The 72,089-nt window shown below is 47.6% G+C and overlaps 1 protein-coding gene across 1 annotated transcript; it reads right to left on the minus strand.

Annotated features, from left to right (window-relative positions):
• Positions 1–19,424: 19,424 nt before the first annotated feature.
• LOC142580116 (uncharacterized) lies at positions 19,425–53,882 on the minus strand. Its single transcript, XM_075690937.1, has 3 exons — positions 53,695–53,882; positions 31,773–32,051; positions 19,425–21,058 (listed from the first exon to the last, which is right to left on the minus strand). Exons 2-3 carry the CDS (start codon positions 32,033–32,035, stop codon positions 20,968–20,970), a joined length of 354 nt encoding a protein of 117 aa, XP_075547052.1. The 5' UTR covers positions 32,036–32,051; positions 53,695–53,882; the 3' UTR covers positions 19,425–20,967.
• Positions 53,883–72,089: the final 18,207 nt, after the last annotated feature.

Below are 72,089 nucleotides of genomic sequence, written 5' to 3' on the forward strand. Positions count from 1 at the left end.
ATGAGGAGAGCGTTTGATTGGTCTCTTCAGACAACACTGCGGGTCACCGCCCGATGCTTGCGTCGACGGTTACGCAAATTTGACGTCAGGAGATTGGAATAAAAGCATATCGGAATAGTTTTACGTTATAGGGCACCACATAAGTAATACTTTGCTTTGCTACGCATCCTCTCCTTGGACCGCGAGGATTGTCTTTTGCGCTTTCTCGGGACGCCCTGTAGCGGACGACGCGCGGGTCTAGCCATACACAATCGCGTTGCAGAGAACGCCTGACGCTGGGTGGTTTAACGAACGTCAGGTTGCGCAACTTGCATCATGCCCACTTTTTTGGGAGCGCTATTTCCGTACTGGAAAACACAATCAGCTTACATGTAACCTGCGGGTGAGGGGGAGGTACGGAAATGTATTAGAATCAGCCGCACCCAACGACTGGTGGAACTAAATGCTCATTTACGGCATGAAATCGTTGGTTTATCAAATGCTGGAACTTTTTTAATATCTGTCTAAAGATAGCCCACCTTAGCGTTGCAGTCGCAGTATATCAACACCATCAACAATCTAATCAAACCTCTTACAGGTATAACTGTCAATTTTCCTTTTGTAACCACGACTTATTGTGGATATCCTCGTTAGCGCGTTATATCCTCGTTCATTTTGTAATCACGACTTATCGCGAAAATCCTCGGATTCCTTTTTTTTTTGCAACTTATTATTCGCTTTGTTCTTTGCCTTTTTATTATGAATCTTTGTAATCATCGCGCTTTATGTACTTTTTCTTCACGTGTGACATGTGACATCTGCAATGTGCCTGTGTCCGACGTGGCGGCGTGCAACGTGGCTGTGTGCTTTTCTGTCGGCGTATAGCAATCTATGTTTTTCACTTACACGAATTTATGCAAACCTGCAATTTTTATGCTTGTTTTTCTTCTGTACCCCCTCACTGTAATGCCTGAATGGGCGCTGCGGGTACTAAATAAATAAATAAATAAATAAAAAATGAGAATGACCTTGGTTGAACGTGCAGAGCCATTTCCATACCAATACAACACTGACGTGAATTTTTTCTAAAGGCATATATCACTTCTGACTTTAACGATTTTATTTTCAGGCTGTTTTTAAACAAGAGCTACACTATTACTTGGTTCCCCGCATGAGGAAAAAAAAACAGCAGATATTCCGTATTTTGAAAAATGAAAACCACTTTTTGGTTACGTGTACCGAAAATTCGCACTGTGTAGGTTGCTTATGTACTCTGAAAACATTTACTGAATGGTCATTTTCTCCCAATTCTTATGCGTTATACATGACATTTAGTTGTTTTCCCCCGGTATATTTGGTAAAATATCCGTGGCACGGTGTTTATATTTATTCGAAGTACGAAGCAATGTTAAATTATGGGGTGTTACCTGCCAAAACCACTTTCTGATTACGAAGCACGCCGTAGTGGGGACTCCGGAGATTTCGACCACCTGGGGCTCTTTACCGTGCACCTAAATCTAAGTACACGGGTGTTTTCGCATTTCGCCCCCATCGAAATGCGGCCACCCTGGGCGGGATTCGATCCCGCGACCTTGTGCTCAGCATCCTAACACCATAGCCACTGAGCAACCATGGCGGGTAAAGCAATGTTCTGAGTGACGAGTGATATATGTTGCATTCGAGGGTGTCATACTGCCGCTAATTGAAATGCTTCCCAGGCTCCTAAATCAACAGCATGAGAGACGTTTGAAATTCCGTGACATTAAAGGCTAAACCCCATGATGGCGATCTTGTGCGCGACAGCGACGAGCGACTGCTTCGAGCGACGGATCGGGCCGTCGCTTGAACAGATCGCTCGGTATTGTCGCGTGATCGCTCGATTCTGCAAATCTAGAATTCGTCGCTCGTCGCCCGGAGGTGCTATGAGCGACTAGCCAATAGCGCGAAGCCGGAACTGGATGTACTACATAACTCAAGTACTTCCGATTGTCGCACGGAACGAGCAAACGATTGACTTTTTATACTTGCAAGGATAAGAACCTACTGGAAGACCTTCAGAAATATTTTATGCTGCTTTTTACAGTAAAACACATCAACTTAAGTTAATAAAGCACGCGTCGCGCTAGTTTCGGCGCCTTTATTACTGCCCTCATACCGGCAACACTGGGGCGACGTCGCTCGAAGTCGTCGCTCGCATGGGGTACGACTTGTAGGCGACGAGCGAACGCGACAGCCATCTCCACTGCGTCGCTTGTCGCTGTCGCGCGCAAGATCGCTTGCATGGGGTTTATACTTAAAGATAACTTTAATCGCGATGCGTTGAGAAACTTTCACTTTCCTGCTTTAAATGTAAGTGTTGCAGATTAGCCTACTGAACCCCCGCTTTTCCATGTATATTCGTGCTTCATACGAGATTCGTAGTTTGTTTCTACGGCGTCCTCGGGGAGCTAAACAAGGCATCTTGTTTATATCTGAGGAAAATTAGGGGCATGGTATGGCCATTGTGTAGGCAATGTTCCAAATGGGTGGGTTAAACGCTCATTTTCTAGTAAAAGACGTATGCAAGTGGTCCATAGCATTATTAGTCTGTTTTACGAGCGGAGTAAAACTTACACGGCTGCGCTGGCATAGTTACAACTACAACTGAGGTCAAATTCTGCGAACATAAGGAGAACAATCCACCAAGTTCATGTGCAATGGTAAATGCGTGTTTATCAAATACAACGTTAAAAAAAGTATTTTAAACAAGTGTTAGAAAGTATCACGCTGCTGCTATTAGCTAGGTTTCCTAATGTCCCAAGAGAACTCTGCGTTTCAGATATTTTATACTTTGAAGGAATAGGCGGCACTTTAAGTGTTAACGTTTCTGGCTTGTTTAGAAGCGTTAAGAATAATTATTGAACCCTCACTTTTTTTCTTTGCTTTTTCATGCGTGATATATTAGTTTCGCCTAGTACCCTCACTGAAATAAAGGAGGTAGTTTCGTTTTGATTGGTGACTGTAAGGACAAGACAATGGGTGAAGCGTAGGTGAAGTTCAAAATACATGGGTAATTGAGGCTCTCGCAATAAATTACGTATGGAAGCACTCCCAAGTGTTATGAGCGTGCCTAAGGAGCGGGAAAGAATTCAGCCCGCTGCCCTGGCAGAACTATAAAAGCCACCAAGGACAAAGTTAGCTAAAATTGCTGGTACGCTATGGAAACTCTTTGAGCGAAGCTAAGTATGCTTGGATCAAACACAGCCTTTGTAAAAAAATTCTTATTCAAGTGTTAGAGTGTGTGACATGGCCCCTAACAGCTAAGTTTTCCAGTGTTCCGACATAGCTGAGCTTTAAAACAGGATTATGTTCTGTGGGAAATGGATGGGGGACATGATAACTGCAATGTGCGACAAAAGTTTTACGTTCCTGGTCCAGTTAGAATCGTCACAAATAATTATTGAGCCGTCGTTTTTCTTTCCCTATTTTCAGGTGTCATAACATGTTCCGACTGGGCTTCAGCCATGTCCTCGGGTAACTAAGCAAGACATTTTGTTGATAATTGGCAAAAATAAAGGACGCATTATGGCCAATATGCAGGTAATCTTCAAGGACAGGGTACCACTTATTTCATTTGCAGTAAATTACCCATGCAACCGATCCAAAGATTCATGAATGTGTTATGCAGAGGATTTATCTCGCTGCCCTGGGAGAACTGTGAACTCAACCGATATAAAATCTAGCGGAAAGAGGGGGAAGAGGAGGCAGGGTTGGAGGGAGGGAGGGAGGGAGGGAGGGAGGGAGGGGAGGGAGGACACTATGGTAAATGTTATGGCGAAGTAACACTTGTTTTGGTGAATTACTGTCTTTAACAATTCCCGACAAGTGCGCCAAAGCATTACTTGTGAGCAAGGTTTCAAACGGAACAGTCATATATATACAGACAACTTTTTAAAGTATCCAATATAGTCGCAAGAAGCTTAAACTTTTATTGCAACTGTTCGAAAGAAACAGCTTCTCTGGAAATCAGGTTGTAATTCTCCCAAGGTCGCACACATCTTATGCCTTTCTTTCTTGTGAATATTGCAAGTAATTAATGTTGATTGTACATCGTTCTGTGTTATCGCGACAATACTATTACGTAACCTAGCGGTACATTTATGCTGTAGACTTAATCATCAAGTACAATTGTTTGTTTATTAAAATAGTTTGTAGCAAATGTGCATTTTTTTATGTGCGCTGTACTGCTGCTACTCGGCGGGATCCGGGTCCTCTCTGAAGCATTCATTGACTTTTATCTATGAATCATCTTGAGATTTTACATCGTTGCAAGAAATAAATGCAAATTGAAGCAATTTTTCGAGGCCCCATGGTTCACCGCGGGTGATCGATAAATACGCCTGTCTGTTAAAAATAATTGTAACTGACAGACTCATTTGCAGGCTCTTTCACTTCTTGTAATAGATATATATATATATATTAACAAACACAGGTAGCCCCAGAAAGTGCGTGAAGTACCCTAAGAGCACCCCCACCACTCACAAGCTATCGGGTCCATCGGTTAACCCCTTTCTTCTCGTTATATTGCTACACGCGTGTGGAATTTGATTGTTTGAACGAGGCACGCGGGCGCCATCACTCGAGAAAAGAGGAGGAAGAACGAACTGGGCTGGCGCTGTAAATCTAAACAGTCAGCTCTGCAACCGCTGTTGTAAATATAACCTGTAAATAGTTGCTCGTCTTACTGACTCGTCCTTCGCGTAACAATATATATATATATATATTGTCGCAACATTGTGGTGGAGGTAGAACGTTCCCCGTCCTCGCCACGGAGCTCCGAAGCGGCCGCACCATCGTCTTCTCAGCCATGGCTTCCGATGGAACCACCCCGTCGCCACCTACACCTGCGGCGCCAACCACAACATACGTTACGGTTCCAAGTCTCCGTGATCCTGGGACGTTCTCCGCCCAAAATGACGTTGACGTCGACGACTGGCTCAGCATGTATGAGCGTGTTAGCCAATGCAACCACTGGGACCCTACCCTCATGCTTGCCAATGTGATCTTTTATCTGGACGAGACACCGCGTGTCTGGTTTCGCACCCGTGAGATTGAGTTCTCCAGCTGGGACATTTTCAAAGAGCGGCTTCGCGATTTATTTGTCAACCCGTCAGGTCGCCAACAGGCTGCGCGAAAAGATCTTGCCACCCGTGTCCAGTCGTCGACCGAATCGTATGTCTCCTACCTACAGGAAGTGCTCCCGCTTTGCCGGAAAGTCGACGAGCACGTGACCGAGGTTGACAAGGTGGGCCATATTCTAAAAGGCATCTCGGACAACGGCTTCAATTTGCTCGTCTATAACGACGTTTCTACCGTCACTGCCATCGTCAAAGAATGCCGCCGCTTCGAGGTAGCCAAAAGCCGCCGCGATGTCCCACAGTTTTCCCGGCTGCCAAACACCCCTGTCCCGTCCTCTTGCTCCGCTCTTGCCGCCACACGACCATTTCAAGAGAACGTCACATGTATCGTTCGCCGGAAGATTGAAGCGGCGAGCCCGGCCCCCCTTCATCCACGACCGTATGACGGAACCTTTGAAAAAGTGGCCCACATTATTTCCATTATTAAAGCAGTTGTTCGGCAAGAAATTGCAAGCCTTGGCATCCCTACCGCCTGCTCTGTCTCCCGACCTGATTCGGCACCCATTCCCCTGTCCACAGCCTGTAATGACCAGTATTTTGCTCCCAGATCACGCAATCCTGCTGAATGGCGAACCCCAGACGACAAACCGATCTGCTTCCGCTGCCACCGCGTTGGTCATGTATCCCGCCACTGCCGCACCACCTGGATACCGCCGTACTGGAGCTCATTCCCTGTTCCTCGCCCATACGCCGACGCTCGCCGTTATTCACCTCGCAGTCTGTACCCTACTTCTGATGCCCCTGGCAGCCGCTCCTCCGTGCGATCGCCGTCGCCTCAATGCCGTCGCTCCCCGTCACCCCGGCCTCGCCGCTTTTCCTCGCCAAACCGACGGACGGAAAACTAGGCCATGCAGCTCTTGGAGGTAGTGCAGCATCACGTTCGCCCTGTCCAAATCCTCCGTTGACGTTCCTCACTAACACGAACCTAATTGAAGTAGACGTAGATGGTGTTCCGTTGACGGCCTTAATTGATACTGGAGCCCAAGTGTCCATAATGAGCGCTAACCTATGTCGTCGCCTCAAAAAAGTTCTTACGCCTGCCATCACTCGAGCCGTACGCGTCGCCGATGACGTCACTGTTGCCGTCAGGGGTATGTGCACTGCTCGCATAGGTATTGCTGGCCGCCAAGTTCCAGTCCTGTTCACCGTGCTTACCAGTTGCCCTCATGACCTAATCTTCGGTCTCGACTTTCTGACGACGCATTTTGCCCTCATCGACTGTGGCACCGGTACGCTGTGCCTGGAGCTTCCTCTTCTTTCAGACGTTCGCCCCGAATAACCGAACACCCTCTGCACTACAGCGTTTGTTCGCTTGCCTCCAAAAGTCCTAACCTTCTTCGAATTGGCATCAACGGCAACCGTGCCTGATGGCGACTATGTCGTCGCACCTATTGGTGATGTCCTCCTGGCGCGCGACATCTCTGCCACACTCCGTCGTAACCCTTGCCGCTAATCGGATGTGTATCCCCGTTATCACTTTTGGCTTGACGAAGCAAGTGTTACCTGAAGGCATAGCGGTGGCCACGCTCCGGTCAGCGACAGACGACCACGTCACTGCTTTTGCAGCCAACGCGTCTCCAGATCCTCCTGATTACCCGCAGGATGCCTTGAACCTCGACGGCCCAATACGTCCCATGCTCGCTCCGGACCTCGCACCTGACGAAGCAGCCGCCCTATATCGCATTTTTCTTTCCTGCCGCGACATATTGGACACTGACAATCAACCACTTGATCAGACGTCCCCCTTGTTAACCATCGGATAAACACTAGTGATGCTGTTCCCATTCACCGCCGACCGCATCGCGTGTCCACGGCAGAGCGGCAAGTTATTCAGCAGGAAGTAAACAAGATGCTCGCCAGAGGCATTGTTGAGCCCTCGTCGAGTCCTTGGGCGTCGCCGGTCATGTTCGTCAAAAAGAAAGATGGCGCGTGGCGTTTCTGCGCTGGTTACCGCCACCTAAACCGAATTACTAAAGAGGACGTTCACCCTTTGCCCCGAATCAACGACGCTCTTTATTGTCTTTACGGTGCCAAATACTATTCGTCCATCGACCTTCGATCTGGTTATTGGTAGATTTCCGTCAATGAGCAAGCCTAAGAAAAGACCGCTTTCGTCAATCCAGATGGCCTCTACCAATTCAAGGTTATGCAGTTCGGTTTTTGCAATGCCCCCACCACGTACGAACGGATGATCGACTCTCTGCTTCAAGGTTTCAAATGGTCAACTTGCCCTTGTTACCTCGACGACGTCCTTGTGTTCTCTCCGACATTTGAGACGTACCTTGAGCGCGTCGCAGCTATCCTTGACGTCTTCCGCAAGGCTGGGCTCCAATTAAACTCGTCGAAGTGCCACTTCGGGCGGCGACAGATTACAATGCTCGGCCATCTCGTCAATGCTTCCGAAGTACAACTCGACCCGGAGAAGGATCGAGCAGTAACGGCTTTTCCTGTACCTCAGTCTGTCAAAGACGTCCGGAGTTTTGTGGGGCTCTGTTCTTATTTGCGACGGTTCGTGAAAGATTTCGCAGCAATCGCTCGACCACTCACTGAACCTCTGAAGAAAGACGTGCTTTTTACGTGAGGTTCCCCTCAAGCTGCCGCATTTTCACGACTTATCACGATTCTCACCAAACCACCGGTCGTGACCCACTTTGACCCGTCCGCACCTACAGAGGTCCGAACCGATGCCAATGCTTATGGGATCGGCGCCGTCTTATCGCAACGCCAACGGACACGACCGCGTTATAGCCTATGCTAGCCGGCTCCTGACAACTGCAGCGCGCAACTATTCGATTATCGAGCGCGAATGTCTTGCTCTCGTCTGGGCTGTTTCAAAGTTCCGCCCATATTTATATGGCAAGCCCTTCTGAGTAATCACAGACCATCATGCGCTCGTTGGCCCTTGTCGCTCAAGGATCCTACTGACCGGCTCGGTCTTTGGGCCATCCGACAACCAGAATATCCCTACACAGTGACTTACAAGTCGGGACGCCAGCACCAGGACCCAGATTGCCTCTCTCGCTACCCAGTCGAAGACGCGACCTCTACGATACTGACATTGACGCCTGTGTTCTTTGGGTTTTTCCACTGCTCCATGTCATCGACGACCAGCGCCGTGACCCGTCCTTGCGCATCATCACTGACCGCCTGGAATCGTCACTTGCCGACAGTTCGCTTATTCACACTTCAAGATGGCGTACTCTACTGCCACAACGTTCACCCCGACGGCTCTGCATTACTCCTTGTGATCCCTAAACACCTTCGCTCGGCTGTTCTCCACCAACTTCACGACCTCCCCACTGCCGGTCACCTGGGTGTGTCGCGTACGTACGACCGGATCCGCTGACGCTTCTTTTGGCCAGGGCTTGCTCGCTCCCTTCGAAGATGCGTAGCTGCGTGTGAGAAATGCCAGCGACGCAAGACACCATCGACGCTCCCTACTGGGTACCTGCAACCACTCGACATTCCCGCGGAACCATTCTTTCTGGTTGGTTTGGACTTACTTGGCCCTTTTCGTCTTTCTACCTCTGGGAACAGGTGGATCGCTGTGGCCACGGATTACGCCACGCGCTACGCCATCACCCGAGCGCTCCGTACAAGCTGCGCCCCAGATGTCGCCGATTTTCTTCTACGCGACGTGATTTTATTACATGGAGCTCCGCGACAACTTCTCACAGACCGTGGCCGGACATTCCTATCAAAAGTTATCACGGACCTCCTGATGTCCTGTGCCACGAGACCCAAGCTATCCACGCCATACCACCCGCAAACAAATGGCCTCACGGAGCGTCTCAATCGCACTCTCACAGACATGCTCACGATATATGTCTCTTCAGACCACACTGACTGGGACCTCGCTCTACCGTTTGTCACATTTGCTTATAATTCCTCGCGCCACGACGCAGCTGGTTATTCCCCATTTTTCCTTCTGTTCGGCCGAGAACCAGCACTGCCCTCGACATAACCTTCCCTGTTCACGCGGCACCGACCAGTGAATGTGCACTTGACGCTATCGCCCGCTGTCCCACGCAAGGGAAATTGTCCGTGACCGCCTTTTGAAATCCCAAGACAGTCAAAGGCGTTTGTACGACCGGCGACACCGAGACGTGCACTTCCCGCCTTGTTCTTTGGGACTTCTATGGTCTCCGTCGCGTCAGGTCGGCCTCTCAGAAAAACTGCTTTCTCGTTACACAAGCCCATACCGACTGCTTCGTTCCGTGACTCCCGCCACATATGAGATTCGCCCCTGACGCCCCATCTGCTTCCCAGTCCAGTGATATCATGCACGTTACACGACTGAAGCAGTATCACCCTCCCAGTGAAGACATTTAGACGCTCCGGGACGTTGCTTCTGCCGCCGGGGGATTATGCTACACGCGTGTGGTATTTGATTGTTTGAACGAGGCACGTGGCGCCATCACTCGAGAAAAGAGGAGGAAGAAGGAACTTGGACTCGCACTCTGAACCAAACCGGTCAGCGCTGCAACCGTTGTTGTAAATATATATATATATATATCGTCCCAACGTCAAAAACAGAGATCGTATGGCGCTATTCAATAGGTACAATGGCATGTCGCCTTTGAATACCGAGCGCACTGCGACTTCTTCACTGCGCCTTGACAAAAACGCTCATGCACACTCGCGTTGTCCCCTTCTTCATCGGATTACAGGCGCGGCATTTGCGTCCCTCCAAAGGAAGCATCGTCCCGATGCGCAATTTAAGCGGGATAACGGGGAGAATGGAACGGAGTACAACAGGACAGAGTCACACAAAAAAAGAAAACGAAAAAAAAGAAAAAGTTAGTTCGACAGGTACGGCTCCATCCGTACTGTCAGGAACGACCTCGTAATTCATGTCGCTCAGGCGGCGGATCACTCTGTATACGGCCCCAAGTACCATCTTAGGAGTTTTCATAGAGTCGACGTCGGCGTATGGGTATCCAGACCCATACTTTGTCACCGGAAGTGTAGAAAACGGACCTGTGTCGAAGATCGTACCGTTTGGCATCTTGGTCTTGTTGAATGCATATACGTACAGTACGCGGGCAAGCTGTCTGGCTTCTTCGGCGCGCTGAGCAAATTTGTCCACCTCAGTAGGTAGGTCGTCAAACTCGTGCAGCAGCATGGCATCCAGCGTTTTAGTGGCTTCGTGACCGTGGACCAAGCTGAATTGTGTCATTCCAGTAGTTTCTTGTCGAGTGGTATTGTAGGCGAATGTTACGAAAGGCGAAATCTGATACCAGTTCTTATGTTCTACGTCGACATACAAGCATAGCATGTCTGCGAGGGTCTTATTAAGATGCTCGGTTAGTCCGTTCGTCTGGGATTGATAAACGGTTGTTTTCCGGTGGCTCGTACCACTATGTCTGAGAAGCGAGTCAAGAAGTTCGGCAGTGAAGTCAGTTCCCCTGTATTTGATGACTACTTTTGGGGCGCCGTGCCTAAGGACGACGTTTTCAATAAAAAAAATGAGCTGCTTTGGCTGTTGTGCCCCGCTGGGTAACTTTCGTGTCCCCGTAACGCGTCAGGTAAGCTGTCACAAGAATTATCCATCTGTTGCCAGCTGTAGAAGTTGGAAATTGGCCCAGGAAATCCATTCCAACTTGGGCGAATGGCTGGCCTGGTACCTCGACCGGATGTAAGACACCTGCAGGCTTACCGGGAGGTGCTTTGCGTCTTTGACAGTCGGCACATGTTTGTACGTGACGTTTAACAGTAGCGGGTAGCTTCGGCCAGTAGTACTTCCGTCGTAGTTGGGACAACGTTCTCGTGTAGCCTAGATGACCTGCGCTGGTTTCATCGTGGCATGCTTTTAGTAGTTCTTTTCGAAGTGATGCCGGTATGACAAACAGCTACGTGCTGCCACTGGCAGAAAAGTCCTTCTTTATAGAACATCGTTCCGGAGACAAAACGACGGCAGTCCCCTGGCATAGAGTCGCTTTACGTCTTTACTTCGGCCTTACAAGAAATTAATGAATGGGAGCTGCTCTGGGTCGTGGCGATGCTCCTGTAAAATGGGGACGGGTCGACGATGCCCAAAAATGCAGCGTCCACGTCCATGTCATCGTTACCTGCGGACTCGACGGGTGACCGCAATAGGCAGTCGGCGTCGGTGTGCCTCTTTCCTGATTTGTAAACGATGGTCATGTCGAACTCCTGAAGCCTAAGACTCCATGGCGCCAGACGGCCAGATGGGTCTTTCAAGTTAGCCAACAAAGAGAATGGTGATCGTTGACAACCTTGAATGAGCGGCCGTACAAATACGGGCGAAATTTGATAACCACCCCCACCACGGCGAGGCCTTCCTTCTCGGTAGTTGAGTAGTGTTCCTCCGTACGAGAGAGAGTTCTGCTAGCATAGGCGATTACTTCCTTGGATCCGTCTTGCCACTGCAGCAGTACGGCGCCCAGAACAACATTGCTAGCATCAGTGTGGAGTGCTGTAGGGGCCTCTTGGTCAAAGTGTGCAAGAACACGAGGCGTTTGCAGGCGTTGACGTAGTTCGCGAAACTCTACTTGTTCATTTTTCCCCCACAGAAAGGGAACATCGTCTCGTGTCAGGCGTGTTAACGGTGCAGCAATACATAAAAAGTTCGCAATAAAGCGTCGGCAATAGGCGCACAGCCTCAAGAAGCGCCTCACTGCCTTCTTGTCGGATGGTGTGGGGAACTTTGCCACAGCGTCTCTTTTGGCTGTATCAGGTCGTACACCCTCGTGACTGACGACGTGGCCGAGGAAGCACAGTTCACTGAAACCAAAATGACATTTCTCGAGCTTCAACGTCAGGCCAGCCGAGCGTATGGTTTGGAGAACAGTGAGTAACCAGCTTAGGTGCTCCTCAAATGTAGCTGAGAATACTATGACGTCGTCTTGATAGGCTGAGCATGTTGGCCACTTCAGAACTGATAGTACGGTGTCCAGTAGACGCTGAAAAGTGGCAGGCGCTGAGCTCAAACCGAAAGGAAAGACCTTAAATTCGTAAAGACCGTCGGGGGTCACGAAGGCAGTTTTCTCACGATCTCTCTCATCGACCTCAATCTGCCAATACCCGCTTCGTAGGTCCATTGATGAAAAATAACGTACATGCCGCAGCCGGTCGAGCGAATCGTCGATGCGTGGCAGCGGGCAGATGTCTTTCTTCGAGACTTGGTTTAATTTGCGGTAATCGATGGAGAATCGCAAACTGCCGTCTTTTTAACCAAGACCACGGGTGACGCTCAGAAACTTTTCGAAGGCTGTATCACATCATCCTCGAGCATCTTCTCCACTTGCTTTTGAATCTCATCGCGTTCCATTGGAGATGCACGGGAGGAATTTTGTCGAATCGGCCACGTAGTATCACCCGTGATGATGCGGTGCTTGGTCAGTGGTGTTTGTTTGACCTACGACATAGCCGAAAATCAATCTTCGAACTGATGTATCAGCTCGAAGAGGCGCCGCCGCTCGGAAGGCGACAGGGTGGAGTCGACGTCGACAGACATAGGCGTCGAGGGCGGGATGGTCGTTGCTTGTAGAGCGAAACAGTCTTTTACCTGGGTGATGTCATCGCAGTACACAATTGCGGCACCCTTCTGGATGTGACGCCGTTCGTTGCTGAAGTTCGTGAAAAGGACTTCCGCATGCCCATGAGTCATGTTGAGTATGCTTCCATAGCAATGGAAATGCCTTGCGTGAGCAATAGTGCAACGATTTGCTCTGCGATCACACCCCCGTGGTAGGGCTTCTTGCGTGATACAGATACAAGGCGGCAATATCGCGGCTGAACGGTCACATTGTCGGCCATTCGAAAACGCTCATGTTGCCCGTCATTCATCGTGTCGCAGTATGGGCAGGCAGAAAATGTCACCATACGTTTCGGAATGTTTATGACTGCGCCGTGATCTCGCAGAAAATCCATCCCCAAGATGAGGTCTTTGCAGCAGTCGGAGAGAATGACGAAAGTGGCAACGAAGCTGGAATTACCGATGTGGATTGGGGCAGTGCAGGTTCCCGTTGGTGTCATTAGATGACCCCCGGCGCTTATGCGGGGCTCTGTCCACGGCGTCTTCACTTTCCTAATTCGGTTGGCCAGCGCTTTAGTACTTCAGTAACATGCACCAACTAGCCCAACAAAAAGTTCTGCTGGAATATCTTTCTTGTACAAGCGCTCGTCCATGCCTCTTCTTGTGTCGTCTGTTTGGCGCTTTAGTACTTCAGTAACATGCACCAACTAGCCCAACAAAAAGTTCTGCTGGAATATCTTTCTTGTACAAGCGCTCGTCCCTGTCTCTTCTTGTGTCGTCTGTTGGCGCTTTAGTACTTCAGTAACATGCACCAACTATCCCAACAAAAAGTTCTGCTGGTATATCTTTCTTGTACAAGCGCTCGTCCGTGTCTCTTTTTGTGTCGTCTGCTTGGCGCTTTAGTACTTCAGTAACATGCACCAACTAGCCTAACAAAAAGTTCTGCTAGGTATGGTAGAGTGCGACGAGCGACCGGGGCGGCGCATGCTGTTAGGAACGACCCAGCTGAGGTGCAAGTTTTGCCAGCCAGTTGCGACAGCGGCGTCAACTTTCCTGGAACGCCACCGCAAACCTCTAGACACGGCGTCACTAAGTCGACTGTGTGTGGAGAACAATGCGCGCTTCCTCGACTCTCCGTCGCTGGAGCCAAGATGAGTGCGACGAAGCAGGCTTTGTGCCTGAACCCGCCACCGCCAACCCGGTCTGCAATGAAGGAGGGAGTCCCCGAGGGAACGTAGTTCGAGGTCCCTTCCCACGCGCCGTCCAAGACGCAAGACAATGGGCAACCGGCCGCGCTGCGGGGGTCAGCTCGGGGAATAAAAGGCACCTCTCCTGATGTAAGCGCCGAGTTCTACGAAGCCCGTCTGGCTTCGGTTGGGGACCGGGAACCTCGCGCAAAAAAGTGTGTGTGTGTGTATGTCCCGCCCGCAGAGAGGCGACTCGTTTACGATGATTGGTCGAACGTTTCCCTCACCTTGGGATCGAGGGAGGACCGAGTGTTTATAAACCGCTGTTGTGCGGCCGCTCAGTGTACTTTGTCTCGCAGTCATGCTAGACTGATGAACTGCAACGTCCTTATGTAGATACTGTAAATAAACCCATATTCCTCGTTCTCGATGAGAAGCAGTCCTTCCCTTCAACAACGTCCTCAGCGTGGATAAGTTGTACGACGGCATGGGCCAGCTACCTTCTAATTCATTCCCGACTCCAATCTTGACAACTGATTACGAGCGATGGGATTGAGCCCCCAATCCTAACAATGCTTTGCAGTGTGGTGCCCGACGACGAAGAATATTCATCGACCATTACGATACTCCCAAATGCGAAGTTTGACCGCAGCTCTATATGTGTTTTCGATTCCTGATGTGTTGACTAGCGCAGACAATCTGTCTCGTGCGGCACGTTGCAAACGCCGCGAAATGTGGCGCGACTGCCTCGCTAATCGGGAGAACGCGAGAGGGAGCGCGTCGGTGAGGCGTGGACGCGATTCACAGCGACCGCTGCAGACAGACTGCCGCTCATGCAATGCTTTGTTTCCATATATGGTTTCGGTGGCGTCATCGGTGAACAGCCGACACGCACTATACTCTGGCGCCATATCGTAGCGATCGTCGCCGCAGAGCCCGTCTTGCGTGAAACTACGTTTTTCTTCCCATGCTTTCTCCATACCCTCCTCCTCCGTTTTCCTCCTCTCTTTCATCCTTTGCTGTGTTCGCTCGGTTACGAGGGACGCCAACGCCGACGCTCGCCGCAGGAACGCGTGCCTAAGAGCTGCGCTCTAGGACATCGTGGCGGCGCTGTGATCGAAGTAGGATTTAGGGTGTCTCGGTATCAGTGCCGCCTCCCGTAACATCGAGGCAACCTAAGTGGATTGGGCCGCATCGAGATCGCGCCATTAGAAACTGCCGGCGATGCTGCTCGGCGCGGTCGTTCGTACTACTTCTCGCGCTGGTATGTGCGATCGGACCGCTCAAATGGTGCTCCTGAATACATGTGACGTGTATTTATGTCTTGAGAGTAAATGATTTTCTTCTTCTTTTGCCACGAGGAGATAGCGCGTGCATTGCGGCCGATTTGTCGGCTTTCATTATACTATGTTATTGTAGTTCCCTTCGGGAACAAATGTTTTGCCTGTTCTTCAAGCAGCATGCGTGTCTCTCGTATGTATTTTTGCGCACATAGTTTTCCATGAGTAGGTCTTGCGAAACGCAGACGGAAAAAATAATGGTATGCTTGCTCCCTTGGCGCTTTAAACAAATACAACATATCTGCCCCATCCGGCGCCCTGATCTCAGATTTATGTGTAGTATAGTATTTACCAAAAAAAAAAAAACGCGACGTAACATTCCGTGCATGTTTGCGTCTTCCTCGCGTCACAAAATTCGGAACAATTAGCACGGGGTCCTGCATTGCCGTCGGACCTCCGGCGCCATAAATAGATTTATATCACTATTCTATATGTTAAACATTGGCCCGTAAGCCGTGGTCATTTTCTTTTTCTGGTCCATGCTTATTTTTTATATACAGGGTGATCATTTTTACGTTTTATGAAATTTTTAAAAATCGTCCGTGGCAGGTAACACAATTCTTGACCTTGAGCGGGATTATTCGAAGAGGCGGACATTACCTGCACGAGAAATCGAAACACATATTAAGCTAATTAACAAGAACTCAATAATTAACTTCTTAATTCCTTATTTTACAGCACATACTGCAATTTACGAATCGTTTCCGGTGAGCTTGCAAGATGTATCCACTTGAAATGAATTTCCAGGATGACACCAGTTTCGAGATATTATTTCCCAAAGTGTCTAATGAAATAGATGGGCGTTCCAGTTACTTTTGTGCTTGAATGCAAAAAGAGAGCTTTGTTAAAAGAGTAAGTAAAACAACAGCGCATCTTTACGGCAAGTTTGATGACGCATATCTACAAACTGGTGTCACTCTGCAATTTTATTCCAAGTGTGTACGCCTTGCAAACTCACCGACTACAATGCTTAGGTTACAATATGTGTCGTAAAGTATTTAATTCAAAACATTATTAGCGGATTTTTGTTAATTAGCCGAATATGTGTTTCGATTTCTCGTGCAAGTAATAGCCACCTCTCTGAATAACCCAGGTCAAGGACTTGAATTATGTTATCGGCAACAGGCTACCTTTAAAAATTCTATAAAATTTAAAAATGATCACTCTGTATCTTAATTAGTGGTTATGACGTTGCTCTGCTAAACTCGAGCTCGCGGGTTCAATCCAGGCCACGGAAGTCAATGGAGCGGAAAAGCAAAAACACCTGTGGTACTTATGTTTAGGTGCACGTTAAACTACCCCAGGGGCGCGATCGGAGATCTTTGTTCGATGCGCGTTCTGTTCGATTGCTGCAACGTGACAATGTAGCAGCATGCAAAACTTATGAGAACGGGGCTCAGAGAGCAGCCGGTCGGCAAGCGGTGAACTCCCCGGAAGTTTACTTCCTTCGTTTGTCGTCTGCTTGCAGACAGTATACTACAAAACGAAATGTTTCTCGTCTTCCAATAAATGAAATCTTTATCTAAAAAATGTATTACTTTCTTCTCAAGCTTACGCACGTTTTCAAATAGTAATACGCGTGACCACTACAATTTGTAACTATTAGTTTCTCTGCGTCGTCCCTAGTTGGTGTCGCGTACAGCGAGGAAAAAAAAGAAAAAGAAACGACGAGAACTGTGGCGCACTTTTCAAGAGGCAGCAACAACATTCTAGTGGCTCGCTGGCACCCGATGATGGGGTCGAGTTCGCCCCACAAACAACGCACTATTTGTTTCGAGAGACGAAAGCGACGCCGGAATTCGCTTTCTCCCATTTCTTTAAACGCGTTTCGCACCTCCACTGCTCTCATAGCAACGCCAATAAAACAAGCGAAGTTTCCATCGCAAGCGCCATTTTATCGAATTAAACTATGGATTAGATCTGAACGTGCCATTCCGCGGCCAAACCCGCCGTTTGTATCCAATCGAATCCACCAGACGCGCCATGCGAAGCCGGTCTTGTACGAACGTATGATCACTCCAAACTTCCCTGCTCCCGTCGCGTTCGGCACCTAGTAGACGACGTGATCGGTTGCAAGATGATTGACAGGAGCGTGTCGTCATTTTGATGTCACCAAAAACGTGGCCACGCCTCGCGGCTATCGACGTCGGCGCGGAGTAGGCCAATGGCGCGCGCCGGTAACCGCACGAACGCGTCCAACAACGATCTCCGATCACATCCCAGGTGATCAAAACTAAACCAGGTGCCATATGTGGTATCATATCATGATTTTGCCGCGTAAAACCCCAGAATTTGATTATTTAAAAAAAAAGAAGGTAGCTGTGTCCCTGCAGTTTTTTCTAGGGGTGTACACAAAATCAAATTATTCTAGGGTCTGGTTTCCCAGAAGAACAGCTTGCGCTTATGTTATACTTCATAGCTGCATGTAATGCCGTTCCCAATTATACGTCTGTTAAACTGAGCAGCTTGTATATTATAAAAGGCTGCTTTAAGTTATTCGGTGCACTGTCTCAACGACAAAAATGAAGAAATTAAAGGAACGACATGGGAGAGGGGGGGGGGGGGGGGGCTCACGTACACGTAGAAATATATGCAGGTCTGCTTTGCTCGTTTAAGGAGATAAGTGTGCTACCACATGCACCTCTCAGTTTTGATGGAATGCAAACATGGGGAGACTTTCAAAACAAATTCTTTGCCTGGATCGAGTTAGCAGCTTCACAGGCTGCACCAAAACCGGCGTTTATACTGACTGGTTTCTAGGAACTTGTAAAGCAGAAGTTATCAATCAATTCGATCACGAACTGGTGCGCCTCTGCGTAACAGCGGCGACTCTCCACCAGCGGCACCATTCGGAAGAGCCCCTTGCATCGGCACTCACCCTCGAGACTTCGAAGTGCTCTTGCGCGTTACATTCGAACAGAATGGACTATACGATATTTTTTTAATGTTGAATTTTGGAGTAGAATACCATCAGAACAGCAAATACCATTCAATGAGACATATGTTTGTACTTCATTTCCCCTGCTGACACGTTGAAGGAGATCGCCAAACCAGCCATGGAGATTACATTAGTCCTTACTTTCCCGTCTTCCCGATGCAATGCGTATAGGTACTATCCTTTCTCTAACATGTTGCTCATATTTATTAGCGCGCAAACATTGCCGTGATTCCTTTCCGAAAGCCCATTGGTCCACCTGGGGCTGGTTCCATCTAGAGCGTACTTAGTGCGCTCTAGTTCAATCCGTGATGAGGCCTCTAGCCATAGTCAGTCGCTTGAAGCTTGCATGCGCGCTTTCATGAGTGGGCCTCTTCCCTGTAGAATTGTTGGTGGCACACAAATAAAGCAGCTGTATGCACGCTACGAGGCAGGTGGCATTTGGTTTATATATGGGCCCTCTGGAGCCACCGTCGATAGAGTCCCGCCACAACACGAACCGCGAATACCCCCGCGGCCGGGCCGTCGCCAGCGTGGAGGCGCCTGAAGTGACCGCACGTGAGGCCGCCGGGCTCATTCTTGAAAGGCAGCGAGGGCAGTTGAAGTATCTGACAATGGTTCATCATTTATGTGTCGTGAATATGCCTATGTGCCCTCCGATTTACCGAGAAGTTTAGTCAACCGCTTCCCCTCCTAACGCCAAGCAGTTAATAAATATTAGCCTGGTTTATTTCGCTATAATAGTGTTTTCTTCGATCATTGTCCTTGCCGTTTTTATTCCACCAACAAGAAGCGGGCGTGAAACAACATGCAACTAATAAAATTTTCTTACGTATACCTTCACGATTGCAAATCGGTGGCTGTGCCAAACTTACGTTTTACTTTTAGAAAACTTTCAGTGTTTTTACTTTTAGTGTTGAAGACAGCAGTTCACCGGGCTAAAATTACCATTGGTAAGCGCCCACAAAATGTGATGGGCGCCCCAAAGCAAATAAAGACGTTAAGAACATTTACTGTACGTATTAACTTTCTACACACACAAAAAAACAGGGCGTCCGTACAATGAACGCGAGCTCGCTAACGGACGACGCACTTCTCAATGACAGCAAAATTGAAAACGTCGTGCTGCATAATCTATACATGCGTAATCGGTGTCAGCGCCCCCAGTGAAAGTACGTTGCATATGCCGCGAAGCGCGTCTCCGCCCCAATGCAGCTCGCTCGTAGCACCCTCGCACCATCTTTCCACACGCGGTGGCACAGCGGGAGAGCGCCGTACGGCTCATTCGACCTTATTCTAGCACACTCTAGTTCAAACCTTTATTCAGCGCAAAAAAAAAATTACAAGTCGAAACGGTCGTACCAACACTCCTTTAAGAAGAAAATATTCAATACAACTTCGCAGATTAGATCATGGACTTGACAGTTCATGTTCTCCTTTCGTTTGATGCCTCGACTACGGTATTCAGCAGAAGTGACGTTCGCCTTGAGGTTCTGCATTACCGCATCAATTCCAACCTCTAAATTTGCATCTTTTTTTCATAATTCTTGCGTTTTCATGTCTTCGGCTGTTCAATTTGCAGGCGCCATGATTCATTCTCTTTAAATGGAACTAATCACGACTTTTTCTTGGATCTTTCAGCGTAACTTCACGGAAGATCCACGGCTTTATGCATTTCGCCGAAAATCAAGATTGCCGAGAGCGAATCACCCGGAATTGCATTGAAATGGCCTAAACCAAAACGATTCTTCACACTGGGTCTCAATTTTTCTCAGTCAGCGCACTGATAACAGGACCCTTCGATCAGGCGCGTAGCCAGGATCTTTTTTTTGTTTGTTTTTTGGCGGGGAGGGGGGTCTAAAGTTGCATTTAGGGGGGGGGGGAGGTGCGCAGAGATAAGTTTCCCATGCTTGGTGCATAATAATACAACTATTACCTTGAGCAAGCCCTTGGTCTGGCTGAAGGCGTGTTCCATTCTGTACTTGTCTGGGGCGGGCGTTCGAAGGAGCCTTTGTTTATAGGCGACATGCCAGACATAGAAGGAAGGAAGCCAGCGACCGGGAAAAATTCGGGGGGGGGGGGGTGAAGCCCGATCAGACATACCCCCCTTCCACCTAGCTACGCCACTGCCTCTGGTGCAATAAATTATCGAGGAACGCAACATACCCACACGCCTCTGACTGTTGCCTGGCCGTCTCCCACAGCCTCCGGGCAGGAATCCTGGCTACGTGCCTTCCGGGGTCAGGAATTGAGGGCGGCAAGCGCACGAGGAAGAAAGCGCATTTCCCTCTGGAACAATCTCTTACTACATTCCAGAGGGACGAAGACAGATGACAACGCAGCGGCACTTGTCAGCGCTTCTTCATTAGTGGACGACCGATTACAAAGGTACTGTAAGCACGCAAAACTTTTTAGGTGATTGAAGAAGCGCTATACTGTAGTCCAAAGACAGTGTTAGAGAGTATACACAATGGTTGCAGATTTGATAATAACTCTTTGTTCTTTACCAACGCCTTATAATTGTCATTTCCTTTGCTATCACAGTTGCCTATCCTCATTTCTTACGAACGCGCTCCTGAAAAGCTTTGTGAATCTGGGGCCTGTTTTTTGTTGATTCGTTTTGAAGCCAGCGCACGGTGTATTATTACTTCCTTTCTTTCTTTCTTTCTTTTTGGAAGTGTCAGGTGTCAAGTGCGCTCTCTGAGCATCTTGCCCTTCGCAAGTGCCGTACATTAAAGATACGATTTCTTTGCGAACGCCGCCGTCATCATGAAAAATTGAAGACCGGGTCGCAATTTCCTGTAAACCGCGCAGCGGTAAAACGCGTGTGCGAGGAGTGCGTCCAGCCTCAGTCCTGGCAGCACAGGCAGCACAAACCCATGCACAGGGCACACAAGCAGCAGTCCTTGGCACAACTGTCCTCTTTCTCCTTCACAATCCTGCGAAGAAAAAGAAAGTGCGACTTGTAGAGCTTAGCTGCAAACCGCAATCCGTTTCGTTAGGATAGGCATCATTGGTGGGCAATATTATTAATAATATTAAATAACTGTTCCTGTTATCGCATGCCTCATTCTACAGCTGCTACTAAGGAAGTTCCCGTTTCGTAGTGTTAAGGTACGTCCTCCACTTGCGGAAGTAAGCGCGCGCAAGGCGGCGCGCTTATTTTGGCAGCGCTTGTGGTGTCGCCTTCTCGTCTCCTGTCCCGCCTACGTTTTGCGCTGTTAACACCAGGATGGAAAACCAACAAGGCCAAGCCGATATTCTAGAGAATTCTTGCCGCGAAGGTGTCTTCCGCGGCGCGCGTTTTTAATGCGTCGCCTTGCACGCGCTTATTTCCGCAAGTGAGGACGTACCTTTACGCAGAGCGTAGCAACATGAAAGGTTCGAGGCGCGCATTCGAGACGGCGCTCGAGACTCGGCAGACGACGCTCTTCAGAGTGCGTAGAACACGGCGTCGAAGGATATCTGCGAGATCTGATTGGTTATAATGGCGGTTGTAGCTTCAAGTGCTACACTACTGTAAAAGAGAACGACAGTCATAAATGGACAAAAGTAAAATGCTAAGAAGGTATTAATACCTGTATAATAGACAGTCCTTAGGTATATTACCCAAGTGAACTCATATGAGGGCAAATAATTCTCATTTAGCACCATTTCTTCCGCAGCGCAGCTGAGTGAGTCGCGCATATTGTCACGTGGTAGTGACGGTAAAGACCACAGTAGCAATACTGTGAAAGACGAAACTAACTTTTATTAGTAGAACCTGTGCCCCCAAATACAGGCTACACTTATAGAAAAACGATAGCGAAGAACACAGTCGGCGATTGCCGAAATTTCATCTACCGGTCGAGCGCGTCGGCTTTTATACACGAGCCCTCGAACGTTCCAGAGTAATCGCTGGTACCCGCGTGTGTCTTACAGAAAGTACTACACCATTCGTGTCTCGCATTCATGCAATCAGATTACACAAGGTTAGGTGACAACAGACAGCGGATAGAACCGTCGATAACATTCCAGAAACGGCCGATATATGCAGGCGCCTCCCGCGCTGAGCGATAACATTTGTTATTTCGAGTGTCTTCTTGATGCTGATGGCCTCGCGAGAGAGAGTAAAACATCTTTATTAATAATATTTGAATGGCGAGAGCAGCGTGGGAGGAACCCTCAGACCAGGGTCCCTAAGATGATTCCGGCGATGTTTCGAGCCCGTTGTATCACAGCTCGGAGGACCTCGGGAGGTACGTCGCGGAGGGCATCGTCCCACAGCTCTTTGTTGCGTAGGGGGTAAAGGAGAGTTGGCAAGGGAGGAAAGAGGTTTGCAGTGCACTCAATCGTGACGTGGAAGATTGTGGGCGAGCTGCCACAGCCAGGGCAGCGATCTGCATAACAGTGTGGGTAGAATTTATTGAGAGAGACAAGATTTGGAAAAGTTGCAGTTTGTAACTTGCGTAATGCCACTGTTTCCTCCCGCGAGAAGGACGGCGTTGGTGGGGGCGTGGGTGCGACGAATGCGTGTATAATGACGGAGTATGTCTTTGTAACGGAGCAAGGGATCGCCCCACTCTGAACTAGTCGCCTCACCACGCCGAGTCGCCCGGAGGGAAATTTCTCGGGCAACCGCATGTGCGCGTTCGTTACCCGGCAGCGAGGTATGACCAGGGGTCCAGAGTAAGTGGATGCGGGGAGGTGTGGTTGGTGTATTTTGCGGGATCTGTTTGAGAATTTGGTGCGCCGCTCTTGCCATGTCCTGATAGGAACGCCCGGCATGCCTGTTGCGAGTCCGTCAATATATACACTTCCTCAGGAACACGGATGGCGTATCGAATTGCAAGAGCAACACCGAGAATTTCTCCGTAAGCAGCATTTGTTCCGCGCATCGCAGCAGAGTCTCTCAGGGATTCGGTCCCATCTAAAACTACCGAGGTATAGCCCTCTTGAGCGCGTGATGTGTCCGTGTATAAAGTGTGTGTTTCCGGGATGTTTGCAAGCATGCGGCCAATGTATCGCACACGGGCTTTGCGCCGCCCTTTGTCATGCTCGGGGTGCATATTACGTGGCAATGGATGAATACTTAGTGCTTGGCGTATCGCTGACAAGATCGTTGGACGGGTTTCAGGCTCAAGGGGTGGGACAGAGTATCCTAGCCGCGTGAGAAGATGGCGGCCAGTAGGAGTGAGTAGGAGGCGCTGGCGATGGGCTGACCCAGTGTGCCTCTAGCAGCTCGCCTAGTGTGTTATGTATCCCTAAGTTAAGGACACGGTGTGTGGAAGTATAGTTCGGGAGGCCAGCTTCCTTGGCCAGCTTCGTCGCTTTGCGTATCATTGCGTCTATGCGAAGTTGTTGCGCTTGGGTCAACCGCTGAAATGGGAGATGGTGTATAAGGCGGCTGATCACGCATGCCTCCACCAAGCGCAGCAGGTCCTCTTCTCGAAGGCCCGAGCGCCTGTTGGAGACCCTCCGGATCATGTCCAGAATTTGCTCAATCTGTCTGGATAGAAGGGAAACAGTGTAGTTTGACCTGCCATCCGCTTGGACGTGTAGGCCGAGGATACGAGCACGATTAACCTGTGGTATCGGTGTGCCATCCACGTGCACAGTGATAGGGGGAGTAGAGCAACGGCTCCGGGGGCGAATGATTATGAGCTCTGACTTTTCCGGAGCACATCTTAAGCCGAATTTTCTGGCGTACTCGGAAACTGTATCGATTGATTGCTGCAGTCGGTCCTGGATGGCTCCGTCGGAACCCCGTGTCGACCAGATAGTAATGTCGTTCGCATAAATAGCGTGGGCGACATCAGGGATCTGGTCGAGTAGCCGGGGGAGCCCTGCGAGCGCGATATTGAATAGAGTAGGGGGAAAGAACTGAGCCCTGGGGTGTCCCACGTCCTACAAGACGAATCGTACCGGATCGATGCGGTCCCATTCCTACGGTGGCTGTGTGATCTCGAAGGAATGCGCGGATATAGTTGTACATACGAGTTCCTCGCGAAGAAACTCGTCGACGGGCTTCGGTGGGCTTCGTATCATTCCGGCGAAAAGTTCTTCCTTCACACCACGCTTCTGTAGGCGGACTTTCTTCTATTCAGTCATTTCCGGGTCATCTCCTCCGTGAAGATCGCGATGGTCTCATTAGAAAGCTGCACTCGGGTTTCTTGTAGAGCTTCGGCTCATTCTCGGCGTACGACGTTTGTGAATGCCTTCAGGAAGCCGCTTCGGAACAGGTACAATGTCGTTAAGGTGGCTTCTCGGTTCTCGAACCACGTCCTGGCGGCGTGTTACAATGCGAAAAAGACATGTCGCAGTTTGTCGTCGCTGTTTCAGCTGTTAAATGTAGCGACCCTCTCATACGTCTCAAGCCAGCTTTCCGGGTCCTCGAATGTTGAACCGCGGAACATCGGAGGCTCCCTGGGCTGTTGCATCACGATGGAGGACGCTGGGGCTGCCATTGGGGATGACTTGGGGACGAGCTTCCTGGTCGTCTCAGGCAAAAGGCCGTGCTCCGGGGCCAGTCCTTGCAGCCTGCGACTACCTCGCTGGTTCTTGGCGACGTTGGTGTTGCCTTCCGCGTTCGGGCTTGGGTCACGGCTTTGTGGGGGGCGTCCGGTACATGAACGTAAAGCACCTCCACCAGATGTCATGTGGTAGTGACGGTAAATAGCACAGTAGCAATACTGTGAAATACGAAACTAACTTTTATTGGGCGAACCTGCACCCACAAAAACAGTCTACACTTAAAGCACAACGATAACTGCGAACACAGTCGGCGATCGTCGAAATCTGATCTACCGGTCAAGAGCATCGGCTTTTATACACGAGCCATCGAACGTTCCAGAGTAATATCTGGTGCCAGCATGTGTCTTACAGAAAGTTCTACACCATTCGCGTCGCGCATACATGCAATTAGATTACGCAAGGTTCGGTGACAACAGACAGCGAATAGAACCATCGATAACATTCCAGAAACTTCCGATACATGCAGGCGCGTCCCACGCTGAGCGACAACATTTGTTATACGGTGAAAAGCGCTCACCCGAAAAGGATAAACAAGTCAACCTGTCAATATGAATAAGAGGCTTCTGCTGGCTGCGCAGCCAGCAGAGCTCTTTCCACGTCAGGGTTCACCTGTGCGCTATTCGCCGACGCATCACCTGTCGGAAATGTGTCCAGGCTAAAGCAGATAAGGTGTTGTGACGTGGAATATTACAGCGAAGCTGTTTATGCGGACCCTGTGTCGTCGTTGTCGGACTTCGCTAAAAAAGGGGCCACGTGACCCAGCGGGAGAGGAAAAGAAGAGCTCAACAGGGGGAAAGGCGTTCGAGTGACCCCTTTCTCCCTGTGAGAATGCTATCTTATACGCGAATCTTATACGGTTGTCACGCGGTGCATTTTCGGCGACCGAGCCAGATAGGCATCGAATTTATCGACGACTGATTCCACCCTGCCGCGAAAGAAACAAATGTTATGCTGGCGGTTTGCGGCCAACGAACAGTGCCCAGCGATTGAAACGCGATACTAGGAGCGCGTGGCTGCCGGCAATTCTTTCGCCAGGAAGAAGTACCGGCAGCCACGTCAATCGTCAAACTAATCCAACCAATCATCAAAAATAATTGCAGTGCCCGCATCTCCAGTGGCAGACCTTGCGCCCCAAATACGGAGCTCTGGATTAGTGGTTCCGCACAATCCATCACAGCTACAACTGTGGGAAGACCACAAGTAGCGCGTACTCCTGAGCAAGAAGCTGCCTAGCGCGAGCGTCAGCGCAAAAAAGGATCGGAGCAACTTGCTCGCGAAAAAAAAAAAAAAGCACGGCAAAACACAGACAGAAACCTCACGCTTACAAAAAAACACTGGGAGAACCGCAAAAAAAAAAAGCACTCCTAAAGCATGCTCACCAAGCGAACCACGCAAAAGCGAAAGTGAGGCGCAAGAATTGTGGAACAAAAATTTGCAATATAGACTGCTTGCGAAGTTTGACTTGCATGGTGTAACACTCGGTGTAACTAGCACAGCTACGCCGTTCGACCATCTTCCCGGACTGGAAGGGGCGGTGATTTTGATTCTGAAACATCGCTCAGAATTGCGCTGCTACGCAAGACCGGCTAACGTGATTAATTGAAATATTTATTTCTTGTGTGTCCATCGTCTTAGTGCACGCCTTGTCTTTAGTCTCGCCTCGAAACGCAGTAGTCCACCATGCCAAGTTAAAGCGCTCGCAGCCGGAGTGGTCGTAGAGGCTACAGTGTTCTCGCTGGCGTTGATCATAGCAGGCGGTTTGAGTGTATAGACGCCGAGACGGCCTCTGTCTACTGATGGGCTCGCCTGGTGTCGGGGAAAGCAAAGCCATCTCGTCCTGTATAGCCACTATTGCTCTTGCCTGGGTAGAGTGTCCTACAGAATACCTCTAAGGCATTTTATACTAAGCATTTTCAACAGTTCGCAGATTTTGGCCAGTGCCACACACGAAAACATGGCAAACTTCAACGAGTTTTGCGCCTGTATGGCGTGCCATGCAATGGCAAAGTTTCTTCTCTGTGCAGCTCTGTGCGCACGACTCGTCGCCTTAGCGATCTTAGAAGAAGGAAAAAATACTCTGGTACCGTAACAGCCAGGCCAGCGCTTCTCAAGAAACGCTTTATTCGACGGACAAACAGTATACGTGCCAGCTCTCGCATTTGGCGAGTGAGACACCGCCGTTCTAAGGTGCACTTCTTTGTAACTATATAAATGCTTCGCCCTCTCACGAACGCCAGAAAGCAGGTAATCTGTAACGGCAATTCATATAAACAGACATCTGTTTCGTTCCCATGCGAATCTCTCTATTGCCATAATAACCGACTATTTAATTGGAGTGTTCCAATAGCGCTTACACGCACGAGAAGCACGACCATGTTTTTCTTTCCTTCTTTTTTCCCTTATGGCGGTTCGCCTTTTTCGCCTCTTCTAAGGCATCTAGCAAGTTTTGTTAGCCAATATATTGCATCAATTCATTGTGCGGGAGAAAAAAGAAGTGTTGCCGCGATACCAGTATGGCATCGCATAAAGTACCCGTCAATTACTTAGAAAGCCCTCCTCTGGACTTCCCACACAGTAACGACAAAGAAGAAAGCTATTTCTCGCGCGAGGACGAATGCTATTATTCGAGAACGCCGTTTGCCTCAGACAATGGCTCATTAAGCTTCATGAAATTGCAGTGCGCTCCCAATGCATGGCTCACGCTAGAATGCAATTTGGCAGCAGCATTTTCATAACTGTCACTGCCTTCTCCGCCCAAACGACCTTATTATTTCTTCCTTCCCTTCTTTCTGCCTTGCTTTCTTCTTTTTTTTTTACTTGTTTGCTCTGCTTTATTGGAATACCACGAGAGTGTTTCAATTCAATTATATCATTAAAAGCCACGCGGAAGCCATTACGCCGTGGTCGTTCTTTCTGTAAATATTGTCATTGATCATTTGTTATCATTTGATGAAATATCTGAATAGTTTAGCAGGTATCCCACTCATACCCTTATAATAACAAACGCACCCCTGTGTCCCTCTTGGCATACGAATATCACACTTCGCAGTAAATTACCCTAAGGGGTGACATATAGTTAAGATCCTTCATTTTCGCGCAGCATATATATATATATATATATATATATATATATATATATATATATATATATATATATATATATATATATATATATATATATATATGTATATATATATATATATATATATATGTGTGTGTGTGTGTGTGTGTGTGTGTGTGTGCGTGCGTGTTTGTGTGAACGAGAAGAAAGGGGGTTAACCGAGGGGCCCGTTTTTTTAGTCATATCATAAGAAGCCAACAAACACTGACACCAAGGACAACATAGGGGAAATTACTTGTGCGTAATAAATGAAATCAAGAAACGATAATTTAATGGAAATGAAAGTGCATGAAAAAACAACTTTTTTCAATTTTTTTTATCCACTTTAGTTTAAATTAATTTATTGTTTCTTTATTATATTTATTGCGCACAAGTAATGTCCCCTATGTTGTCTTTGGTGTCAGTGTTTGTTGGCTTCTTATTATATATATATATATATATATATATATATATATATATATATATATATATATATATATATATATATATATATATATATATATATATATGCGGAAGTTGTGGGTTCGGCTCCCACTGGCGACACGTTATCCTTTTCGTCCGCTTTCATTTCCCTTTCTTTAATTTCTACATTTTAATTTGAACCACAGCTAATTTGCCCCGATGCTTTCCGCGCGTTAATTGTCTATCGATATATATTAAAGAAAGGGAAATGAACGTGGACCAAAAGATAACATGTCGCCGGTGGGAGCCGAATCCGTAACTTCGGAATTACGCGCGCGTTGCGCTACCAGTTGTGCCATGGCGAGGGCTATCGAACCGTCCACTAACTTGTGTATCTGTGTTTTACTAGATCTAGCCCTAAGAGTGTCAGCCAGCGCCACTCGGGCGGATGTAGAACATCCTTCTTTTGCCCGATGGCGTCACGCAGCAATACGTGACCTTAGGAGAGTGGGCACGTGGCTAACATACCCTCGTACGCTACCTAATGACATCAAGGGTGCCAGACCCGATATATATATATATATATATATATATATATATATATATATATATATATATATATATATATATATATATATATAGCGATCAGGCGTCGGATCAGGCGTCACTTAGTCCAGCCCTTAAAGCTGTAGAAGTCTGGGCCGCAATAAGTAAAATGAAACTTGACGAATCTAAATCAGTCATGCTCAGAATCACAAACAAAACAAAGCATGTTATTGAGTGTAATTATGAGACGAACTCAACAATTCTAACCGAAGCTGAAACGATAAAATACCTAGGTTTAACAATTTCGAAAGACTTAAGTCGGAAATCACACATAGACAGAACTTGTGGAGCTGCAGAAAAAAAAATTATGGTTTCTTCGCCGAAAATTAAAGCTAGCAACCACACCCGTCAAACTACTTGCATATTTAACTTACATTAGACCGACGTTAGAGCATGCCAGTGTCATTTGGGATCCGTTTCAATCAGGATTAATAAACCGCATTGAGAAGATACAGGGAAAATCTGCAAGGTTCATTCTTTCCCGGTATTATCGTACTGACTCTGTTTCCGAAATGCTTCGGTTGCTTGATTTGCCTCCACTGGCTCAACGGCGGAAGTTGGCTAGACTTAAATTCCTTTTTTTGTTATCAAAAGGCCACTTCAATATTGAAACCGAACCCTATTTTGCTCCCAGGCAGGCTAGAAACGTCAGGTCAGGCAATCATTGCATGTTCTCAATTCCAAAAGCATATCTGGACATGTACGCTTATTCAGTTTTTCCGCGAACGATTAAGGAATGGAACAGTTCGCCGGCGTCTGTTTTGCAGTCAAGTAGCATTAAAATATTTGAGGAACGCGTTAAAAAACCTTTTATGAAATTGAATTTTAGTTGTGTCGTGCAAACGGTGTCACACCATTCTAGAAATACATACAATAGTCTTTCTTTTATGCTGTTTCCGATTTCACTGTCACAATGTTACAAACATGCATTTCTTAGCCAGAGGATTGTATTTGTATTTGGTTATTTGTTTTGCATTGTATTTCCAACATTCATTGCTTCATGTCCTATTTACGTTTGTAAAGTGTTTACATTTTTTACGCTATGTGCAAATTTGCTGTACCGACCCTGTTACGGCCAAAACGGCCAACAGTATTTGAAAATAAAAAAAATTAAAATAAATAATATATATATATATATATATATATATATATATTGAAATTCCGGTGGGAAAAACTGTGTTATTTTTAAAGAGGAAAACGGGGATAAATCGGGAGTCTTGTTCTCTGGCATCCAAAGCTCGGAATTTTCCTGGTAAATTTAACACTACTAGCAGCATCGATTAACACAAAACGTTCTTCATATAAACAAGCAAATTCACTGTTTATACACCATAGTCATCACCCAGCACTTCTAGTAGCATGTCAGGCGAACAGGCAGGTTAACATCTATAGCATACCATTAAAGGTTGTATCTCTCTCTCTCTCTCTCTCTCTCTCTCTGAGTCTCTCACATAGGAATATGTAGGGGCAATAAAAGCTGCTCGCAAATCATCTGATGATCTCATGCATACAAATACTCGTTGTCAGGCATTAATACATTTAAAACAACACATGTTAACAAAAACAACAAATATAGACGGGATTCGCGATCTCGTCTTTGTTCTCTGCACTTACAAGAAAAAAAGTACGCAAAATGCACGCGGTCATGATTCGCAAGAGGTGGGGCTCTTGGCCTTATCCTACAAGCCTTTATTGCCCTACCTTATCGTATGCAATGTCAGCATTTCTGGGACCTGTCGGGGATTTATCTTAGAGAAGCTGTAAAACGTGACGTCACAACAATGCAGCCGCAGCGGCGCTGTCGGCACTGCTGTCGGTATTGCTGTTAAAGGAGTAGTTACAGATAATTTCGAAGTTGTAGAAACTTTACCACACCCTTTTCGCACGTAAAATGATCACATTTAGCAAGTGTGACTAATGGGAAACATAAGATATTTAAATTTGATGCAGAAGTTGTATCGCAAGTATGCTTTTTTCACATACTTGCCACTGACATCCTTTCTTTTTCTTTTTTTTGTGTGTGGTGTTACATTTGTTCTGGACAGTTTAACAATATTTCTGGGCTCCGGAGAGTGTCTCAGGTGCATTGTACTGTTCAATGAGTTCTACACCCGCCGTGGTTGCTCAGTGGCTATGGTGTTGGGCTGCTGAGCACGGAGGTCGCGGCTTCGAATACCGGCCACGGCGGCCGCATTTCGATGGGGGCGAAATGCGAAAACACACGTGTACATAGAGCTGCACGTTAAAGAACCCCAGGTGGTCGAAAATTCCGGAGTCCTCCACTACGGTGTGCCTCATAATCAGAAAGTGGTTTTGGCACGTAAAACCCCATAATAAAATTAAAAAATGAGTTCTACAATAGACGTCAAACTTCAAGCAACAATGCCAAACCTGGTCATCGACACATTGTCGTGACGTTCTGACCGAGAGCAATACTTGCTCGCGTCGTGTGGCAATAAGCCTAGGTATGATGGTGGAGCTCGTAAGAACTTCAGTGCAGCGCAGGTTTCTTCAAGCGGCGCTCGCTTGTGACAGCAGCAACGACCGCAGGAATGGAGCGAGAATCGTGACGTCATGACGCATCCACCTCCGCAACTGGTTCGTGAAACAATTAGTATCATAGTAATTTATTTAGGAGGCTCTGGTGCTTGCCAGTGTTTCTCTAAGGTTTTGAGAATTCGGGCCCTCATATAACGTAAAAAAAACGAGAAATCGGAAGTTGCATGTCAGTAGTACTCCCTTGAGTAGCCGGACGAAATGGCCATCCAATGGTGCGTCAGTTGTGCGAATGAGCTTTGGAGCTAAATTAACGCAACAAACATCGCCGGCGCGAATTGGTCGGAAGGCAAGATGAACGCTTGAGGTAAATTGTGAAGGTATTTCTATCAAAGATTGCGAAAAGCGTTCAGAAAAGCGGCGCACAGTCATCGCCGTGCGTATGCTCTCGTCACCCACGTCCTAGAGTTGACATTTCGTAGCGGCATACCCTTCCCTATTTGGAAAACACGTACACCGTCGTCGGCTGCGCAGGCGGCACGTAGTAACCGCCAGCCTGCTGCTGCGTCGGGTACAAGTGCTGGGGGCCGGGAGGCGGCGGTGGCTGGTACGTGTCGCCCACTGGCGCCGACGCTGCGAAGTAGGGCTCCGCTACGGGTGCCGGCGACGGTTGCGGGTAGCCGGGGTAGGCGGGGGGCGGCGCCTGCTGTGGCGGCGCAAATCCGGGTGGCGGCGGTGGTTGGTACTGGTGAGGCGCCTGAGGGTATCCGTAACTCATGCCTCCCAGTGGTTTGCTGCGTTTGTAGAAACAAACAAGTTTGTCTGGTTCCGCGTGCTCTCCGTGCGACTTATTCTTATGGCGGAAGAAACGCTTTAGCAGAAAACCGGCCACTGAGGTTGGCTTACTCAAATGGAAGCCGTCTGAATGCTGCAGCTTTCATCGACAAGCGTAAACGGTTCCAGGGTTGCCAGGTTTGGCTACTTTGAGCTAAATTGGCCACATTTGAAGGCTCGTGGCGCAATAATTTTCGAGTTCGCTACTTTCTGGCTACTTTTAAAAGCAACGTTTTCCTATAAGAACTACGGAAAAACCAGACAAAATATAACCATAAAACGGCATCATCCGCTGTACTACGCCTCTAACGACACACACTGTGCAACGACTACCATCACAATGTGTATTCGAAGGGAGGACGCAACCTACACCTTGCCAGCCGCCGAAATTCATTCAACAGGAACACCTTCTGGTTCATTCCATGGATTGTATCCTTTTATAGTTGAGTGCTCAGTAAATTATAAGGGGGAGACAGAAGTTTCATTACGGTCCCATGTTGAAATTGAGTAAAGGCATCTGAGAACACGCCAATACATGGCTATATGAACTACTAGAAAAACACTTTTCTTAAGGAATAAGAAATCCTGACTCGCTTACAAAGTTGAGATATGGCATAGGGATACATTGATGAATGACTAAAGGGCGAGAATGGTGCACTCGACATATTCGCTTGTACTATAGCTCACTGATAACTACTTGCGTTCTTTTAATCATTTATACAGGGATAACAAGTTCCGGATGCGAATACCGAGCCACCAGTTCAAACTTGATATCCAAAGACCAGTTTGTTAATACATCGAAGGACACTAAATGGAACAGCTCCAAAAGGAGCAATTCATAATCCGCTACAGCAATGTTTTCTTCTGAATTGATTGGCCATGGCGGCAGCCTGGCGACTTTTTTCGCTCTTCTTTAAGCACCTGGAATGAGCCGACTACATTTTTAGCCACTCTTTCTTTTAGATTTCCTGGCTACATTTCACTTTTTGGACCTGGCATTGAATGGTTCTGCCTGGCTATACAATAGGATCGCACACGCTAAACATTCGCTAAAATATATTACTCAGCGGTTGAGTAGCCGACTAGAGCACACTAGCTCATGCCGACCTCTCTGTCTTTCCTGTCAATATCGATCTACTCGGCCGTTTGTTTTGTTTATTACCGTTTGCCTCAAAAGGAAGTGCTGTATCTTCATCGTATCAGTGAGAAAATGAAATCAGTAAAAGTTAACGAAAACGAACCTAACGTGTCTATGGAAGTCGGGTCGTCGTAATGTCAAAAAGGCTGACAGGCATCCATTTGTTGACGCTCGCGCTGTTTAGTCAAGATGGAATAGCGACAGCCTGGAGTTGCGCGTAAGAAAACTTTGAGAAATTTGGGATAAAGCTCTCTTCAGAGAGAAAGGGCGACCAGCCTCCAGATTGGTAGGCTCTCATGTTATCCTTATCCTAACGACGCCGGATTGGGGGAAGACGACTGGGCAATAACCACGGAGAGGTTAAAAGGGGGGTATGTATACGGGACGCTTGGTGAGAGAGATCGGCAGCTGGAACTTCATCATAAAGTTCTTATCTTCTTTAATTCTTGCAAAACTCATTTAAATAATGTAATATAAACGTGTGCTTTCTAACGTCTTGGATATCTCCTAGAGAGTTGCGAGACTTAGGGCCTGTTTACGCTCGAGCCGCCCATCGCCACAAGTTGCACCGCACGCTTGCGGTTGCGCGAAAACTTGCACGTATCCAGCACTTGTGCACAAATTACCATTTACATAGTGTACACAGTGTATACCTTACACACGGTGAACCGAAATTTGTGCACAAGTGTTTGATACGTGCAATCTTTCGCGCAACCGCAAGCGTGTGGTGTGGCTTGCGGCGATGGGCGGCTCGAGCGTAAACAGGCCCTTAACCTGCTTCTTCCTGGTAACAAGGGTGTTAGAAGCCTTGTTGAAAGATACCTTGCTTCTACGCTAAAATCTATGAGAAACTTGTCGGCAAAAATAAGGCAGCCATAGACTGGAAAACACTGCGCAGAACAGACCTAAACGCGATAGGCGGGGAATTCAGGATTGATTGTCGCAAGCACCGAAGGAAAGCGGAGGTCATCCATATGTTGGAGGCAAGCGGCAGAGATGACGAGGAGATCGCGGAGGCTTGGAAGGATATTCAGGAAAAAGCGAACGAGAAGGTGAAAAGATAGTGTATGAGTGAAAGCAAGAGCAGGAACAGAGTCAGAGAAAGCGAGAGAGGGAAGAATATTAAAGGAAACGCGAAAGGCAAAAAGATCAGAGAAAGCGCCAAAAGGAAGAGCACAAAATTCGAATAGAAGAAATTCACATGGAAATCCAGCATCTCAGGGGGCACCAAGCACGGTTATAGGCTGCACGTATTCAAGGACAACGACAACATCGAAAGTTTTCTTGCTTTTTTCGAGGAGGTTTGCACGGAGGTACAGCTGGACCGCGACTTTTGGTCTGTTGGGCTGCTGGGGTACCTTCCTGTGACGTGTCCTGTTGCTTAGCTCGCCTTTCTGATTTCGACTTCAAGAGGTCCAATCTGGCTCAACAGGCATTGTTGCGCCATTTCGATATTTCTGTGGAGAGCGAGAGACAAGATCAGAGTGACGAGAACAAAGTCTGTTCTTTTGAGGCGACTGAGCAACACCAGGTTGAGGACGCGTCAGATTATGGAGGGCATGGAAAGTGCGAAGCCACAAAATCGTCGGCGGCAGAGCACGTCGAGAGCGAGGACACTGCTGGTATTTTATTTTTAATAACATTTAATTGCTATCGCAATAAAATGATGTCGTGGAGGAGGAAATCCGCGACGTCAGTTGCGCGGCTGGTCGGAAGCACTCGGGTAATGGCGTAGCGCGTCGCGTAATCTGTAGCCGCAGTGATACACCTATTGCCGGACCTGGAATCGGGGAAAACAGCCGAGAAGATCTAAACCTACTCGAAAGAATGGCTCAGTCGGGATGTTGAGGGGTTCAAGATACGTTTTTCCTGTGCTGACAGGGCTCGCACGCAGCAACGTATCGCCGTACAGAGCGAGCAAGGCCGGGCCAATAGAAGCCACGGTGACACGATCATATGTGCGAGCGACACCAAGATGGCCTGCAATTAGTGCGTCATGAAGCTCATAGAGGACACCTGAGTGAAGGTGTCGAAGGACGGCACAGAGAAGGGAAGGACCGTCGTCGTGAAAATTACGGCGGTACAAAACACCGCCCTCGATTACGAGCCACCACACTGATGCTTCAGTAGGCACACATTCAACTCCCTCAGTCAGGGTCCGCAAGGTGGCCTCATGGCGTTGCTCATTCGCCATGTCTAAAAGTTTGGAAATGGATAGAAGGCAGGCGGAAGCGCCCCTGTCATCGATGTTGGGCGTGCCTACAGGGTAACGGGACAAGTAGTCGCCATCAGCGTGCTGACGCCCAGATTTGTAGACCACAGCCGGCCGCGAAATCCATCATCCAAGCCTCCCTGTGGGAGGTCCTTTATGGACGAAATCCAACAGAGAGCGTGATGGTCGGTGACAATACAGGGACGTAATTTCGCATCCGGCCAGGCAAGAGCCAAACGCGCTCTCTCTCTTGTTAATGGAGTAGTTTCGCTCCCAAGGTGACAAAAGGCGGCTTGCGTACTCAATAACACAGTCATGGTGACACTGAACTTGCGCCAAGACAGCACTGATTCCGTGGCCACTTGCATCGGTGCGCACCTGTGGCTGAAGTATCGAAGTGGCCGAGGATAAGTGAAGTGGTGAGGAAATAACGTCGTGAAACGAGAGAAGGCGGCAGCTTGGGAGGAGCCCCATGAAAAAGGCACGCCTTTTTTGAGGAAGTCTGCTAGTAGCCGCACTCTGATTACAAATTCTTGAACAAAGCGGCGGAAGAGCAAAGGCCTACGAAGCTGCGGACATGTTTTGCTGAGTGCGGCACAGAAAAGCCTTCGACGGCGCAAATTCTTCCTGCGCCATGTCGGATTCCAGAAGCGTCAACCAGATGTCCAAGCACAGTTAGCTGACGGTGGCCAAAATGGAATTTTTTGGAGTTGCACTGCAGACCAGCCTTGCGAAAAATACCGAGAATGGCTGAGAGTCGCTCAAGGTGTGTGCCCAACGTATAAGCGAGAGCATTATAACGTCCTCCAGGTAGCGCAGACAAGTCGACCGTTTTAACCCTTGAAGCAAAGAGTGCATCACGTGCTCAAAGGTGGCCGGAGCGTTACATATGCCAAAGGTCGTAACCTTAAATTATTCAAGTCCGTCCGGCGTTTTACAGGCTGTATTTTCACGATCAAGATTATTCACAGCAATTTGCCAATACGAGGACCGAAGGTCGATGGAGGAAAAGTACTGGGCACCACATAGACAGTCAAAGGCATCATCTATACGGGGTAGTGGGTAGATATCCTTATTGGTGATGCGATTGAGGGATGATATCAAAAGCAGAATATCCGCGTGCCGTCTTTCTTTTTCACTAACACGACATGTGATGCCCAGGGACTTGACGATGGCTCAGTGATGTCTTTTGCCAGCATCTTGTCCACTTCTGCCTTTATGACTTGGCGTTCCGACGATGAAACACTGTAGGGTCGTCGATGAATTGGCTGAGCATCTCATGTGTGGATACGGTGTTTGACAAGGGTTGTCTGGCCCAAGGGACGGTCATTTAGGTTAAAATATCACTATAAAAACAATAAGTTACGGAGAGATTCAGCTACTCCAGGCAAGAGGGCCGCGGCAATCATTTTTGCAATGTCATCGTCAGAATAACCGGCAGACTTGCAAGGCTCACAGGAGTGGTCGACGGCAAGTCTCAAAGCAGCGATATGTTAACGCACTGATCGTGGCCAGGGATATTTGCTGTGATAGTACTTGCTTTGTATGGCCAAAATTAGCCACGTGAGGCACGTACAGTGTCGGTAACAGTCAGTACAATATGAGGGACGGTGACGCTGTGCGTGAGAACAACGGCAGTGATTGAGGTAGCGATGTAATCACCATCTAGAAGTGGCGGCGAAGGTGGCAGTTCGATTTACGTCAGGACTTGCGGTGGCACATGAACAAAATCAGTCTTACTTAGGTGAATCTCGGGTGGAACAGGGGGATCGGAGAGGAGAGGCAGGCCAAGGCGGACAGTGCTTGCGGAACAATCGATGAGCGCAGAATGATCAGAGAGAAATTCTATGTCGAGTATCAGGTCATGTAGACAGTGGGCAAGTACGGTGAAAAGGACGATAGTATGGCGACCAGCAATGCTTAAGCGGTGAGTACACACTCCCACTTAATAAGAGGTACAAAATGAAGATTGTACAGGTCTACGCCCCTACATCCAGTCATGATGACCAGGAAGTCGAAAGCTTCTATGAAGACGTGGAATCGGCGATGGGTAGAGTGAAAACTAAATACACTATACTAATGGGCGACTTTAATGCCAAGGCAGGCAAGAAGCAGGCCGGAGACAAGGCAGTGGGGGAATATGGCATAGGCACTAGGAATAGCAGGGGAGAGTTATTAGTAGAGTTTGCGGAACAGAATATTATGAGGATAATGAATACCTTCTTCCGCAAGCGGGATAGCCGAAAGTGGACGTGGAGGAGCCCGAACGGCGAGACTAGAAATGAAATGGACTTCATACTCTGCACTAACCCTGGCATCATACAAGATGTGGACGTGCTCAGCAATAATAATAATAATAATATTTGGGGTTTTACGTGCCAAAACCACTTTCTGATTATGAGGCACGCCGTAGTGGAGGACTCCGGAAATTTTGACCACCTGGGGTTCTTTACCGTGCACCTAAATCTAAGCACACGGGTGTTTTCGTATTTCGCCCCCATCGAAATGCGGCCGCCGTGGCCGGGATTCGATCCCGCGACCTCGTGCTCAGCAGCCCAACACCATAGCCACTGAGCAACCACGGCGGGTGTGCTCAGCAAGGTGCGCTGCAGTGACCATAGGATGGTAAGAACTCGAATTAGCCTAGACCTGAGGAGGGAACAGAAGAAACTGGTACATAAAAAGCCGATCAATGAGTTAGTGGTAAGAGGGAAAATTGAGCAGTTGCAGATCAAGCTACAGAACAGGTATTCGGCTTTAACTCAGGAAGAGGACCTTAGTGTTGATGCAATGAACGACAATCTTGTGGGCATCATTAAGGAGTGTGCAGTAGAAGTTGGTGGTAACTCCGTTAGACAGGATGCCAGTAAGCTATCGCAGGAGACGAAAGATCTGATCAAGAAACGCCAATGTATGAAAGCCTCTAACCTTACAGCTAGAATAGAACTGGCAGAACTTTCCAAGTTAATCAACAAGCGTAAGACAGCTGACATAAGGAAGTATAATATGGATAGAATTGAACATGCTCTCAGGAACGGAGGAAGCCTAAAAACAGTGAAGAAGAAACTAGGAATTGGCAAGAATCAGATGTATGCGTTAAGAGACAAAGCCGGCAATATCATTACTAATATGGATGAGATAGTTCAAGTGGCTGAGGAGTTCTATAGAGATTTATATAGTACCAGTGGCACCCACGACGATAATGGAAGAGAAATTAGTCCAGAGGAATTCGAAATCCCAAAGGTAACGCCGGAAGAAGTAAAGAAAGCCTTGGGAGATATGCAAAGGGGGATGGCAGCTGGGGAGGATCAGGTAACAACAGATTTGTTGAAGGATGGTGGACAGATTGTTCCAGAGAAACTGGCCACCCTGTATACGCAATGCCTCATGACTTCGAGCGTCCCGGAATCTTGGAAGAACGCTAACATAATCCTAATCCACAAGAAAGGGGACGCCAAAGACTTGAAAAATTATAGACCGATCAGCTTACTGTCCGTTGCCTACAAACTATTTACTAAGGTAATCGCAAATAGAATCAGGAGCACCTTAGACTTCTGTCAAGCAAAGGACCAGGCAGGATTCCGTAAAGGCTACTCAACAATAGATCATATTCACACTATCAATCAGGTGATAGAGAAATGTGCGGAATATAACCAACCCTTATATATAGCTTTCATTGATTACGAGAAAGCGTTTGATTCTGTCGAAACCTCAGCAGTCATAGAGGCATTACGGAATCAGGGTGTAGACGAGCCGTATGTAAAAATACTGAAAGATATCTATAGCGGCTCCACAGCCACCGTAGTCCTCCATAAAGCAAGCAACAAAATCCCAATAAAGAAAGGCGTCAGGCAGTGAGATACGATATCTCCAATGCTATTCACAGCGTGTTTACAGGAGGTATTCAGAGACCTGGATTGGGAAGAATTGGGGATAAAAGTTAATGGAGAATACCTTAGTAACTTGCGATTCGCTGATGATATTGCCTTGCTTAGTAACTCAGGGGACCAATTGCAATGCATGCTCACTGACCTGGAGAGGCAAAGCAGAAGAGTGGGTCTAAAAATTAATCTGCAGAAAACTAAAGCAATGCTTAACAGTCTCGGAAGAGAACAGCAATTTACAATAGGCAGCGAGGCACTGGAATTCGTAAGGGAATACATCTACTTAGGGCAGGTAGTGACGGCGGATCCGGATCATGAGACGGAAATAATCAGAAGAATAAGAATGGGCTGGGGCGCGTTTGGCAGGCATTCTCAGATCATGAACAGCAGGTTGCCATTATCCCTCAAGAGAAAAGTATATAATAGCTGTGTCTTACCAGTACTCACCTACGGGGCAGAAACCTGGAGCCTTACGAAAGGGTTCTACTCAAATTGAGGACGACGCAACGAGCTATGGAAAGAAGAATGATAGGTGTAACGTTAAGGGATAAGAAAATAACAGATTGGGTGAGGGAACAAACGCGAGTTAATGACATCTTAGTTGAAATCAAGAAAAAGAAATGGGCATGGGCAGGACATGTAATGAGGAGGGAAGATAACCGATGGTCATTAAGGGTTACGGACTGGATCCCAATAATAATATTTGGGTTTTTACGTGCCAAAACCACTTTCTGATTATGAGGCACGCCGTAGTGGAGGACTCCGGAAATTTTGACCACCTGGGGTTCTTTAACGTGCACCTAAATCTAAGCACACGGGTGTTTTCGCATTTCGCCCCCATCGAAATGCGGCCGCCGTGGCCGGGATTCGATCCCGCGACCTCGTGCTCAGCAGCCCAACACCATAGCCACTGAGCAACCACGGCGGGTTGGACTGGATCCCAAGGGAAGGGAAGCGTAGCAGGGGGCGGCAGAAAGTTAGGTGGGCGGATGAGATTAAGAAGTTTGCAGGCTTGGCATGGCCACAATTAGTACATGAGCGGGGTTGTTGGAGAAGTGTGGGAGAGGCCTTTGCCCTGCAGTGGGCGCAACCAGGCTGATGATGATGATGATGACACACTCCCACCACGCCAACCCTTCTGCCGTCGGCGATGCATACGACCCGAGTGTTGCCAAGTGTGAGAATTTTATTTCGATGACGGCTGAAGCGAGCGTTCCTAATGGAGATGTGCGCGCCAGTATCGATGAGGGCTGTGAGAGGTGTGCCATCGAATTGAACATCTAGAAGATTGTGCCTTGCGGATAGTGTCAGTGGAGGATTGCAGCCCCACATTTAGCTGCCGCATCGTCTATAGTTTTCCGACTGGATGGGTCCTGGGCAGGTTGGCCAAATAGAGCGGCGAAGTCGGGGTGGAGCTGGCTGACGAGGTTGTGATGGGGGCGAGCGAGTGTAACGGCTATCAGTAACACAGGCGCCGGAAGCGTCGTGGAAGCGGCGGCGTGAAGCGCTTCGGGGCGAAGTGGAGGGTTTCCAAAAGGTGTTTCGGGCCGGGGCGTCCAACGAATGCGACTGTGACGGGAAATGTGACCGATCCGGCAGCAGCAGAAAAAGATCGGCTTGTCGTCGAGACTCATGTATGTGTATCAAGCGGAAATCAGCCAGTGAAATCGCAAGCCTACCGTGCAGCCAGCACTGTGACCGGACAGGTACGTTTTGATGTTGACAGCATGAACAGTTTAGCTACTTGATGAGCAAAAGGGGATTCCACGGGGGATGTTTTACAGATTTGTTCCGAGTGATTATGGACGTTTAGGTTAAGAAGCGCGCCACAACAAGTGAGTCTGGTTGTCACTGACCAGAATTCACAGTAGAAGCAGCAGTAAGAGGCTCTCTCGGACACTGCCGCTGGACCACGAGATTGAGAGAGGCAATGCTAAGGGGCGCATTCGAAACGTGAGTACTATAAACAAGAACCTTTTCTCCTTAATTCCATCATTAAGAACGTATGTCACAGAAGAGTTACATTAGAAAGCGTCAAAATGAGACTTGTGCGTAAGGAATTAAAAATAATTAATACTTGTAATCAATTACATCTCTTGGTAATTTTCTAATTGATTGGTCACTTTTTTTACTTGGTAACGCTCCCTGTAATTCAATTATGTTTTTGGCAGCCAATTACATGTAACCAGTTCTTTTATTGAAGAGACAAGCTGAACAAGTGATGACAGCTTTGAGCATTTGAATTTGGCGGGAACTACAATAGAACACCCGTGTTCGTGCCACATAGCAGCCTCGCAGATGCGCATGTTCAGACAGAGAAACCAGGGCACACATTATTTGTTTTCTCATCTTAACGCTCTGCCAAATGCTGGCCGACAATTTGAACCGGCGCTTCTATACAGCTCGATAGTTATCGCTGCTTCTGACGTTGATGCCAGGAAATCACTTATGGACGATGCTTTAAGCTTTTCGTTAACGCTGCCAGAAGCACCTTCTGCAACAGCGCCCCAACAACAATGGAGCCCTGCGCTTTATAGGTCAGCCAGGTGGGAGCTACACGGCATTGAGTCACCACAACCTTGTCCGCAAAGGGTTCGTACCTTATAACAACAACACCTCTCGATCAAGCGCGCCCATCGAGCGAGTTTTCGATCTGTCTTGTGTATTCACAAGAAAACGAGAAAATATGATCGACGAAAATTTCGAAAAGTAATTGTTAGTGAGGATAAACAATTTGTGAGGTGCTGCAGAGGACGCACTGAATGAGCCAGGCCAGCCCATTCTATTTGTGTTTGTACAATGTCAGTAAAGGTTAGGAATAAAGTAACGTAAATGTAATTGATTAACCTTTAGTAATTGCTCAGTTAATATTGTGGAGCAGTAATCGTCGTCCCCCCCCCCCACCGTAAGCAATTACATTTCTGAATGAAACAAGTGTAATTTTAATCCATTACTTTTTTTATGTAACGTGCACAAGTCTCGTCAAGATGAAGCTGAAATCATCGACCCCAGGGAATAAAGGTACGTCGTCGTAAGGGAAAAACGAAAACAAGAGTCCTGAGACGAAGATTCTCGGCTCGCTAACCTCCGAAATTATCAACTAACCATCTTGCTTTCTCCCGAGTGGCTGACTATCGTCGCTTTCTCGGTCAAGTGCAACTGTAAAATTAATTGCGCAGGCTCTCAATCATGCTGTCAGCAAGCAGCAGGCCCCATGATTGAAGCCCCCATGATTGAAGCCCCCAACAAACACTACGCTCAGTCTTTTCAAAAAGTAAGTTATTTCTCGTTATTATGTTCGACCAACTTCGTGAAGTCGACCCAATGTTTTCGCCTTCGAATAAAAAATGCTACAGCAATTCTTAGAATTGTCTATTATTGCGTAAGCATTCTTTGGCACGGCTGCTACTTCGCTATATTGCTTACTTATTTAGCTTCATGCATGTCTACCCACCGTTACCAATCATCTAGTATTACATTATTATGAAGATTACATGTGTTAACTTGACTAATTGTGCATTTATTTTGCAGATGTATCAACTGAGCCGTAACGCCGCCACAACCGTATTGTTTTTCAACATCACAGCTTTTTTTTTTTTTTGTTACTGCTCTGACGAGGAGACGGCGACGAAACAAATTTCTTATTTTATTTTATTTTCTAACGCTACCAGTAGTAGAACACTATTAGAACGATTACACGTGTTAACTGCTTTATTTTCCTTTTTTGTTTGTTACGGCCTTGACGTGGCGACGAAGACGTAACCAGTTTTTCTTTTTGAACGCTATTACCCTATTATAACGATTAAATGTGTTAACCTGACCAGTTATGCATTGATTTTCCAGATATACGGCGTCACGCGACGGACAGATTTTGCTGCGACACTCGCCAAAGAATGCTTACGCATTACTGTAGGACTGCAGGAAACTAAGAAACCGGAGAGAAACCTCTAAATGCCCTTTTGACTTGAAACCGCGTGTGTGTTGTAAACTGAGGCCAAAGCAACTTTCACTCCCACAAATGTAATGTGGCTCACACAGACATTTATCTGGATGCCACGCTATGGTCCTTGGTTTGAAGCTCGTTTAGAAGTATTCTCTTTTTTGTAACGCTACCGATAATCTACCATTACACTACTATAACAATTTCATGTGTTAACTTGACCGATTATGCATTTATTTTGCAGATATAAGGCGTCACGGGACGGACAGATTTTTCCTGCGGTATACTTGCCAAATTATGCTTACGTATTAAAACACCGGGAGAGCTGTGAAAAACTAGACGGGTACTTGGTGCACATGAGACACCACCCGTATGCACCAGAGCGTTGGGATCCAGGCCACTCATATATTTTGGTGCCTCGCAGATCAGTCCAGCAGCTGCGCCCGTTAGAACTCGCCGTCGCCACGAAACATTCATCGCAGCACGCGTGCCAGCGCGACCCGAGAAAACTACGAGAACAGGACATGGCTGGCGCCCGGGGAACGCCTAATTAGTCGTGGCTCCAATGCATGACAAAGACCCTACGTAGGGGATTGTCCTCAAAGAATGGCATTAGCCCTTCACAAGTAACGAATGAAAAAAAACGCACCAAATACTCCTTCATACGTTAAGAATAGGAGTGAATATCTATAGGAGAAAAATAAACGCAGAAAAGCGCACCAAGGATGGACGGATGAATGGAGGGATGGATGTTATGAGCGTCCCCTTTGGAACGGGGCGGTGGGTTGTTTGTCTGTGGGTGGCTTGTTATTTTATTGCCTAATGTCCTACCTATGTTAAAAAAAGAGAAGAAAAAGGAAAAGGAAAACAAAAAGCCAAGATGAATTCTGAACCCCTATTGTGAACTTTGTTTTTGTACGCCTCCGTTGTTTGCCGTTTCCCTACTTCCATCAGTCTCCATATCGCCTTACTAATCTCTACTGCGGGCATGCTTACTTTCCCCCTGCTCTCGCTGAACGCAAGGGCTTCAAGGAGTCCAGTGGTGCCTAAATCGACCGCTGGGCAGATATCCGTACATTCTAATAAAACATGCCCCATCGTTTCCCTAGCTTTACCGCAGCCAAGCACATATGCTTCTTCCTTCTTATATGTCGCGTTATAGGTGCGCCATCTTTCGGACACCACATCGACTTCAACTACGCGCACAATATATACTATAGTTCGTATACCAAATCAACTGCCATGACCTTTATTCTGCACTGCAGGTCTCGAAACAATGGTTTTGCCTGGCCCGGCTAATACCGGCCTTGCACGAGTGCAAGGTCAGGACGCGAAAACAATCTCTCTTTTATTTGCGTATGTGGTTCTCTGCGTGTCTTCGCCTTCGTACGCTTACGTGCCACGCAAAATAGTCATTCGGAAGGGTTTCATTTCGAAACGACATGATTATCGCCATGATCGCCCACGGAATCGGGTGCGCCTATACAATCACCCTTTCTTCCGAGAACTAAGCACCTGGTCGGTGTATTTTCTGAACGAAGAACTAAGCCCGGCAACTTCAACAGCCGGTTCACCAAACAACAAATGGAAAACGAGGGGCCTATTTTATCTGCACGTGCATAAAGTTGCCTTCGTGCATAAGCGCCCTAAAGACATCACGACTCCTTTGCGTGGTCATTTCTAATAATGGGCGCGAGCTGAATGTGGGGCATCACAGCATTTTTAGGTAACATTTTTTAGGTAACATTTTAGGATTCCCAATTTCCGACACCTTTTCCTTGCAGGATTCCAGAGAATTCCAGCATTGTTTAACATATGCTTCGTAAGTGCCAAAGGGAGCCACATTGCGCACGTATGTATGTGCATGTAAGAGTTCCATTTCTTTTTTTTTAATATGTTTTGCGTATACTACTGGGCCTGTATTCAAAAAAGGTTATTTCGCTAGAATTGTTCGCAAGAGCAAAATTCTGCCGATCCTGATGCTAGGTATATTATTAGCGAAGGCAGTCGGACAATGGCAAAGAGCGCTTTCTAATGAAAGGTTTTGTGAATGCGGCCCCTAGTTTGTTAGTGTGTACTACATCTCGGGCAGGCAGCTTCTTATGTTCTTTATTTGGCAAAATACTGCTCTTGACACAAATGCTTTCAAGGTTAGTCCTGCATAAATGAATAATTGTACTATTGTGCGCACACGGACAACGCCAATATAGGCTTTGTCACTACAACTGGGCTGGCTTTGTCACTTTCCAGCAGCGCACCCTGCCGCTGCTATGCGTGTTACTTTGTTTAACACATTTCAACATGTTTCGGTCACAAGTCCAATTGTTGCTACGGTTACTCGGATGGTTATACTAAAGTGCCGCCGAAGCGACACGATGTTTTCTCTTACCAAATGTCGTAGCAAACAGAAAATGGACGATGATGTACGATTTCATCACTAGAACGATTTCCCCTCATTCCCTATACAATCCTAAATATTCCCTACAATTACGCAATGATTCTCTTCTTTCTCATTCGCACAATTTTTTCCCCCGTATGCCCCACAAAAGGAAAAAAAATTCTGCACGGTACATCACTGACAAGAACCACGGGTATATGTTCCGACTATGAGAACAATAGTATTTGCTTCCGCCATAGGTTTTACCCAGCGCTGAAGAGGCTTATTCTCAGAGTATGCAGGTTTGTCAGCCTTCCTATCGATGAAAAACAAAAAACAAAGGGCGTCACGTCCTGTCTAGCGGGGTCCTCGCTATACTCTGTCGCAATCCATCTGCCCAACACAATATGTATTGCATCACGCGGAGAAAACCCCGTATGTCTGATAGCGACTGAAAGCCAAGGTTGGCAGATGACGCATAGTGAATAAAAATGTGCATGTAGAAGTAGCACCTCAGATTTGAGGCTGCGGAACTGCAGCTTAGTACTGTGCTCTGACAGCAAGTTCCTCAACTACATATGATGCGGATTCACAACGGTGTTCGCATGCGAGAAAAATTCGTAAGAACGCGTGCTGGCTGACGGTGTTAAATAGCGAACGATAGCGAAGATAGTGGGTAACCATGCGCAGCTATCAGGAATTAAATGCTATATAAGTCCGGCCCACATGTTTTTACAGCATGTTATTATTATTATTTGGGGTTTTACGTGCCAAAACCACTTTCTGATTATGAGGCACGCCGTAGTGGAGGACTCCGGAAATTTTGACCACCTGGGGTTCTTTAACGTGCACCTAAATCTAAGCACACGGGTGTTTTCGCATTTCGCCCCCATCGAAATGATAGCCGCCGTGGCCGGGATTCGATCCCGCGACCTCGTGCTCAGCAGCCCAACACCATATCCACTGAGCAACCACGGCGGGTTTTACAGCATGTGGTACTCCACTGTACAGTATCGCATGCGGTATCACTGCCTGGTGATAACGCCCCTGCAGCTTATTATCGGTTAGAAGCTTCAACAGAGGTATCTGGTTTCAGTCCTGGGGCTCTGTTTCAACAGAGGATTATGGTTTTAGTCCTGGGGCTCTGTGCATTTATTACATATACTCATCTGCTCATCTTCAGTGATGGGTGTCATATACCAGGGCGCCTCTAATGTAAAACTATTCCAAACTTTTCTATTTCATTTCTACAAGCAGCCCTCCACGATTGGTCAAAACTCGTTCGGGCCACCCCCACTTCGCTTGTTTGTCACGCGACGTCAGGAAAACCGCGAAAACTCATCTGATATGAAGTGTACGTACTGATTATGCATGATTATGCAAAAAGAAAAATAATTATTTTCGATTCTACGCCCTTTTCGCCATCAGCCCTCCGCTGTTGGTCAAAAGTTTTCGGGCTGCGCCCGCTTCGCCTGCCTGTCACGCGACGTCACAAAACCACGAAAACTCACGTCAAAGTGACGTCTACGCATTAAAGATGCATTAATATGCCGAACAAGACTTTTTTTTTCGGAATAGCCAGAAAGTGCCTCGTTCCGAAATGAATAGAATATGGCTGCCCGCCGATCGATCTGGCCCTTGCTACTCCTAGCTGCCTGGAAGGATAGAATTATTTGCGTATAATAAAAATTTATGCGTGGCAGCATAACATTGTCGAGCCCTCTTGGCACGTACACGATATCGCTTTGCCAACTTTCTTCACTGAGGATCCGTTTTAGCGGCATTTTTATACTTACGTCGCACGCTACCGATTTTTCTAACAGCCACCGAAAGCTAAGCAAGAAGCGGGCCAATCGCCAACACCAGCACTGCACCTCTTCATCTGGCTGTCTGCTTTCACTGCGCTAGCCGAACCCGACTGAAGTCCTCTCAACATCTGCGTGCTCCTCGCTTCTTGTCAGCCAATTACGTATGAAAAACCTGTCAAGGTATGCAATGATTTTCACATTGAAAGCAAACAGAAGTGACCTCCTATGAATGAGGAGAGCGTTTCACTAGCCTGTTGAATCAACGCTGCGGGTCACCACCCGATGCTTGCATTGGCGGTTACGTAAATATTACGTCAAGAGATTGGAATAAAAACAGATTGGAACAGCTTTACGTTATATGGCCCCTAATGCGGTGTCAAGCGTGTGATGTGCCGGTATGAGTCATCTGCATTACTGCGTTACTCTGACTAAAGTGTACAAATGCTCCCTCTTGACAGCGTCACTCTACACACCATCGAATAGCAGTATCAGCAGGGATTTAGAATTTCATTATTCTTGTTTGCGTTCATTAGCACAAACAGAAGCCCTTCGTTTTTATTAGTCTCTTATCATGGAGGCTCGAATATGGACAACTAGTGCGAGATCAAAACACGTTCAGTGTATTTATGCCTCGTTGATATGGTAACTCCTTGTTTTGACAATAGACAAGGAGGAGTGCACAAACATTGTAAGAGCCCATATGCTTTTTTTCTGTCTCTTACGATATGGACCCCGTTGGTCTGACTAAAACCTGAGCTCGCTTTATGGAAACATTTTTGGGCGGCGTTTTAGCGCAGGTGCATGTCCCGCAGATATATACCGCTAATTCAGTAGATGACTTCTTTTTGACGCGAATTTTCGCTTCTCTGTCCGTATGTGCACGCAGATTATATCACACGCCGACAAAGCACATCACGTCCCACGATCACTACATCTGACTGCGTAAGCAGTGCGCTCCATGGTGCACTGTCAGAACCGCGTATGCCCAGCAGATCAATATCAACGCGAAGGATTCGGGAAGCTCACAAATCCTCTTGGCCTGGTCATGTTACGTTGTTTTGGGAAAGGACCAAAATCTATCCTGGAATACGTGGATTGTGGATGCGGTCGCGAGGCCACGAGACATGCAAACCGCAAACGACCAAGTATAAAGGCGAGTGTACGAAAAATGGGCACTGCAACACACTTGCTCTCGCTAGCAATGCTATACAGACGGCGATGTTTGGCAACGGCGGCATTACTCCCGTGCACCACGTTTCGTCCTTACGTGCTGCGCGCGTGCGCTCGCTCAGGGCCAAAAGCAGCGCCTTTTTACCCTTTGCTTCCCATTCCTGCAGTTCACTCTATCGCAGCCACGGGGGGTCGGTTTGGGCATAACTCCCAAAACTTTGCTTATGCCTGTAAGAAAACCTAAAATTGAGGCAGGTGTTACTAGCAGCGTGTAAGCACCCAGCCCCTTAATTGCCCTAAGCCTGTTGGCAAGTCTTACACACACCAGAAAATGACGTCCTGGCTAGCCTGCTGGTTTCGACATTTTCGGTATTTTAAAGAAACGGGATTGTGTAGCACTTTGTAAGTATCCCTCCCACCTTTATTTCTTCGTCTGTCCAGCGTTTTGTGCACGCCTACAGTGCCCTTTCTCTTTGTCCTTGCGTAACCTATTTCCATTAAACATTAACCCACGCGCACCACAAAGTAACTGCCACATACATTTTCCTAAAAGGTGCAATTCCAACACCCAAAAACGAGCATAAACGCGCAGGTTAAACTAAAGACAAGCATAAAAATTTGCAGGTATCCCTAATCTCGCAAAATCAACAGGCATTTTTGTATAGCTCGGTGTGAGGAGGATACCAGGTGTGTCATGGCTTGCGCACATGTAAATGATCTTGATTTGGTGTTGCCTGTATTCAGGGTGTCCCACGTAACTTGAGCCAAGACTTTAAAAATGAAAGGCGCGTCGGAAGATAATTGAACCGAACGCATACTATTCGCACTGGCCTATAGAAACTAAGGCATTTTTTTCCATAACTCACTCATTATGCTTAAGTAACCAAATCTTAAATTATTGGCTGAGGACCCCAAATATCATACGCAGGTTTGTAGAGCACCTTCAGACACCACCGATCGAGTTGTTTCCTTTGAGAAGTTTATTAAGAAGTTTATTAATCATTATTTGTGAAGTTTATTACTTATTTAAGATTAATTATCTAATTAATAATATAATAATATTTGGGGTTTTACGTGCCAAAACCACTTTCTGATTATGAGGCACGCCGTAGTGGAGGACTCCGGAAATTTTGACCACCTGGGGTTCTTTGACATGCGCCTAAATCTAAGCACACGGGTGTTTTCGCATTTCGCCCCCATCGAAATGCGGCCGCCGTGGCCGGGATTTGATCCCGCGACCTCGTGCTCAGCAGCCCAAAATTATCTAATTAGGCGGAATGAAAACAATCGTTGGAGTATCGCCAAGCGATGGCAAACAGCATTACCTTGGTTCTGTCCACGTTCTGTCTACGTGGCATTCGCATATTTTTAAACTCTGGCTAAAGTTAGCTGGGACGCCCTGTATACGAGAGTGCCATAAGAATCTAGCGGAACGCATCACTACGAAATCGCGACCCTAGCATACGGAACAGAAAATAATTAAATACGCATAGCGCTGACAACATACAATGGAATACAACTGAATAGTTCAGCTCTTACACCAACTGCCACTGTGCTCATAATAAAAGATCCACACACGCGATACGATTTAACATTGCATCATCAAACCAACGCGCTGTAACGCGACTGCGTTTCAGCACAGAGCGCCTCGAATTCCGATAGCGGGCTACGAATGCGCACCGTCTGGCTTTTCACACGGTCCAGAGGCCGAACCAACGAGGCCGAGAATGGAGCATGCAGCAAACGTGCCGGAAGGCACGGCCGCCCTTCCGCCCGTACGGCTATGGCATACAGCCGTTGGCGTGCAGGCGCGACATCGATCCCGATAAGCGGGCGCCCCTAAGCCCGCAATCGCAAACGACGTGTCCGAACGATGGCCCGCCCTCCGTCCGCAAGGCTCTCTTCTGCTGCGATGATCCTGACGAACACGTCTCGCTCATCGCGTATTTAACACGCTCGGCCGAACGAGTCCTTGATGCGGCAGAGAGACTTCGCAGTCTGATAGGTTTCGCGCGCCATCGCACGAAATGTCTTTCTCGAATTTGAATTTTCTCACGCTTAACGCGCGCATGCATTTCTTTGCCTATCGACCTCCTCCGCATCCCTGCTGCTGTCTTCCAATTATGTTTTCACGGCGGTTCAGGAAGTCGTCGATCCTGAGTTAGGGTTATACAAAGAGAGCAGACAGAGAAAGAAAAGAACATATAAGAAGTTCCAGCATTCCTTCAGTCAAACCCCCCGTACGCAGACACTACCAGAATTCATTCCCGCCTGTGTACCCTTGATCATGCGCGAGATTATGCCTCAGTGCTTGCCATACGGGTGCCTTCGCAGCGGCACACTTGTGTGCGAGCAAGCAGGCGCCCGGGATTCCGACCGACGATTGCAATCTGAGCGCCCGCCACCCGGGCCGGGCACGTTAATTTCGCAAACCTCGTGCGCCGTGCAATGCTGGCAACTCCCTTTATACAGCAATGTTTCTTGGACAAGAGCTTTCGAACTGAGCAAGAGTGAGGAGAGCACCAACAGCCACGTGCAGCTTCAGCACACGGCTTTTCGACCGTATATACGCAATGCTGCTATAGTCGACAAGAGTCGCTACGGCATTCGACTTGCAGCTATAAAGTTGCCACGTAACGTTCCGAGCCATTTGGATAGTTTACAGTGAAACTATTGTCTAGTAATGCACACTGGCTACTTGGTGTTGAAATAAACCAACATGTGTATGGCGTAAAATGCGGCGTAATAGCAGCATTGCGTGAAGTGCAAAATTTGATGGGTGTGCAAGCACTGCGGCAGAGTAGACGACTCGCGCACACCGCAACCTGATCACTCGCCTATAGTATATCAGCAAAGAATCCTTTTTACGAAACAATCACGCATATTCGCGAACACGATAGTCCAGTTCCACAGCAGCACCTGCCTTTAGGAACAGCTACCGCTTGAACGCCCAGGCTTATCTCTTGCAGGACGCAGGTTTACAGCACCCTATATTAGTTGAGAAAATAACGATCCCAATACCTCAAATGTTAATACTTCGTTTTACGAAACAAAAATAAAATGTTATGACTAGATCTGGTGCAAATACCTCAGAACAGGCGCACCACCGCCTCGCTCTGTTCATTGGGAGTCAATACCATTCTTCCTTTTTTTTTTTCTTTTTCGTTCACTTCTTGGTTCGCAAGCTCCATGTAGCAAGTATACATATAATCAGCCTGCTATTCCAGGCAGTGAAAACAGTTAGATGAACCAGATCCAGATTACGGCGTACAAGCAAAATAAAAACTATGCATGAAGTGCTCATCAAACTTGAGCTCGAGCAATCATTCACGATTGCTCGAGCTTTCCGAAATTAAACTGAACGAAATAAAACGAAACTAAACGTTACCGAAATAAAATATATGCGGATTCCACGCACTGCGGCAATCGATGTAAGCAAAGCTTTCTGTGCTGTTTGCTTAGATTGACGATAATTAGCGGCGATGTTGACGGCGAGTGTTTATTTCTTCAACGTTTAGTTGAACACGAGAGTGCATGCGAGTTGATTAGGTGGAACGTTACCTTGCGTTCACGACTGCCGCCTGTCTACGTACTACACAGGACACACAGCGGGAGGCATTTGCTTGAGGTGTTGCTGTGCGCCATATTTCATAATCCCTTACAGGGTTGAGCATATTCATTGCCTCACATGGCACATCGCATCGCAGCAGAAGTATTAAACTTTAATTGAATTATGGGCCTGCACGTGCCAAAACCACAATCGGATTGTGTGGCACGCCGTAGTGGCGGACTCCGGATTAATTTCGACACCGTGGTATTCTTTAACGTGTCCCAGCACGGCATCCGCATATCGCCCCCGTCTAAATGCGGCTGCCGCGGTCTGGATCAAACCAGCTACCTCGAGCAATACCATAGCCGCAAAGCTACCGCGGAAAGCACAGAAGTGTTGATTTGACGTGTGACCGCTTCCGTAGTGTCTCCTGGACCCTGCAGTGCGCTCTCATTAAAGCGGCTCTGCTTCTGCACGCCCTGCGTAAGTTGTCCGCTGGAAACATTTATTTGGTGTTTATTTTTCAGAAATAGCAGAAACATACCGTACTTTACCTTGAACTTAGATTTTATCGCGTTTGCTCGCAACCGCTGTCGTGTCCATAGTAGTAGCGTTTTCTTGCCTTCTCACGTCACCTTTTACCCCCCCTCCCTTGCATGCGAACTGCGAGCGAAGAGTGGCAAGGCTGTTATTCACTCGTTTCGCGACTGCGTCGGTTCTACCCATCCTCTGCCTCCTCTCCCTCTCCTCTCTACCACTCTGTCTAGCTTTCCTCTGGACTTGCACGTTAGCAGAAGGTAAGCGCTGCAATTTCTGCAATGCTTTTGCGGAGATTCAGGGATAATAACAATCGGGTGCACACAGTCAATAATAATGATACGAACAACTCCAGTGGTGGCCGTGCGGAGGTTAGGCGCTCACGCATGTAAGCCCCACTTCCTTTTTACATTCCCATATAATTGATGGAGGCTGCCCTCTATATAACACTGGAAAATGTACATACGTATGGAGGTCTATAGAGCCAATGCGAAGTTTGTATATAGAATACAAAACAGGTGAGAAGCACCTGTTCATTTTACGGATTTCATTTTATCAAACCACCAAACAAATGTTACGAAGATAAAAAGGGGAAATTTCTTTGTTAACGTAAGTGCATACCTTTGGCGGTACACCGATTTCACAATAAAACGACGACGTCTTCTTTTATGTACGCTAGAAACGCATGCTACAGAAAGTTCTTTGAAATTCCTGTACCCGATCGGTCATTCGAGACAAAATGACCAATCGGCGACCGAAGCAAATGATACAAGCGACATTCACTGTCCATCACGACTCGACAGTGCAGCGCACAACGCGAAAAAGTTTCGATGTCAGTGCCAACGGTGCTAGTGGCTTACTATATACCTTCCGCTGAGGCCAAAAAATACACTAAATCGCAATATGCTACGCTCGAAGTATGCCATACGCTCCGGTGTTCGTTCTGTCGGCTCGTGCGCGTTACTAATGGCCACTGTATATACATACCTTGCAAAGGCGGATGCGTTGACAGCACGGCGAGAACAGAGTGTGATACGAAAAAGTCCACGTCGAGCTTCCAAAGTCAACACTAGTCCTATCGCGCTATCAGCGTTGTCACGACAGCCACCAGTGGTATACGCTGTTATTTTATTGCCGTCTTATCACGGCGACTGCGAGAATGCAACTGAAGTGCAGTCAGCCTTTTTCGCATGAGCAAAAAAACAGGTGGCTTACGACGAGCTATCCACGGTCTAAGCGCATACTGACAGACGTGACGTGTCCGTTTGCAACAATCAATTATCTTGCCGGACGCTACGTTGAATACATACGCCGCCACGTACGACCTCAGTGGCTTAACGGGGTTTGTAACGTCCCATTGCAACACTGGCTCTACGAGACAGGCCTTAGTGGAGGGCACGGCATTAGTTTGGCCACTTGTGGCTCTTAAATGTGCACCTAGATCTAGGCGCAGTATAGCGTTCTTGCATTTCGTCCCCATCGAAATGCGGCCTCCGGGGCCAAGAATCGAACCCGCAAGCTCGTGCTCAACAGCAGAACGCCATAGCCACTGAATAACCGCAGCGTGTACTTCCTGTTATTTCTCCGAGTACCTTGTTTTCACCGGCGACCTTGCAGCAGCACCGCAGCGCTGGCTTATCCGACTTTTTAAGAGCAACGCGCACTCGTCGTGTTTTTTAAGTGCAAGTTTTCCGCGTCGTGCCCTTTGTCGTATGCGCGGCGGACATGTGCTAGTCCCATTGTGTTCATGTAAAAGCTAAACCAACCCGTCCTGAATCACAACTGCCAAAAAAAAAATAAGAAAGCCAAGCTCAAAATATCGAGAACAATCTCATTAGCTGAAGTTTCAAAGCTTTACGAGTTAGAAACTATATAGGTGCTCCAGCTGAATATCCGGTTGCCTCTGCTTCATTATGCCGCCATCGCGCCACCATATCAACGGCAGCCTCACACTCATGACTAAGGAAAACAACACTTTGCCCACCATCGCCACTGCAGGGTTATCAATGTCATGCATCTGCGGCAGTTGGGAGCCGGAGCGTTCTAAACTTTACACTAGAGATTGCGCGTTTTCATCGACGGCTTCAAAGCTAAGTATGAAGCTCCATATGGATTGTTCTTGACGGTGATGTAATGTTAAATTCTGTAATAAAGAAACATAGCGGGGGAAAAAACTTACTTCAGCTTCCTTAAACTTTTGGAGTTACGTGGCTACAGCTCAACATTTATTTGCTGTTCCCGTGCGTGTGCAACTTGATTCCTCGCTATAATGGTGATGCACTTTTACCGCGCGAAGTGTCAAACATTTTTCCCCCCGTATTGTTTGACTTGCATTAAGACGTTCAAATATAAACCTTCCTGCAAGCAACGTCGTAGAAGGAACGTGGTATCGGCTTGGTTGTGGATTTGTTTGTTTATAATGTGAAAAATTGCCAGTGCATCCTGAAACAAACACCGCAGTAAACCACGTATAAGCAAGGCCAGTACTGACGAGTCGCGACCGTCTCCTCGATGCATGCTCTAAGTAAATGTGGGTGCCTGAATGATTTCTTTCCGATCTTTACAAAAAAAAAAAAAACCCCGCCAATATCGACTTCCTCAGCATCGTTAGCTGAATAATCATGAGCAATCCTTCACGATTTTGTCAGAGTCTTACTGCGTCTAGACACGCGCACTTCTCGCGAACATTACATTCGTTGGCCGCCCGTCACTTAATTGCGGCCTGTGTTGTTAGTTCCGCTGCCTCTACACACAGATTTGCTCTTGAGCTAGCTTGCCATTCGTTGGCAAATGCGCCTCTTGTAATAGTTCTGTGGGCCTCTCGCCAGCGTAACGTATGACCGCAGAGAAGCAATTGAGCGTACATGTTATAGTTAAACTTACCCGTGATGTGATGTGTACCATTCCAAAAACTGCATGGAACATCAATGCAGCGTCTGCGGGCATGTGCTTCATCGATTCGGCACTCGTCCTTGTTTACACAGCTGTTCTGTAGCATCGACGTAACCAACACTCGTGTTATCTGAACAGGACGACCCTACAGCGTCGACGAAAACCAGGGCGGCGTGAAAGTCTATAGGGTCGGACACACCGACTGGCGACAGATGCAAAACGTTAAGAACGTTCTGAACGCGCCCACTGCTCTTTCCGTTTGGCCACAGTTGCGTGTTTAGCTATAAAACGTTAGGTGCAGGATACCAACATGTGACGAAACCGAATGCAACGTCAGTGCCGTTCCTGGAGACGCAGTCCAAAGATATTTCTTAGAATCTCTCGCAAGAGCCATGTCCGCGTTTATTTTAGATGACTTGCTATAAAGCACATGCAGCACGAATGGTATATGGCACAATCCCTTTCACCTATGCCAGTTGAATCTAAATACGTTTTTTCTAGCCTTGTTCCATCGGGACAGAATTCCCGCATGCAAGCACTATGTAATATTAGCAGGAAAATTAGGGAATGGAAAGAAAACACTTAAAATGATTTCTTGCCGTTCACGATCGGTGTCGCATTCAGTGCGCCTACTGTACATTTTGGCGCCCTTCTGCTCCCGTCGCAGGCTGCGTGAGTCAAACTTTATCATTCGACGTATCTCTCGCAGCTATCAACGCCGCGTACGGTCCACCGCAGTGAGTGCCGCACACACGGTAGATGCAAGACTTTTCAACAACCTCGGAGACCACAGATATGCGTACACACTTGCAAGCTTTTTACTGTTCGCCTATCACTCTCGAGCGCATGATAAAACAATATCGTGAGATTTAGTGGTTCAAGGAAAGACGTGAATGCGTATGCAAATAGCACTGTGGGAGCGACAGTCTCAGGTAGTCTCGATAGAGTGATGATGTCTTCAGTGTTACGCTATTGCCCGCAAGCAACAGTGCCCATGCATGCGCAACGCTGCCGATGCGCATGACACCTGCCGCCCAGGCTGTAGATATTTCAGTGCTGCAGATGCTGAAAATGTGTCCTGGTGCTGTTTCTATAGTGCGCTCGAGAATGTACTCACAAAAAAAAAAAGGGAGGATGGGGGATGTTGGCAATGTGCTCCCAAACAAGCCTCAAGTATTCCAACATCTACATGACAAGGGGAGGAGCGCAGCTGCACAATAATGAAGGTGGAAAAAAAAAAGAAAATGGAAGGCTACGGTGGACGTGGCAGCTTTAGTTGAGCACCGAAACCACTATCCAGCAACGCAGGCTAAGTTCCAGTATCCAGTACCATGGCGAAGTTAAGCGACAGCCGGAAGTTTTGGATCGGGGGTTAACCATCGTACAAATAAAAACAGACGCCGTTCACAGGCAAACGAGGAATTAATAAAAGAAGGAAATCAGCTTATAATTTATTTTTTTTACGGCGGTCAGCGTCTGTTGTTGCTGGTGCCAGAGTACATGGCAATGCATAGTGTTCGGAGCCCTTTCCCTCTCAAGGGGGCATGTCATTCCGTTCTTGAGCTTTTTGTAGTTTGAGCACTGCGACCACGCTCCTGCGATATATAGGAGTGCTGTTCCTTGTGAGTCACAGAAACTCGCCGTCGAAGACAGGCTATTGCCTGTCCTTCCCTTTTGGTTGTCACGGGAAGTCTTGAAGTTTACGCGTATAACACCGTGAATGCATGGATGGAGCGCTATGTCGGTACGTACTTGCAGGTTTATACATGACAAAATCCACCATAAACGGCGTCCAACCGGCATTCTCGGGAAGATAGCCAAATTCAAATATATTTATAATGAATGGATACGACATTGCAACAGCTTCAAATTTAAGCTTCGTCAGGGTCAGCAGCAAATTTCAGAACGTTCCCAAATGTCTCGGTTGCGTGGACAGGAGATGTGTTGGCGCTAGCTGTATTACAGCTGTGCTGTGGTTGAAGTCGATATTTAGGCAGTAAATAGAGTGGTAGTCCGTTTCGGGTATATAGCAAGCGGACACTGCTATACATACAATTAACAGGACCATCCGTGTACAATGTATATACTAAGTTCTCGCGCATGTGCAGTCGACCAATTCTTTCACAGTAAAGTGCGAGCCTGGATTGGCCGGCCGATAAACGCCTTCGAACGGCGCGAAGTGACGATACCAGCTCGAGCAAGAGAGATCCGCTAGAGATCAGCAAGTCCTTGCTGATCCCGTCGCCTCGCGCCGTTAGAAGTTGCTGACCGGCCGGCTAGACGCTCGAGCGGTACTGTTAAAGAATCGGTCGCCTGCACGTATAAGGTCGCCATACGAGCAGTTTACGAGTTCCATGAGAAGAACACGAGAGGAGATGATTTCCTTCGCATATCCGGTGCGCAAGTGGTGAGTTTTTTTTTTTTTTTTTTTTAGTTTGTAGCGATGTTCATGAACAAGTGTTGAAGCGAAAAACTCAGCAGAAGAGCGTCGCTTAAGCATCCCGTGCTGAAATTAGGTTGCGTTCTTACATTCTCGTTTCATCGTTTCAGTTCCGGATTGAAATACAAGAACCCTAAGATGCTGCTCAGGAGACCTTCCAAGCAGTCTTGCGATACATTGGAAAGCATCTTATAAAACAAAGGGAAACAAATCGACTAGTTCAATTCACATTTAGCTGCGAAAAGCACTTCGGCGTGGAATATGAAAAATTCCGACAGCAGCCGCCGACTTCAAACGAAGCTGCTCGCGTCAGTACCGGTAACTTATGTTATACCGCGTGGGCGCGCTCCCGCTTAGACAAGCATCATGGTCTTTGAAGCTTAGCAGCTGCATTCGCGCATCGCAGTCTCCGCTCTCCCGCACGAGCAGTTCGGGCGTTCTCTATGCATACACGCCTTCGTGCCGGCGGCGCGAACGATCGCGGAATGTTTTCCGACAGCCCGGGAAGCCAGGTCAAGGCGCCCCGCCTCCGCGTCCTTGCCTTTCCTGCATGGTGCCTCCAAGGTACCCGCAACCTCGCCATACATGATGCACACTGCGCACCGTGGGAAACGGCCGGGCCGCTTAGAGGTCCAAAGCGGCCGCGGCCACAATGTACAGTCGAGAGCAAAAGTCTATACACAGCACGACATCAGTAAATAATAATAATAATAATAATAATAATAATAATAAGGCTGCGAAGATAAATTTTTAGGGGCACCTCTGGTCCCCATGCTTCTGCGCTAGACTGTGTAAGCATACAGCTCACGTATTAACACGCGAAGCCCATTTCTCGCGTAAGAGTACACAACCTAACTGAAGCTTTCTTTTTGTCCGCGTCCCGCGGGGCTTTCTCTAAAAACAACTCGTCCCGTATTCATAGTAAGCTTCTAGCACAACCAGGACCACACAAGAAGGGAACGCGACAAGGCGCTGCATGCACTCAGAGCCCTGTCGCTATCTACTCCTTGTGTCCCCCCTGTTTGCACTAAAAGTTTATTACGAATACGCACCAACTAGCCCACCAATGCGTCCTGCTGCATGAACTCGTCCCGGTTTCGTGTCAGACTTCGCATCCACCCAGCACGAAGGCGAGTTATGATAAAGACAACACGACGTCCTCGTCCTGTCTTCGGCAAATCGCGCAGCCGGTTAAAATGCGGTTGACGGTTATATACCATATCCATTCCTATAATAGCCAGGATTCCGGCTTTTAGATTTGAACGCTGAAAGAGAATGGCAAAACACGTCTGGCAGGTAAAAAATTCACCATTCGGTAAAAACAAAAAGCACGGATTTTTCTTCTTGTTCTTTATTTTACTATATTGATATGTAACGCCACGCCACTGAAGTAACCAAGCCCCCCATTGCAATCCAGTAAAACAACAAGCATCACCTCTTTCCCTCCTTTCTTTTTCGCCAGTTTGCGAACCTTAGTGTGCCTAAATTTATGGCGGCTAACATACTTGAGGCAAACGTGACGGTTGTTACTTCCAAAATTGTTACAGCATCACCGCAGGTATGACATCGCACACTGCTGCTTTCTTGTGCTGCAGGAGCAGCGCATTAAGAGGAAGCTTTAGCCCGAAGCCAACTCCTATTTCCCTATTCATATACATTGACATCAAGAAGTCCTCCCATCAGACACACTGGCCCAATTTGAATTAAATTTGCGGCACTTATGAACCCAAGGCAAAGTTCCACCGATGCTTAACTGGAAGGAGAATTTTCATTTAGGGCCTCAAATTTTATGCGAAAATTGCCAAAAATCGGGGGAAAAAAAGAAAGAAATGAAGCATGACGTTTCCAGCTCCGTGGCTCTGCACCGAACAAACAGACATCGCAATTCTGTAAACTGAATATGTTGCAACGCGTGAAACGTTTAAATAATATGTATTAGTCCGCAGGAGGACGGATAGGTAGGCTAGCTGGTAATGCATTATTATAAGAACTTAGAGCGCTATAAACACACAGGACGTAGAAAAAGAAACACGCACCACGGACGCGGCCTTTAGGTCTAGTTTTGTTTAAGTGACGATCGCTCATTTTTGGCGACTTCATGGGGCGCAGCAACAAGATACGTCGATATTTGTTTTCTATGCATATAAACGCAGAAAGACCAAGAAACATCCGAAGATTTCATTTTGCTAAAAAGAAATCCGACGAAGTCGGAAGCCTACTTGTGTACCAAGAAGCGGGGTACACCAACGCCGTCATCACGCTGACGTTACTCACACAACGTATCTGTACGTTATGTTCCAGGGTTTCCCAGCTACCGTTAACCAAGCAGCTCTAGAAGGAAAAAAAGCACGATGCAACATGCGATTACACCACCTCTACGGCGTTCGGTTGCCAGAGGTCGGACAACCGAGCACGTAGGTCTCGTGAACGTATCTATAGCAGTTCTAACGCGAAAGCGTTAAGGAGCCCGCGCCGCAAAAAAATCCGGTGTCGGCGCCCCCACGTCGGACATCTTCCGCCAAAAATATTTTCGCACCACGTATACCCAGACCTTCCATGTGGCGCAAGAAAGTGACTGAACTAATTGAATTTCTCAAGCTAAAATACGCGGAAAAACCATAAACTACGACTTACACACAACCTACAGACATGACAGTTCTCGGAGTGTAATTTGAATATACGAGAAAACATAATTCTGTTACGCGAAAACTCAAACAAACCACTTTTCCAGCGTTTCTACAATGAATAAATCGGAGATCGCGCCCGCCATTTGCGCACGCCGGCGCGTAAATATCTCGGAGTACACAAAGCGGCGCGCCCGCTTCGTTGAAACACTTCCAGATGGCGTTCGCCTCCGCCACCGCGGCCCATTCAAGAGGCCGCGTTTCTAACAGAAAGCCTGCCTTCGTGCATAGCGTTCGGCGCGAGCGTTTCCCGGTAAACATTACGGTTAAATAAGTTGCAGTTGCCGGGAAGCCTGAGAAGCAGTCAGGGATCTTTGAATGCTGTCGCGTTCCACTCTTAAAAGCGAAACTTAAGCGTCCTCCAAATTTTTTTATTTTCGATTTATTTATGCGTAAATGTCTGTCTTAAGCACATATCAGCCACATGTTGTGGATAGAGTTGAAGAAATATTTCTATATCTCTGCTTTACTAGCGCGTAGGCTATTTCTTGAAGGGTGGACCATAATGTCTACATGTTAACGTATAGATGTTTTGTTTCCATCTTAAGATAGCTTCTTGATATATCAGTGGCATGAATATATATACTAATGACAAAGAATAGAAACAGCTTTCAACAGCCTTGGACACTGTCTCAACTAAATATTCAGGGCACATGCGAGCGCGATAAGCAACGAATTAATTTCAAAGCATAACGTGTGTGGGTTAAGTTTCCAACGTCATTAAAGCACACAGTGCAGTCTACCATTCCAGAAGAACATTCTTTTCGAACACATCCCAAAAAAGATGACACCATCAAACGAGCCAGTGACGTAAGTCTATCGCTGTTTATACACATTATTCCGTATGTACATGATAAAAAAGTACGACATGTATAAGGCAGCAACGCTACGTGTGACGTGAAATATAAAAACCCCCGCAGTGCATCTTACGCAGAAAAACTGTAGACCTAATCAGTATCCCCTTATTTTGGCATGCCACTGGACGGTCACACAGGCTGGGAACCTGGCTAGATATCTCGAGCGTCTGATAGATGCAGAAGTTCGAGCATCCATCCGCGCATGGCGACAGCGCCGGGACGCTATTTCCCGTATTCAAGTTGCTGTCACGCGAGCGAATAATAGCCAGATGCGTCACCTGCGGTGCTCTCGGGCAGAACGCAGAGGCGGGGACGGGCGTGCACGCACTGACTCGCTCGCTGCGTACTACAAGGAAGAGCGCCGCGGGGAAGTGAAGCCGCCGCCCGTCGTTCCACCGTCATTGCACCGACTTCCGCGACGCAATGGTGATCAGACGCCAGCGCGGCGGCGGTACCGTACCCCGAGTGAAGTCCATGCCAGCCTCCCGCCATTCGCGCCCAGAGTTACTGGGCAGGCTCCCTTTATGAAGCCGAAAGGCAGCCTACGCAGTAACTCTATCCGCGCTGTGACGCGAGCGCCCCTCGCAGCGTGCTTTTCCTGTGTCCCTCCCGTTCGATCCCGGTGGAGCCAGCCGGCTCCACGCACACGCAGACCTCGGCCTCAGTCACTGCAACACCAACAGCACAGTGCCATGCAAAGCGTACAGAGGCAGCAGTTCTTCCAGCAGTCGTCGTCCTTCTTCTTTTCGTGTACGACCCTGCAAGGAAAGAACAATGGCACGCGTGAAAATGGATATAGGGCTCTTTTGATGATTGCTCTATCCTGTCCACCTTGATTTTTTTTTTTTTTAAAGCAGTCTGGAAGGCTATTCAAAGCAGCCTTCCCGTATGAATGAATACCAACGCAAACTTCAGCATGGCTGCTAGCGGAGCTTATTGGTACGCTGACATAATATGGTAAGCAGCGCAAACACCGATAAATGACTATGGACCGCACCGGTGCTTTGTCCTTTGTCTGCACTATTGACCAGAGGATACATACTAAACATTTTTATACCTTTACGAGTCTATAAGGGGTGTTTCGTTGTCCCATCGCTAACACCCTCACGTTTAAGGGGTAAGATCGAATCGTCGGTGACGACTAATTAGGCTTTCTTGTTTGCAGACATTTTGTGGCCAGTAAAAATTATGGCAGCGGCGACAGGCGACAGGAAAACTGCATTAAATAAACTTTCAAAACTTTCCCTATCAATTTATATTGTCATATTTCTCTGTGTCCAAGGTGGTCAGAATTATTACACAGTTTTCAACTGCACATTTTCTCTTGCACCTGTCGCCAGAACTCACTGTCATGTTCAATAAAATATTTTATAGCCTTAAAGGCAGGGGTGTTACCCATGGAACAAGGCAACACCCTTAAGTGTGCAAAATTTGTTAGAGTATATATATACCGACAAACGTCAGAGTCACCACCGCAAGTTTACCTTCTGTTTACGTTCATAAAGAGCTCTTTTGTGTTTTCAATCAACGTTATGTTAAAGCAAGCAACTCGCAAACGAAAACTGTGGTGGACGTCAGCTTGTTTCACAGAGAAATGAAAGCGGCAAGCGGTGTCTGTTAACCGGGAGTTTTTCGTCCTATTTTTCTACTAGATCTATGTATGAACGATCACTGGTGGGTAGCTGTGGAAGGGTCACACTAAAATGTCGACAACAGCGCGTGTTCTAAGTTTGTGTGAGAAAAAAAAATGGCATCTTCCGTGAACGATGTAAATGGGCTTATTTCGTGCGTCCTTCTGTCTTAGACTGGAGGCCACCATGCTTGTAGGACTCAAACAGATCTGAGTCGCATAGACGTGGCACAAATAAGGTCTAATTAAGTCTAATTTGTCAACCGTTTTACCGCCATCACGGCTTCGCCCAAGGCGCTGATGTACTTCCTTAGAAATGAAAAGTTTGAAGACACCGTAAGATTACTTTGCCGGCGTACAGATTTTCGTTTTATCCATACATAAACTTTGGATATCGTAGAAACGATAGTTCATTCAAAGTGACTTGTCGTATAGGCAGTCTACAGGCAGTTCATGCACAGTTCATGCATACAGAATAAATTGTCCTTAAACAGTACATAACATCCGGGCACTTGAAGAAAGCAATCATTATAAATTCAGATATCGCTACACGTTAGTTTGTTGAGATCGTGATAAGCTCACTGTTTCCTCCAATATAGCGGCTTTATGAGCACCTGCAGTAGCATAAACTTGTAGTCACACAAAGTGATCGTATTCTTAAGTTCACTGATGTAAAATCTGCTTTTTGTTTACCCGAACACAGAGCTAGAGGTATAACGTCGTGTAGCAGTTTATATTCAAGCTGCACGCTGGACTTGAGCTATCTCGTGGTATTTTAAACATCGTATTTTGTGGCGCTTTTTTTTTATTGATGACGATAAAGCTGTTTCACACGTATTAAAATGCCAGTCGTCGCGAGAAACCATGGCAACAAAAAAGTACAAAGCAGCGACAAACGGCGTCTCACGCATGTGGGGGAAAGAGGAACGGAGAGAGAAAAACAGTAATATTTAAATGACGGCTCGAGGCCTATTTTGGGAAAGCGGTTAAAGTGAAGGGAGATCGGGCTAAGTGTGGCTCCCTAAGTAAGCTTCACATGCGGAACACATACACACGCTCTCTTTACATACTGAGGTTCACTCCAAGCGAAACTTTCCACAAGGAGATGAGCGTCGCGTCCTTTCAGACGTGCATCATTGTACTGCGTATACAAATATAGACTGGCAACATGAATTCCACTAAGTATCTCTCTCGGGCTAGCAACCTTGGAAGAGAATCGGTGGTGCGTGGGTATAATGCACCTAAAGCTTCCCTCTATTGTGTATATTCTTCACTGATTCCGACTAGACAAAAAAATTAAACGAACATACAACAGATGGCAAATATCTGTTTACAACGCGGTACATTTATCTTGTTCTTCTTCATACATGTTATGCCGATTCCACGCAGTGTGGGAATCAATGTACGCGAAGCTTTCTGTGCTGTTTGCTTTGATGGGCGATAATTAGCGGTGCCGACGGCGAATTTTTAATTTCTTCAGCGTCGAGTCCAATACGAGAGTCCCGAGTTGATGTTAAACGTTACCTTGCGTGCACCACTGTATGCCTGGGTAGTACACGGTACACACAGGCAGATCTTTGCTTCAGGCGTTGTTTTGCGCCATTATTCATAATCTCTGAGTGGGTTAAACATTATCATTGCCTCACATGAACATCGCACCGTCGCAGAAGTATTAAACTTTAATTGGATTATGGGGCTGTACGTGGCAAAACCACAATCGGATTATGAAGCACACCGTAGTGGCGGGTTAATAGACAGTTTTTAATTTAGCTGGTTTAGCATAATAACGAGATTAGCGGAATAGCGGGATCGAAATGCGCATGCGCATGCGTTTAGCGTACGCATGCTATTCCTCAGATTTAACGTTACCATCTTTACGTGCTTTACGTAGTTTACGTAAAACATGGCGGCGTACCCCGCCGCCCGCTTCGAACTGAATTTAGCGTTGCTTTTGTAGAATCCACTTCGTTTCTAGGAAGTAACAGTGTAAACGGCGTTGTCGGCGCGCGGGCGAGCGTCGCTTGCGGCCAGTCACGCTACACCGCCTGCGCTGCGCCAGCCGAAATGCCTGCTGTCTTTGAGCATGCGCACAACGATCCCCAAACCGCGCGCAATGCATTGTGGGCCGGCGCAGTCGGCGCAACCAACACGCGGATGGAGCAAGAGCCATCTCGACATCGTGCATGTTGGAGCGCGTTGGTCGCGTCCTGTTACGTTGGCTGCGCCAGTGCGTCGAACTATAGGCGTTGTTCTCTCCAACGTGACGTAGCGCGTGTGTGCGCGTGCTCACGCTACGTGGGACTATATACGCGCCTTTAGACTCAGGCCGCTTCGACGACAGAGTATTATGGATAACCTTATGGAGTTTTCGAGATCGCTCCTCGTTTCGAACGCGTCGAGGCCTAATGAGAGAAACCTCAAAGGTGCCAGTACCTCCTATCGGCGAAGTCGGGAAATAGGCGCGACGGCATATGGCCTCTCAGATCGGAAGATCTCGGAGGCTATTGTCGCTATTGTCGACAGCCTGTACTGCTTATACCGATTTCGCCGCGGATCGGTGGAGATGAAAAGTACAAATTCAACGCGCTCCCGCTTCCATTGCGCTGCCTCTCGCACTTTCCGGACGCACACACGAATCTTGGCGAATAAATATGTATAGAATCACTTAGGTGTACTATGTAGCCAAATTAAAGAGTGATGGAATAGCGTCCGGTACGTAAACTACGCTATCACGCTATACTAGTGAGTGAGTGAGTGAGTGAATAAACTTTATTGTAGGTCCGGCGAGGACGCGAACTCGTCGCGCACCCGGCTAGTCCCACGTCGGGACCGGCAGGTCTAGCCCACCGGCCCGGTCGCGGGCACGCTGGACGGCCAGGATTTGCTTTTCTAGAGCGGGGCTACGCAAAAGCGAGTCCCACTCCTCCTTGATGAACTTGGGGTATGTCGACCCACACTCCCACAGCATGTGCGCTAGAGTGGAGGTCTGGCCGCAGGAGGGGCAGGCGTCGTCGCGATACACGTCCGGGTAAGCCTCGTGGAGAACGGACAGACACGGATACGTACTGGTCTGCAGAAGCCTAAGCGAAACGGCTTGCGCCCTATTCAACTTGGGGTGAGGGGGTGGAAAGACCCTTCTAGACATGTAGAACTCGCTTTCTGCAAAGATTGTTTGTGGAATGCTAACGCTATTTCCCTTAACCTTACGATTACGCTAACGTTAAACTAAAGCTGTCTAATTTTAATATTCTAGGGTTCTTTAACGTGCACCTAAATTTCACATCACATTTTCCTTCTCCGCCCTGTCCCCCTGTATGGGAACTGCAAGCGAAGGGTTGCAAGGCTGTCTGAGTCGGCTCTACCCATTCTCTGCCTCCTCTCTCCCGTCCTCTCTTCCATTGTACCTACCTCCTCTCTGGACGCTGCATTCCCTCTGGTTCATGGAAAGGTGTGCAGCATTTTCTGCAATGTTTTTGCGGGTGGTGACGGATAATTACAGCTGCCTCATGTGGCGACGTCTAGGCAGCTCCAGAGGGCATTGTGCACCTTCGACGCGATGTAAAGGTCCAAACGCGTTTCTCACGTCGCCTTTCATCTCTGCCACGCTCCTTCCATGTATATACAGACTCTGAACCACCCCCGACGCGGCGTGCAAGACAGCAGCAGTAGTGGAAAAGTCGAAGGAAGAGGCAAATAAAGCTTCCCTTTAAAAAACCAGAAATGTGACAGCTCCTTCCAGCGCCAGCAACGTCATCTCTTAACGCCAGGATGGTGCCTACGCACCTAAGATTTCTTTCCGGCGAGAGTAAATTGGCCCAAACAGTTCCGCCAGAATGTCATCCGCTTCCTTAGAGCGACGCACAAGAAAATTTAACGTTAACAACACGACCGCATCACAGCGTTGCTAGTTTAAAGAATCCGAACATTCTAATGAACGCCTGTGTACAGATTAAATGGGAAGAACGCATAAAGTGTAGCATTAGCCGTCGACTGCGCCTCCCAAGCTTGTTAGCTTTCTTTTTTTTTTCTTTGTCTTTCAGTATTCACGAAGATTGGAGCACCAGTGTAGCGCTAACAAGCTTCGTTAACAAGGACGGCCTCAGCGCTACTCGTGTACTCTTCTTCTGCTCCCCTTGTGCGTAATGTCAACCAGGTGTCACGCGCTTGAACCGCTTGCAAAGTTCTAGCGCCTTTGACACGCTTTTTTCTTCTTTTGTCGCCTGTGCGGAGTCAGTCTTGTCCTGCCGCTATTTTGTTCACCGCAAAACTATAAAGAACTTCCAGCACGCATGCTTAAACGAGCAAATGAAGGCCATGGCGCTCCGGCGCCGTAACCCCATGAACCGTATTTCGTATCATTTTTTTTTCACCATCGCCATCGCCGAAAGAACACCCCCAATTTATGCCGCGCTATAACCACGCTGCAATCTGGGCGGAAGTGTATTCCCGTGCGGCCACCGCACTGTTCTATTTCTTTGCTTTTTCTTTCTTAAAAGTGAAAATAAAAGTGAAAAGCGGAAAGAGGGGTGGGGGAGTGAACACTTCGTTATAAAGACCTTCCAAACATAGGCAACGCCTACGTCGGAAATGCATTCAAAATATGTTGCATGCATGTGTTTGCGCCTTAATTAACACTGTCTTAGGTGTCAGTATACCTATGCAGCTCGACGCGGTTATAGAGCACGGTTGATCTTTAGAGACATCCGCGAAATACGACGTGTTCCTGCTCAGAGGTTTAGTAACAAACAGTAATACCAGACCAGTGTTGTACAACCAGTGGCCATACAGTCGGCGTCGAAATTTTATTAACTGCGGGATCTGAGAAAAACTGAATATATTCGCAGCTAGGCCGCGCAGCCAGGTATAGAGAGTTCCAGCCTGTATACCGCGAACCTACTGTACGGTATCACTGGCAACGGTCGCAAACTACCGGGAAATTAAACGCTTTCTGAGGCCCAACTTTCGCGCGGACTAGTCGCTACTTCCTTCGTCATCTAAGTCCAATCGAGTGCGTAACCTTGTCCCAGCCGTTTGCAAACAGTAGAAAAATTCCACCGTCTGATATATTGAGCCACAATGATAAGTACTGTCAACAATGTTTCTATTCAGTGTAGCACCTGCCGTCGTCCAAAAAAAAAAAAAAAAAGACTATGTGGGCACCTAAGCAATTCTTATGTGTGAATGCGTGAACATTACTTGTCGCTGACTTCATGTGTTGCGGCGAAATATTGCTGAGTATAGTGCTGCCGCGTCGTGTTTCCCAGTGTAATATTGCTGCTTATGAGGTCGCAACAACGTAAGACGACAAACCGGCCATATAGCGATCACTCAGCTGAGTTTTATTTGCGGAGTTCTCATTGCAGTAGTGCTTCATGCACACTGCGTTGAGTTCTTTCTCGATGACACTACTTTTCAGCACGATGACACCATTTTGCCAAGCGATGACACTACTCTGCCGAGCCGCACCACAGTGTTGACACTACATTTCTTCACCGGGTTCGTAGGCGAAAGCCACCTAATACTCTCGGAGCATGTCGTAGTCGTCGACCATAGGCTCTGGCGACAGCGTCCGCTCGTCGGGGAACTGGGGGGGGGGGGGGGGGGGGAGATTTGCGCGTTCGGTTGCGCAGTGGTAGCAGTGGCGCTATGACAGAGGATCCTCACCGTAGCCACTTTACCTTTAAGTTAAAAGGACGGCTTTCGGATGACGGCGGGGTCGCACAATCAGCAAAGTTATGCATTAAAGAAGTGGTAGTTTGAAAGGGACAGGACAGTAATGTCTTGTCCAGTATATTAAAGGGACAGTATTGAAAGGGACAGCCAGGACTATAGTGTTGCGCTCGAGCTCCTCGCGCAGTGTTCTAACAGTGCGCGGAGGGTGCGACGCGAGACAACTGCTGTTCTGCAGCAGGAACAGCGCTCTTGCAGATGCGTCCCAACGCTGGTGCGATGAGGAACGCCGGAAGCGACGTTACAAGTTGCCGCACCTTGATGGCGCACGAGATGAGACCGACGCAAAACCGTCGGGGTTTTGTCAGCATACAATGGAATGATTAAATAGATCTGGCTTAACGCTTCACGCCCGTTCCGCACACAGCTACGCTGAGTGTGCGCAACGTTCATGCCAGCAGCAGAATCTAGAACGCTGTCCCGCCTTCGCTGCAGAGCGGACCGTGCGTCCACTTGGCTTTGTCTTTTTTGCAGCCAAACGCACTGCACCTCTCTGCAGGCCTAACCCTTGCAACGCGTGCCGCGCATGCGCCGTCGACACGATCGCACCTTGAGCGTTCCTGTATTGAGTATATAGCAACAAAATGAAATCGAGGAGGGTATACTCACACGGTGGTGGCCTGTGGTTGCGGCGGTGGGTAGTAGGGCGCCGGCTGCTGGGGAGGCGGGTAATAGCCGCCCTGCGGGGGCATCTGGAAACCCGGCTGTGGCGGCTGGTAGTAGGGGTTCTGCTGGGGGTAGCTCATCACCAGGCAGGTCTCGGAGGCTCACTCACCGACGATGCTCTCTGACTGCGCTCAGAGAACAAGGCGCGCGTCGCGTCATCCTTCGCCGCTAACGCTGGTGCGCAATGCGAAAAGAGAATAGATTGCCACGCTTGCATTAACTGCGGGGAAACCCGCCTCCCAGGTTTGGTATCTTTTTTTTTTCTTTGCTGTATCTCCCTCTCTCTCTCTTCTTCTGTCTCTAATATTTTTGAGACCCGCAAGGCAACAGTGGGCGCCTACACGTAGCCGTGAGGGCTAGCGTTTATTTCTTTGTTCCTTTGTTTTTTTCGTTCTGCTCTCCGTTCGGCTTCACGCAGCCTTTAACTACGAGTGCTTGGATGACTGGATGACGCTTGGCGCCCGCCACGCGTCATTCTCCCGCCACGCGTCATTCTATCGGTGAACAGAATTCGTGTTCACTCAAACCCCAGTCTACTCCAGAGGGTTCAACTGTGAACATATTTATGGCATCTTCGGCCGATTCCTCCGACCCGTACCAGCAGTGCTGTAAAGCCCATCGAAGACCGAATTAAAGCTCTATGGTAAAAACAGCGTATAATAACAATAACATGATTAATTATCGCCATTCGAGGCCGCTTATTGTCCAGTGCAGCTCAGTTTTCGCACCGTACTACCTACACTACTTTTGTAGCGCTGCCGGAGTTCTCGAACGACCATGCGAATACAGCCTTAGTGGCAGCCGTTTTTTTTTTTTTTTTTGTTTTCGTCGCCGATTTGATTTGCTTTCTTGATAAAACTAGTATTAGGACGCCTAGTGCCAAGTATTTACGGTAAACCGAAGGCAGTTAGAAGATTGTGACTTCGATGGACCATATGCGACTAAAGGTGCGACCTCAGCAGCCGGTGCCAAGAAAGAAGCGCGCACATCGAAGCCCAAAATATTGCTCTGGGCCAGATTGAGGCTTCACCCTTGCACGTGTTGGGGCAAGTCACATATTGGCACTTTAGTTATTGAGCTCTGGAGCTCTACCCAGGGGGTTGTCAAAGTTTAGCTAACATAAATGCTATAGAATGAGTATATATATATATATATATATATAGAGAGAGAGAGAGAGAGACATAAATTACGTTAATTACTTCTGTGCTATTCGACCAGATGGACACAAATGGGTGATGTCTAAGCAGGCAACAATAACAACGTTGACCACGGTCGTTAGCCGAGGCAAATTAGGGAGTTTTCTAAAGAGCGAACGTTATGAACCATACATACAAAACAAAGAGAAAGAAAGGAAAGAAATTAAATAAGTTCTGGGTAATGCGCTTTGTATGGTCAGACTGTTACAAACCGTTAGTGCAATAGTATATAAACCTGAGCATGATGGCAAGGCCAGAATAAGCCAAAGGAAGAAACAAGAATGAAATTACAGGACAGCGCTGGGCTGTCATTTTCCTTTCTTGTTGCGTCCTTTGCGCTGTTTTTATATCATGCAGGCATTAGGGAGGCTTTATACCTATGGCAAGCCCAAAGTCAGCAGACACTATCGGCCCTTTTCTATAGTTTGGGTACTGCGCATGGCCACAATCACCAACGCAAACTTTTTCAGGCCCCGTTAAGAACCCTTCAGCCCACGCAAGCCCGTTCCCTCCACTGTTTCAAAAAATTTCCATTACCACCTTCGGCACATTGTGGTATGGCGTTGCTTGCTGTCCACCCACCTATGCGCGTCACATCTACGGGCCACGCGGCGTGCCTTTTCGTTGCATGTGGATCGAGCGCATACCTCATTTCCGATATCCCAAAGCACGGCATCATTAGGAAAATATTACAAAATGTGCCTGCCGCAAATTCTGATAGGCGTCACCTGTGCACATACACAGCTACAAATCCGTAAACGATGCCTTTAAAACAATTTATTTTGCCGACTGACTAAACCTTTGCCAAGTTTACACCTATAAATTGTGTCCGCGCGGATAAACAATACACTCTAAAAAAGTTTACGTGTGTATCTGCCATACAATGATAAATGTCATCTGCCTTGCTTGAGGTCCCTTTCTTGAAAACGCCGCGCCCGCTACTTCCTGTCGGCAATGCTATGTCATGCCGATAACGCGCATGCCGTTCGTAACTGGGAAGTACCGGGCTGGCAGCGTTAAAGAAAGGAAATGTGGAGACGACAGATGACGTTTATTGTTGTGTGGCAAGATAGGACTCAAAGGGTGTAAACTTTTCTTAGAGGGTACAGCAGCGCAAGTGCTCGTGCAGATCAAGTAGCGCATGCTTTAATATTTGAAAGCTTGAATTCAAACGCTCATGATTACGGTTCGCCCCTGGCATTTTATTTCCCCGGAGATTTAATGTTCGAGTTAGATGACCTCGCCGGCAGGCACGTTTCAGCCTTAACTAATATGTACTCAGACTTG

The sequence above is a fragment of the Dermacentor variabilis genome, chromosome 1 (genome assembly GCF_050947875.1).
Source record: "Dermacentor variabilis isolate Ectoservices chromosome 1, ASM5094787v1, whole genome shotgun sequence".
In the NCBI taxonomy this organism is placed as follows: domain Eukaryota; kingdom Metazoa; phylum Arthropoda; class Arachnida; order Ixodida; family Ixodidae; genus Dermacentor; species Dermacentor variabilis.

Bases quoted from the DNA above. Each gene is read 5' to 3' on its own strand.
- LOC142580116 (XM_075690937.1), bottom strand. From the start codon at position 32,035: ATGAGTTACGGATACCCTCAGGCGCCTCACCAGTACCAACCACCGCCG. The intron at 21,059-31,772 runs GTACGTGTTTTC...TTTTCTTCGCAG, and splicing joins CCTGCGCAGCCGACGACGGT to GATTGTGAAGGAGAAAGAGG.